This window comes from Python bivittatus, unplaced genomic scaffold, assembly GCF_059951505.1.
Source record: "Python bivittatus isolate LINGU-HERP-01145 unplaced genomic scaffold, Pbiv_v1 ctg000070_np1212, whole genome shotgun sequence".
NCBI classification, from domain to species: domain Eukaryota; kingdom Metazoa; phylum Chordata; class Lepidosauria; order Squamata; family Pythonidae; genus Python; species Python bivittatus.
This window is the reverse complement of record NW_028277034.1, coordinates 20,679,931-20,752,019: the sequence shown is the minus strand read 5'-3', so window position 1 is coordinate 20,752,019 and position 72,089 is coordinate 20,679,931. Positions and strand designations below refer to the sequence as shown.

Genomic DNA, 72,089 nt, shown 5'->3' with positions numbered 1-72,089 from the left:
TTTTCAGTGTTCACATTATACTGTACTATCCTGATCCACTTGCCAGAAAGCTAATTACCTCTGCTTTCTCTTTGATCTCTGCCCAGATTTTATGTGTCTACTGGAGAACCTGAGGTTTGTTCACTTCGCTTTCTTGCTTTGTTCCTTACTGATGATGGAAGCTTCTCTGCCTTTCACCCTCACCCCCACTTTTTTGCTGCCTGAAATTGCTTTTAGGTAGAGTACCTGTTGCATGCCAGTTTTGTCGGGAAAACACCACAGGAGGAGGTAAATGAGTTTCTATTGCCAGACGCATAAATGAAATGTTCAGCTGAATCAGTTTCATCTTCACAGGAGTTGGATTATACACATTAGAAAAGTCCTTTTGGAACAAGCTGAGAGTCTCTCTAGTAACTTGCTTCTGGCAGTAGCCAGTAAGAAATGTCTAGGATTTCACAAATACTTATTTTAATTTGGCAATTATATATATATATATATATATATATATATATATATATATATATATATATAATTGGGTGTATGTCTGTGTGTTACTGAGAGTCGGACCCATTGAATGAGATAAGAGTAACAGATACCTCACAGTTACTTTAAACATTTTGTGCCTTAATAGTTTGTTTTGTTGTTTAGTCATTAAGTCGTGTCCGACTCTTCGTGACCCCATGAACCATATTGCGCCAGGCCTTCCTGTCCTTCACTGCCTCCCTGAGTTTGCTCAGTTTCATGCTCATTGCTTCAGTGATGCTATATAACCATCTCATCCTCTGCCATCCTCTTCTCCTTTTGCCTTCAATCTTTAAAGCTCTATAAAGCATGTTTGGGCTTGTGGTAACCTAGATCATTTGGTGTCATGCACAAACATGGCTATATCATTGACTCCACGTCATTTAAAAACAGTACCAGCTTATAAAGTAGATGTCTGTATGAATTATTGGTGTTAAATACATGGTTAAGAGAGTAGGCACGCCAGTAAAATCTAATCTGGAGAACGTACAGTCAGAATATAAGATCAATGTAAAGAACAGATATAGTATGCTTAATTTATGTCAAAATGAACCTGAGAAGCTCTGGGAAGAGATAAATGACACTATGAATAAAAGCATAAAAAATATTGCCAGTATTTCAAGGACAAAAATATTCAAGTAGCTTTCATGATAGCTAGAGAAAGATGGAGCAAAAGAAAGATACACTATGACTGAATGCATATTTTAATGTCCAGCAAAAAGGGATGATGATATCTATCTCGATCAAGAATATATGAATACACTGTAACAAAAAAAGAAAAAAACTATTTCTAAGATGCTCAGGGAAATCACAGGAAATGGTAGGAATATACAAGCATAATCACAGAAGAGAGGAAAGTGAGGTTAAAGAAAGATACTATGCTAAGCTATACTGTACTATACTTTCTTTACAAATGGGAATACAGAATATCAGGAACATTTATAGAAAATATATTCAAGCACTGACTCGATTAGAAAATGAAATATAATCCTCAACAGACCAATTGTCAATAGACCAATTGTCAAATAGAAAGCACCTATTACAAGAATATTATTGAAGTTTTTCAAACTGCAGGGAAAAAGAAAGTTAAAGTGGTAACAGCTCTCTGTCAACAAATATGACCCAAGACCGTGTGGCCTAGTGATTGGCAACAATTAATGTATATATCTAAGTCATGGATTTACAGATTTCTTGGGTGGCTGTTTTTCCCATCATAGAATAATGTTCAAAGCGGGAGAAGCACTATGTTCTTCAGAGGTCTATCTATCTTCAGAGGACAGTCCACTAAATGAATTTAATCTTTCCACCCCAAAATTTGGGGCATATTTTGTTTTTTATATTCTATACCCCCACCCCTTTAACACTCCTGATGGAAAAAAGTTAGACATGAAGAATGTTCTTATTAGTGTTGTTTATATTTACTCTTTTATGAAATGTCCTAATAGGCATTTAATGTGTTGAAATATATCCAATGAAATGAAATCTGTGTGCCTGAATAAGATCCCAGGCCTAAATTATTTCAGAACAATTCTTCCTGGTCTTTCATTGTAGCTATATCCAAACGGGGACCTGTGTTAGTCTTCTGAAGGAAAAATTAAGAAGAATCTTGTACCACTTTAAACTACTGGATTTTTTTTATCGTTTGTATTTCCCTTTTAATTTTTAAAACTTCAGCCAGTTTCTTTTGTATATCCAGTAAAGTGTCCTTTTCCAAATCATTTTCTTGGCCTGTCATTTGTAGTTCCACTTTCTGTACTTTCTCTGCCTTGTCAAATAAAATTTGTTCCACATCTGTCATTCCTTCATTAACATCTTATGGACATAGTCTATCCACAGAAGCAAACATCATTACTGACAGTGTTGATATTGTAATTACTAATTTCTGGCTCTATACTTCAAAGATCTCCTTTAATGTTTCCTTTTTCTTTTTTCTTTTGTATATAATTTTGATTAAGAATTTTTATTATAATAATAAAATATAATACAAACTAAATAAGTAAATAAAATAAAGAAATAAAATAGGAGTAAAAAAGGCAAGGAAAAAGAAAGAAAAAAGAAATTGAGAAAAGTAAGAATTCAGAAAAAGAAAAGAAATATATAAAGAAGTGACTTCCAACCTTTATCATAACAAGTATAAACAAATTTAGTAACTCTTCACCCCCTCTATTTCTTCATCCCATATCCCATCTCTTATCTATAAACAAATCCATAAAACATTATCTTTTCAGTCCTAGTGTCAGCAGAAAGTCCAAGAAAGGTAGCTGGAAGTAACATATTATTTTAAGCATGATCAAATAAACCAACTTTATATTCCTTCCTTTTACTTCTAACAGTCTTAATCTTTCGTTTGTTCAAATATTGTCATAAGATTTGATTTCATTTCTTCTTTGTCCCATTGCACAGAGTGCTTCAAGGCTTTAACAACCATCTTTTGTAAATCCAGTAGGAAAAAATTATTTAGGTCACTCTCTTGGTTTGTTGTTTGTATTTCCTTTTTAAATTTTAAAACCTCAGTCAGTTTCTTTTGTAGATCCAAGGAAACATCCTTTTCTAAATCAGTCTCTTGAGCTGTCAGTTGTAAATCCACTTTCAATACCATCTTTATCTGTCAGATAAAATTTGCTCTACATCTGACATTTCTTCAATAACATCTTTTGGATATAGTCTATCCATAGAAGCAGACATCATTACTGATAGTGTTGATATCGTGGCTACTATTTTTGATTCCATTCTTGAAAAGTCTCCTTCAGAATTTTTGTTGTCATAACCATCTTGCAAACCTGTATCTATTTCCTCTGTCTAAAATCTTTAGTCCCCTCTAGTGTCCAGTTTTTGAAATCACAAAATTATTTATCTATGTTGTATCTTGTAAAAACCAAGATAGGATCTATTTCTCATGAGAAGGTGTTTGCACTTTATAATTAATTCCAAAATTTTATTGTAAAAGTTTCAGTATTCCAATTTTATCTGGACCCTTAGTCCATTTATAACTTTCTAAGATCAAAATCTTATTTAGCTTTTTGCTATTTATTTTAAATTCCTTAAATTCTTAACCTTACAATTAATTTTTCTTTTGTTCAGAGTTGAAGATAAACTCACCTGATGACTTTTCAAACTTGTTGTTCTGAAGGTCTCTAATACCTTTAAGATAGTTAATAGGCAATTTCCGAAAGTGATTAAAAGTGAGGTTTGTGAACTTAGTGTCCTTTAAAAGGCTCCACCGCAGTTGCGAACAAGATGGCTCATCCCTTTGTCTCCCAGCATTCAAACCTGCAGAAAACCACTGTCCTGCAGTCTCCTCATGAAGAGCATATATTGGCCATGTCCCATCTTCTTTTTATCTGAAGAGGTTCCGAAGCATTGGTCTACTCACTGGTCTTCCTTGGCCTTTGCTGCAGTCGTCAGCTCCACTTTCATGGCAATGATATCAATTCATCATACCTCCCCTGGAAGTTTTCAGTTTCATTCAGTTTAATAGAAAAGAACCCTTATCCAAACAACATTTATGAACCAATTATTTAAAAAAAATATTTCAACAGTTACTGGCTCCTTGTGAGGTTAGTGTGTGGCATGAAGTTTCTTTTTCCCTACTTAGGTCAACTAGAAATCATCTTCCAATGTTTCTGTTAATTCGGGAGAAAACATATAAATAAATAAGCTTTCCAAAATCGCTGGTAAGAACTTCCCTTTGGGCCACATGCAACCTGTGTATATGTACAGGTGGGGAGAAGCTATTAGGGAATATATGCATATAATACAAAGGCCATTCAGAAAAATTCTCTTATATAAAAATGAAATGACTTTATTGCAGTCATTGACCAGCCTTAAATAACATACAATAGAACAGAAATAAAAATAAAGGAAAATAAAATTAACACAACCAGAATAGGTTTAACTTTCAGAAGCTGTTAGCAGTAAGGCTTTAGTGAAGAAACTATCATAAATTTTAACAAGAAACACATAAACCAGGGGGATGGTGATGATGATGATGATTACTATTATTATTAAGCTTTGAGCAAGCTTAATTAAATCAGACTGTTCCTAATAAGTCCTGCCTAACCTTGCATCTTCTACATGTTTTTCTCATTCACTTTGATTTATTTTTGTGTCTTTCAAAGAGGAGGAGATTTTGGTGAAATTCTTAAAGGTATACATACAATGCTCTTATGCTTTCTTAGCTATCTATTGGGAATGGGGGTAACCATGAAGGCTTTGGAAATGAAAAAATACAAAATGGAAAACAGTAATATGAGAAGTATCTTAATTTGCAACTTCTAACAATAATGTAAGTTCAAAAGCACCATTGAAAGAAATTTAAAATATTAATTTGAGAATATCATAGAAAACAGAAGGGTATTTTATTGGGAATAATCTCTGGCAGCATCTAGCTAACCGTCGCTGACCTTGAAAAGCTAAGCAGGCTCAGCTTTGGTTGGTATTTGGATTGGAGAACTTGATAAAGTTCTAAGTGTTAGATTAGACTGTGAAGCTGAAAACATCTTGGAAAAGGTGAGGCAAACCACTCCTATACTTTTGTCAAGAAAACTCCATAGATGGATCTATGAAGTCCAGCTCAGTATAGATTATATATGTGAGTGACTTGCTATCTTAGTCCAGAATTCTGTTGAGATTGGTGAATGAAAAGTTGCTATCACAAAATGGTGCTTTTGTTATCTTTTGCATATAAAACATGTTTATATGCCTGGTAGCAGAACAAAAAGTATGGCTTCAAAATCTGAATGACTTAAATACTTCAATAAATATTTATTACTAAAGTAAGATTTAATATATTCAAAGATATATTTCATTTTCTATAAGTCATTTTAAAATCTGTTTAATTTAGGAATATATACTACATATGACTGAATTTGGAATTAGCAGTGAATCAAATTCATCAGAAAATTTGGGCAATATCTAAATCAAAGATTTTTCAAGGATTCCCCTAAAACTTTATCAATAATTCCAAATATCTGAGAGGAACAGAAACTGGGTATGGGTTTGTGAAATGTAATTTCACCCCAAGCTCTTCATATAAGAATATCAGGGTTGAATGAGGGGAAAGGAGAAGACTAGAGTTTTGTAAATGATAGCTGTAGCTCCTAAGCACAATGAATGTTTTAGCACTGAGGAAGGAAAGCTGCAGTAAACACTCATTATTGCAGTTATATCCCATAATTCCTTTTGAGAACTCAGTGTTGAAGGAGATCTGTGTTAATCCATAGTGCCCCCCAAAATCTGGAGGAGTTTGGTAGCAACTTTCCCAAGTAACACATTTTATTAAGAGGCATAAGCTTTCATGAGCTGTAGCTCACTCATGCAGCTCACTGATGATCTGATGAAGTACGCTGCAGGTCACAAAAGCTTATGCCTCTTTATAAAATGTGTCAGCACCTTTTTCAACTATCAGAACCCTCCTGATGTTTTTAGAAGTCAAGTTTACATACATGGGGAACTCACCTCATTTTATTCTATTGTAAGAACCTTAGAATATAGCTGGGATGTTTGGGTATGGATACAAACCTGAGTCCCCAATATCTTAACCATTTTATTACACTGGTTCTTGCATGTGACAGTTCATGTTGATTTGCTCAGCATACAAAAATGATACATATATGGTTTGGTATTATCTGGGAACAATTTGAAGTGCTGACTAAACTGCTATCTGATTCCATGGGAATCTAATTCTCTAGTTAAGATCATCTTCAGAAGCTCACCTTCAGAGATAAGATCTAGAAGCAAGACCAAGGGGTGACTCAATGGACTTCTATTTGTCAGGTTATCTGTTAATCGTCACATGAAAATGCCTTTCTATGTTGAAATTTACATTTGAATGGCCCTTCCTCATTTGAAAACTTATATAGATTTTTCTATTAGTATTATATTTATTCTTTAATCTTGTTGTCTAGATTAATAGGTCAGTTGTGGTAAGATATATTTGCTTAAGGGACATCTGACATCTTCTATTCATTCAGAAGAAATGGTGCTTGTAGAATGCCAATCATTCCTGAGCTTGATTTCTGAATATTTTTTTTTCAGTTCAAGAGAAGAAAAGACATTTGCGTTCTTCCGTACTAGACAGAATTAGATTATCTTTCATTCTGCACCCTTCTAGCTTTTGATTGGCTCCTGTAGTCACTCTGAAACATTTTACTGCATGCATTTGAAATAGTTCCATCTTTAGCTGATGAAGGCTAATAGCACTCCAGGCAGCTGAACTGACATCCTGGAAATACCTTGAGTCTAGTGCATGTGCTGGCACTCTTCCCTGTTGTAGTTCAACTACCAACAGTTGCCCTTTCTGTAGTACAAAATTAGAATGATGAGGTGACAAATTGGAATACGCTATAATTCCCATAGGACAGAAATGGAGAGAAAGGGAGTTTTGAAACTTATCAAGTAGGATTTTATTTTTACATCGTAAAATATCTGAAAAAACTTTCTAAAGGCCAAAGAAAATATGACACATGATATGATGGGAATGCAACTTTCTGCATTGTTTTGCTTTTCAGGATTACTCAGAATAAATCCTAAGAGAAAGCTTGGATGGGGCTGTAGAATTTGGGAAGGGAAGTCTTTCTTTCCTTACAGATAAAAATCCTGATAAAAAAATGGCTGATCCTGAAGCACTTATTAGCTACGCATGAAAAAACAGTAATGTCTTCTAATGAAATTGGTTTTTGCAAAATGGAAGGGATTAATGTGATATATTGAGATGATTACAATATTTAAAGAGGTAGACATGGAACCTCCAGCCTGTATGTCTATTTGGCTCGATTGGAAGGAAGTCTTTATTCCGATAAAAGAGGAATCTCCCCCAAGGATAAAAATAACCCTTCATGTTTATAGTAGTCTGGAAAAAGTGATGTTGTAATAGATACTGTTGCTGGCTGGATCTGTATACAGTTCATTTCACATTTTAATCATAGGCATATTGAAAGTCAATATGGGCCACAAATGCTCACACAGAGAAGAAAGCATGAACTAGTCCTACTTTTCTATCAAGGTTAAGACCAATACAAAGTGTAATTTACCACTTTTATGTTCTTGCAGAAATCACATTCTCATTTTATGAGGGGGAACTAAATCTTTTTCTCTGTTTACTAAAAGTTTAGGAAATAAAAGTTGTGGACAATTTGCTTGTCTTCTGTTTGAGTAAAGTAAAAATACATGACGACAACAGATGCCATAATAAATTGGTTAATCTTTAAGTTACAACAGTTTTTGTCCTTAACAAATTAACAAAGCTCTTCTTGCAGGAATCAAATAACCAGAAAACAATGATATAAAACCTAAAAGTGAATATAAATATACATAGATATCAATTGATACCTATGTATAAATATAAGATACTGTATATAACAAGGAATACGAATGAAATATAGAATATAAAAATACAGAGATAAAAGTACAAAAATAATAGAATAAAATAAAATAATAATAGAATAGAATAGAATAGAATAGAATAGAATAGAATAAAATAGAATAAAATAAAATAAAATAAAATAAAATAAAATAAAATAAAATACAATACAATACAATACAATACAATACAATACAATACAATACAATACAATACAATACAATACAATACAATACAATACAATACAATACAATACAATACAATACAATACAATACAATACAATACAATACAATACAATACAATACAGTGGTACCTCGGTTCACGAACTTAATTCGTTCCATGACTCTGGTCGCGAACCGAATTGGTCGTGAACCGAATCAAATTTTCCCATAAGGTTCAATGTAAATACGGTTAATCCGTTCTGACCCCTCCGAATTTGGTCGCCAACCGATTTTTGATCACGTTCCGAATCAAATTTCCCATAAGGTTCAATGTAATTACGGTTAATCCGTTCTGAACCATATGTTTTTTTTTTTTAAACCGCAAAAATATGACACAAAGTACAGCACAAAGAGAGAGAAAGCTAACCTTGCTCGACGCAACTTCTGGGGTGGAGGGCAGGAAGGCGGGTGGGGAGGCGGATATTGCTTGGAGGGAGAGTCCCCCTCCCTACAGGAAGCCGCGACCACGTGTCATGGGAGGGAAAATGGCCGTGGATTCTGTTCGTAACCCGATCCGGCATTCGCGAACGGAGGCAAAATTTTGTGAACGGAGCTGTTCGTGAACCGAATTGTTCGTGAACAGAAGCGTTCGTGAACCGAGGTACCACTGTAAAATAAAATAAAATAAAATGAAATTAATCAGAATCTTCAACTACAAGTAAAACGAATAGCATATATACAAGCACAAAACTGGGCAACCTGGAAGGATATACTTGGATTCTTATTGGATAAGAGGAGCAACAAATAGAAGTTGGGCTCTCTGCCCAGAAATACCTTCAGGATGGGATGGATGAGAGTCATCCTAGAATCCCTGTAAAGGGAAAACAGAGGATTACAAGTAGTCCTTGACTTACAACTTTTCAAAGTTATGATGGTGCTGAAAAAGTTACAACTGGTCCTTGCATTTATGACCATTACAGTGTCCCTCCAGTCACATGATACAAATTCAAGCGCATGGCAACCAGCATGTATGTATGTATGTATGTATGTATTTATTTATTTATTAAATTTATCCCTGCCCATCTCCCTCTAATGGTGGTTGCAGTGTCCCTGGGACATGTGATTGCCATTTGCAACCTTCCCAGGGGAGTTCTGACAGACAAAGTCAATGGGGGAAGCTGGATTTGCTTAATGACCATGTGATTCTTTTAACAACCATGGTGATTTGCTTAATCATCGTGGCAAAAAGGCCATAAAATCAGGCATGACTCACTTAACAACCTCATTGCTTAGCAATGCAGGTTCTGGTTCCAATTGTAATCATAAGTTGAGGATTGCCTGTATATAGTTCAGATTCTATTGAGCCATCCCCACATGGACATAGGTGCTGGTGCACTGGAGTATTCTTATAGTGTCCAAAGAGGACTGATGAGGGCAGTGCATTTAGCCTGGCTAAAGTAAAAGCTTTACAAAATTTCCATATTGTAATAGATGATAAATAGGAGGCTGGCGCAAACCCTTTTGGAGGAATTTCCCAAATTATAGGACTAGATGCTAGGCTTAGATTAGATTGAAGGTCTGTGTCCCAGATCCATTGCTTAAGAGCGCATCTGGCATTTTCAAAGCCTAAGGAGCAGAGGCTCTCTATTGAAAAATCCAATAAATGGATTTCATCAATAGCTTTCTTTGGCCAATTGATTTAAGTGGTCCCTAAGGACCAAAGGGACCAGACCTATAAAGAAGAGAATTAATTTTAACCAATCATTAACAAGTAAAGCCAAGCTCTAGCATCCACAGAAACTAAACCCATCTCCAAAATAAAACGGCATTCTTAATACATTTTGAGATGTCAAGAATGGCTCTAGAGAAGAGTACCATAGAGAAGCTGAAGGACAGCCTTGGCCAAGAGTACCTTGCAGGCTGAAGGAATATAACTCCTTTTGAATGAAAAAATCTCAGAATAGCTGTGGAGCTATGCTGAGCCACGCTAGCCTGGTAGGAAAGATGTGCCTTCCAAGATAGGGAGGCGTGGAACAGCAATCGCTGAAGGGAGAAGGCTTTCAGTAGTACTACTTTCTTTTTTGAATTCTTGCTAGTTTATAGCTTTCTGCTTTGATTAGAACTGTTGTTTAGAAAAATGTATTGATATCCAATGGCAGCCCTAAGGAAAGGCATAATGTGATTGATAACTGTGGGTCTGTTTAGAGAATGATGACATGTTACCACCTGCAAAATATTCAGCAGTATTCAGCTGCAAATTTTTTCAGTGTTCAGTGATAAAGTAGAGCTTGGTAAAAATCCTCTACCTAGTACTATATTTAAGAATGTTCGTTATGCTTCTAGGAAGGACAGCTTAAATCTGCACCTGATTACATGAGGGCTTAGATGCTACAAATAGGGAACTGAGCCCTGTTTCTCATTTTCTTGAAGAGTAGAAGGAATTTGTCTCAGATATTTCTGGGATAGAAGAAGATACATAAGAAAGGAGCAGAAAAGGAGGATTTTCATGTCCTGACCCTAATTTTTCCCTTAGCCTTCCATATTAAAAAGGAATTCAAGTCTCATAGTGCTGAGATGAAAATTTGGTTGATAGATGTTTCTTTCTGTGCAAACTCCACAAATTAAATCAGTAAGGGAGATGAGCAGACTTGCTTATGTCCTTCCATTTTGTTCTCTAGGGTATATCAGGCAAGGATTTAAAAGTGTTTGCTTCGACTTTTGCTTAACAGTTGTTTTTCATTTCATGTGAACCAACACATAGTGCTCAACATTAATTATGGTCTGGACAATAAGCATAAATGTCCACAGGAAGAACAAGGAAGCAGAGTGATGAAATGTACATAAGTACATCATGATGTAGACTCTGTATCTCATGGCTTGTGATGATAACAAACTATATCAAATGATAACAACCTATACCAAAAAAAAAAATCCTCTTCTGATGTAAGGGACAATAAAGAAAAAGAAAAATGGCAAGCCAAAAACTCACTTAAGTATATTAAATTATGAGTGGGTTCACATACCACTAAGCCATTATTTGATTAATCATAGTTGACTGAATAAGCCATAACTGAGTAGGTTACACAAAGCAGAAAAAGAAAAGCAAACAACTCACATTATAGCTTATCACAGTATGAAAATCCAACTATAATGGATCTCCTTCATTTCATAAAGGAATTTTTCCAGCCCTATTTGCAGAATCCAGAGACTGAATCTGGACCTTCTTATATATGCTCTACCACAGAGTTAAAATGAATGCCCAGTTGTGTCTGGACATATATTTATTTTAGTGGCTAAACATAAAAAAAGGTTAGGCTTAAACATGTTTAAAAGTCTAATAAATTCAGAGCACTGGGTGGTAGCAAATGGATAGTGATTGAATTATAATTCACTAGACACATGAAAACTCAAATTTCGATTTTTTATTGCTGGAGAAATTGTGAATAAAATTAGCTGTCATATAAAGAATAAAGTAAGTTATTTAAACTAAGCAGGTTACACTTCCAGGGAATAAAAATGAAATAAGAATATGTATTTAAAGCAATGTTTTTATAGTACATAAATCAATTCAGACAGCTAGCTTTGAAAAAGTTGTGTTTGACATGTTTCAAAAACTATTCTTTATTAATATCTTCAGGAGTATTTGAAATTTGAAATAAAGAAGACATATATTTCAAAAGACAGCACCATCTAGATGTTCTACTCATACTTTTTTCAATACACAAATAAACTTGACAGCATATCATTCTTAACCCTTTACAATTCTTAAGTCATATATTAGTTGGTCACTAAAACTGCCTTTGAAACTGAATGCTAACAATATCCTATTGGTGTTCTATTATAATAATGATGTCCTGTTTTGTCATAGCATGTGAAAGTTATATATTTATATATAATTACAGGTAAAGTACACTATTGTTACTTAGAAATACATTTACAAATCTCCATTTCCTCTTGTTTTTCATTTATTTGCTCATGTGGTGTGCTTCTAAGATTTTTCTCCTTTGCCTAGCTGAATGGTGATGTGCTATTTGCAGCATTCATTTATTACTATGTATCCTGGTATATTTGTGTGTGTGATGTATACACGCACCCCTACATATATATACACACAGAGACCTTTTCATTCATTCATTCATTCATTCATTCATTCATTCATTCATTCATTCATTCATTCATTCATTCATTCATATATCTAGATGGGTCTTTTGTGATGAGGTAGATGTACCGAAGAACATTTATTCTTTGGAATGAAAACATAGTTTTAAAATGAAAACATAGTTGAGGGTTTTAAGGTTCCCCTCCCCAAGTGTGTCCACATTTTTTTCAGTCTTTTGTGCATTCTGATTTCCTGTCTGACAGGGAAAAAATAGAGATAATGGTTTTTTAATCATACGTGAATACAAATCAGTAAATACACAGATGTATCTGTCAAACACTAAACTAATAGGTATGGTTTGCACGTTGGGCATGCAGTGTAAAAGTCCAGAATAGAGAAATTCAGTTTACCATTTCTAATTTTAAAAAATAGTTGTGGCTGAATTCCTATTTTCATTTATTCTTTAAAATTAAATTTGCACCCAGGCTTTCAGCTTATATAAGCACTATAGGCTTGAAAAGATATAGTTGACTGGGGGGAAGGAAAGTAAAAATGCTTAGTTTCTGAATATTTATTCCAGTACTTACTGGAAATTCCCAAGGGCTCTAGGTGAATCCCTGGCCTGCAGGTTTTTGGTCACAAATTTATAGTAGGGTAATTCTTCAGTCTCAAAAATCTACTGTATCCTGAGTGTTTGTTTGTTTGTTTTACCAAAGGAACAAAGGCTGTTAGACCCAGGATATGGCCATAATTTTAATAGGCCATGTTAGGTTCACATAAAACACTGTAGCCTTTCAAATTTTCAGCACTCTTAATCAAGCAAAATGAAATGATGACAGACACAACTGTTTTGAAAATTCCTGACCTCTCTTTGATGTATAATGCAATTCAAAAATAGAATCTAGAAAGATCATCAGTAAAGAAGCCTCAACCTAACTAAACTAAAAACAGTGATAGGCCGAAAACAAGAGTGAAGTTGAAGAAATCAGTATTTTCAATGTATTGTGTTGGATTTCAACTGTCATAATCCCTCAGCCAATCATGGACCTTGACCAGAATGCCCTGTCTTAATGGGAGTAGAAGTCCAACAAATCTTACAGAAAGACTGGATTAAGCTTCAGCACCTTAATGTGTTCTCGATAAATGCTTGTAGAGGTCATTAGTAATCTAATTTAATGTAGAGAATATGGACAGGTTATGTATTCAGTGAAAAAAAAAAAGATAATTTGCACGCTATCATCATGATCATTTTCCTGGTTGTCAGGAATCATTAACTACTATTAAAAGACAAAGTCCTGGAGGAGTGCCAAGAATATACATATGGAAAAGGCCTGTTGTCTGAGCTTCTAGATAAGAACTCCATGTATTAAAAAAATAAAATAAAATGACAGATTGTGACATTTCTTTGTAATTCATAGCAATCTTTGCAATTGATATGAGAAAGAATTATATTCTGTTTTCATTTGGATGCAAACTTTCTTGTTTTGTATTTTTGAGTACACAAACCAAAACATGATTATCATTCAACATTTGCAATTCTCTGAGTTGTGCATGCAGTACCAATGGTATGAAGGTTTATTAGGAAAAAGTACATTTCAGTACATTTATATTCATAAAGATGTACAAAAATGCATTATGTTGAGGGAGTTGTTTGCAAAAATGCACAAAAAATTGCAAACAAAAATGCATATTTAGAGAAATATATACTATATGTATACAGTATGTATAAATTTTATATGACATATTTACAAAAATAAGAAACTGAAAGAAACCAAACAGTATCCCATGCCTGGTATGTCCACAGCTCTTTATATATTGAATGTTCCAAATTTTTGGTATATAATTCAAAATTATTTTCGTAACTTTAAATCATATTTTTCTTCTTAATGCCATATTATCAAGTTTACAGATATTAAACTAAAATAGGATGATAATGGGCCTAGCCGTATCACCTGTTTAAATATCCAGTCCATCATTTTATACTTCCAGCATAATGAAGTTGACAGCCAGACATTTTCAGAGGGGTCCAATACACATTAAAAAAAAAAAACCCGTTGAATCAGACTAAGTTTAAGATTATAAGAATATAATATTCTTTAAGTCTCTTAACCATAGATACATTAGTATAGGCATTCCAATTCTTTATCCCAGTGTTATTACAAATAACTATTCACCTTAACAAATGCTTTAATTTTCTGTAACAAGTCTGTAAATTTAAAATAGTCCAAAATACATTTCAGTGCTGGTAGTAATTCAGGAGTTCTAGATGCTGCTAAAGGATTTGAAATAAATTGTGATATAAACATATACTTTAATGTACTGTAGTGCCATTTTTAGATAGTCTAAATTCATTTTGTAATGACTTAAAGGTTTAAAAACTTGACTGGCAACAACCTGCCCTAAAATTTTAATATCTGTATAAGCACATTACTCATCTGCAATTTTTAAACTGAGATTATCTCAGATTGTAAATTTATCATATAAATAAAGGTTAAAATTATTCTTCTATCCCAACATGTTCCAAATATGCCTTGCAGCTTTTAAAGCTGGAAATACAATCACATTTTGATTGAAAAAGGAGCCAATCCATGCCACGTTATCAGAGAAGTCATAAAATAACTTTATAATTGTGTCTCTCATGGTTTTTATACTTGATCACTTGGATTCCACAAAGAAATAGGACAAAATATATGGCCGATGATAAAGTTGAAGGCCAGGAAAGTTATAACCACCATTTTCATAGCCATGAAAGGAATAGAGAAAATCTATAGGTCTATCCTTCCCATACATTTTTTCTTGATAATTTATCAACCTGCTTGATACACCTTAAAGATATTAATATGGGGATCATTCTTAATGCATATTTCAGCCTTAAAGTAATATTCATACCAATGAGCAAATTGGTATTTTTAAACATCTGGTTATGTCAATATCAATCTAAAATAAAGTCTGATATATTTACACTTTTGTAATCTTTGAATAAATATCATAAAATAGATAGATAGTAGATAGATAGATAGATTCAACTGAAGTTATTGTACATACTACTTTTATATCCTTGATGGTAGAAATATTATTTTCTGTTGCTGTTTCAGTCATCCTCCTATTTCCAATATCTTTATGTTATTTGATTCATTGCATTTTCTGTGACATGCAGAGAGAGAATTAAACTCCAGCTTAACAGACATAAAAGCCTTACATAGTTCTGGTGCAGATTGTCTTGTACATGTACTCCAAGGTTCTGTGAGATTAATTTCCAAAATTTTCTTGTTTACAGTTTTTTTAATGAAGCAAATGCAATATTGTGACCATGAATATAGCCTTAAAAGCATTCCAAACATTAAATTTTCAAAATGTCTAGTTCTAAAAAAAATGTTCAAAAATTTATTTTATGTTTTAGAAAAATAAAAATATGTTTTGATGACAGATTTAAATACTGTCTGAAAAAATGTAGGATGACTTTTTTTTAAAGCAAAAGATAATTGTTATTAGATCTATAGTAATGGTAAATTTATTTAAAACATTTATATGATTATTGTATATGGTTATATGCTAATGCAACTCTTGACGGCTAACAATAATTTAAAAATCTACAACCAAAATTAATTAAAAACAATAACAACAATTTATTGGATAGTGGGCAAAAAATGTATATGATTTGAAGAGAAAGCAGAGTATTGACTATAGTAATAGAATCTACATTATACTTGCCTATCCATTCAACTGTGGATTGAGATACCAAAAAAATAATCAAATTGAAATATGTCTAATGTGGAGTTGGAAAAAAAAGGTATATTCTTGCTATAAAGAGTTTTAAATTTACTATACAGTATATCTACCAAATTAAACTCAAATTCATAAGCTTGTAACACTTTCTATGTATGGGTTTTAAATTTAGCTGGAAGCAAAACATGATCTAGGAAAAGCTTTATAACTTGATTAACATCTCTGGCCATAATTATCTGATTCCATCTAAAATATAAAAAGATAGTCCAAACACCTATGTAACTTCTAAATATTAATAACAATATTCAACTATTGAATATTAATAGTATATTCAATTAATAATAATTAACACATTCAACACAATTATTAAATATTATTCAGACATTTCATCACCAGTATTTAAAAAACAATCCTTCTGGGTCACTTAATACTTGTTCCACCACAAACAAGAAGAGTTATTAATCAAAGTTACTATAGCCCTACCAGATTTTGAATTTCCACTAATATCTACTTGAGCAATCCTTCTTCTTTCTCATTTGGAAGGATGTTGACTCCTTATAAAAGAGCAAATTCAGATTTTAAATAGTTGAATATAGTAAGTATCTGACTCATATTGGAGGGACATTTAAGGCCTTTTACATTCCATTCAGTACACGTGAATGGGTAAAGATGGCATAAATAAATAAATTTAAAAAACAAAGCTAAAAAGCTGTACATATGAAAAGCAATATTTCTGTAGCAAAAAAAAAAAAGTCATTTATCTTAAACACCCCTTTTAAAGAACTAAAAAATGCATAATCGAGAAGAGAAAAAACATTAACAAATGTTAATATTAATAATAAAATAAGACTTTAAAAAGAACCAAAATAAAAATATAAAACTACAATTAAAAAGGAAGCTGAACAAACAAAATAAGAGTACTAGAGGGCCTTTCAAATAAGACATAGTGAAAATCCAGTACAGGAACTTTCTGTAGTGTCCTTGGGGTTCTCTGAGCTTGGTTGCTTCTTTGCAAATGTCTCATTACCTGGCTAACAATGATTTAAAAATCAACAACCAAAATGAATTAAAAACAATTCTAACAACAGGAACTTTCCCCATCAGCCAAAATGTCCCATTTGCTGCCTTTGTGTGTCTGTGTCTGTGTGTATGTTTGTGTGTGTGTGTGCACACACGCGTGTGTGTGTAGGATGATACTACTTTTTCTTCCAGTGATCTCCAATTATTCTTTCTGCTGCCTCTGGATCAAAAAACAGAAATCAGGGATAAACAACAAAGATTACTGTAAGAAGAAAAACAATGTTTAACCTTTTTTTTTTTCCTTGACAGATGAGCTTTACCGAATAACTTTTATTTCTGGAACATTTATAGAGGCAGATCTGGAGAGATCCTTGTTTTCTTTGTATTTCATTCCAAAGTTTGCACTTATTGAGATAAGGGCCATATATGACTCCATACGTTATATCTTTAAAATGTCACAGTGACAGGGCTCAGATTTTTTACTGAATGAAAATGGAAATGTACACAAGAAGCAGTTACAATTTCACACTTGTGTTCTGGTTGCAGTGAAAATAATCTCATGTACAACTTAGACAATAGATTGATCTCGCACAACTTTGTACAGAGTGTTTAAAAATGGTAAATTATTTCTATAAAATAGACCCTGTAAACAGAATATTTTATTGATTTTCTACACTGTTGCAACTTCTGTGGCATGTTGTATATCAGAGTTTTAAATCTGACTAATCCTTGTTCCATGTGAATCAAGCCCTAAGATTTTATGATCCACTATTTCAAATCTCCGTTTCATTTCCAAAAATGCTGTTTCATATTATATGCTACACTTTTTATGTGCATAAATTCAGGTCTTTTAAAAGACTGTAAATCACCAGAAAGAGCTTTAAAAATGATAAGCAAGTCCACATAACTTGTTTTTGCCTTACTTTATCTTATGGGTCAGGAATAAATACTGCTGTTCTTCACCTTATTCAGAAAACTATTATCCTTCTGAAGGGGTGAGGTGTGATTTTTGTTTTCTTTGTCTTCTTGACTTCAGACCTATAATTTATCACCATAGAGCAGTAATTTAAACAAAGATACATAAAAGGTGTTTTCCATTTACCAATTAATTAACTGAACAGTCAAAAGATGAGAAAATGGACCCTTAATCTAGGAGAGAATCAGAATCGTTCAACCGATTTATTATCACGATAACCAGAAGTAATCAGGTGGTGACCCTCATTTTTCCACACGCGCTGTCCACCATGTGAGACTGCGGGAAGAAAGTGGGTAAGAATTTGATTTATATGAGAAGACACACAAAGAAAGTGTTTCAAAGAGATTCCTCCTTAATTAATTCACTCTCAACTCTGGCTGAGAATTTATTCTTACAGTTTTCAAGATAACTCTGATAACTCTCTGAAATCTGTGTTGTTCTTACTTCCTTGGTTTACCAAACTGAAACCTACATCTTCAAAATTAGCTGAAAAGAATCCCCTAAACACAACAAGGAATTGATGAGATTACATTCGTAACAAAACAGTACAGTAGGACTTAACACAGGTCTCGGTGCATGCTCAGTCTTATCCATCCCAACAATTCCTCCACTTGCACTTCAGCAGTCATCTTGCTTGCATGATTTCTTTCTCTTTCATAAAGGATGCATTGTCCCTGTGAGAGGGAAGATGGACTTAGAAGTGATACTGTCAACTCTGCTGTATTTCACTGATCAATCAGAAGCATCGCTGATAGACAGATGGGAAATTCCTCAAGTGCATCCAGAAAACCATTAGGACCCTATTAGGTACCTGGATTGGAACACTTAATCAGTCCTACATTCCTAATGAAGAATGTACTGGCTGCCAATCTACAACAGACCAGAAAACAATCTGTCCATCTTAATGGATTCACACAGGGTTCCCCAACCTTCAGATCATCAGCTCTATCAAAACAGAAACAGAGTGTGTTCCCTGCTACATATATGCTGCTAAAAACACTGGATACCAGTTGAGACAGCTCAGTGATGATATAAAATCTTGAGCTGACCCTGACTGGGCAAATCTTGTGGATGTTGAAAGCTCAGGAAAAGGCTGTTGGATAGTACAATAACAGTACCCCTATATTGCCCAGCTACCCAAATACAGCAGCACACACTCAAAATTATCAGACTGTCAAACAGAGCATCTTATTAGCAAGCTGGAATGCCTGTGGCCTAGGCACCTCCACCTCCCTAGACTCTAATTCTAGCCTGCTGCAACATGAAGAAGCCCAGGAGAAGAGCTGGGACAGGTGAACTCTTCACACTCCTCCTGTGGTCTCTGTGAAATATATTAGATCAGTGCTTTCATCAGGATTAAGTTATTAATAATACTGTGTTTTACCAGAAACTGGCTGGCATTGATAAGCAGGATTTTTAGATTGTTTGTCTTCCATTCTCCCCACCTGCCATTGCTGAATAAGCTTCTTGCTAGTGGCTTGCAGTGAAGATTGAGACTCTGTTTCTGCCACCTGGAGGAAGAGTTGCCTATTTCTGCTTCACCCATTCTTCTAGGAGTGAATTTGTAACAATTGTTTGCCACAGAAATTCCAGTTTGTATTTCATGCAGATAACCTCTATTTTGGAGAAACATACATGGGAATTGGATGATTTCTATATTTATATAGAAAACTATATTCATCTTCAGTTGTCCAGAATGTGAATTTGAATGATGGCTGAGATCAGACCAGGTTAGTTCCTGTCCCTCTCTTTCTACTCCATTGGACATTTCCTGCCCTTACCACTCTTCACCTGCCTATGGTTTGTCATCTGTCCTTGTCATCCAAGTCCCTTTCACCTTCCTTAGAGTGAAAGGCTGTAGGTACTTGGACAGCCATACTAAGGTCATCCCATAATAATAGCAGATGCTATATTTTGGCTGTAGAGGTCGCAGTATGATTTACACTATTTCCTTTATCATTGCTGTGTAACAATTTGGAAGGTATATAACTTGTAACCTTGCAGAGTTCAGGGCCCTTTTGCATTATTTTGGCCAGGACCCCAGTGACCACTGTAGTTGTGCATGCCAATAAAATATACTTTGTTGTATCTATCTCCAAATGGTTTATTTAAGTGGGCATTTTGTCCTTAAGTGGGCATTTTCTCCCAAAGCACCAGGAATGTTTAAACAAGTTTTGTCCATTTATGGTAGAAGAATCCTTTCCCAGATTCCTTAGTGTATACTAATTAGTGTCCTGTTTTGCTCCTTTCCTTTTTATCTAAAATCATTGAGAGGTTTGTCCTCTCACAATTGGGCTATACATTAATCAACCGTGGTCTTGCTGATCCATTTCAGTCGACATCCAGGCAGATCATTCAACTGAGAGAACTGAGCCTTGGGTATTGAATGACACTGAGATGGCCAAGAGCCAGCACTTTTCCTCAGCGTTAGTGCTGCTATTTCTGTCTGCAGCATTTGATGTTCTTGACCACCAAATAATGCTGATGAGGCTATAAACCCTGGGCATCACCAGCAATGCCTTGTCTTGTTATCAGTCGTATCTTCCTGGCTATTGTTTTTCAGTTTTTCAGTTCTAGGCTAAGTGCTTTCACAATGTTCCATCTTTCAATGAATGCAACCCAAGGTTCTGTCCTTTCTCCAATATTTTTCCCTTGTACACTGTTCCCCTTGGTTATCTAATCCCACAATTAGGTCTTAAATACCATAGCTATACTATCTATTCCCCATTACCTATCCCAGTTGCTGTATTAGTACAAACCTTTCTATACAACCCAACCAACAGGATAGGGGCTTCTTTCCATTCCCCTTTTATACATTGCATTATCTTGTTTGTGTATATTTCAGGACTTAGGTCCCCATTTATGGTATTCTGTTTCCCCTCCTACTCCAGCTCCACACAGCTTTAGATGCATTTAATATTCAAAATAATAGTATTTATTCATAAGGCAGACTATTGGTGGACGTGGTTGTGAGCAGATGGTATCAATGGCAGTAGGACTACAGTATTTTGCTGTAAATCTTATTAGCAAAGTAGGATGGTAGGTAGGATTTTATAATCAAATACTTATTTTTATTGTAACTGTACATATATCAGGCATATATTGATTTTATTACTTTTGTGTAATTGTAACTGCTGTTTTGTTTTTTATTGTTGTTAAACCTGTATCAGTGGGAGGCAAATTCTAAGTTATATGTTTGTTGTTTGTTTGGAAGGCCACCCTAATTGTCACCTTAACCTTTGTGTTGAGACTGCAACTAAATGGAAGGGAAGCTAGCTAGTGGCTGGCTGGCTGGCTGCCTTTGCAATCAGGGCTGGCTTTAGGCTAAGGGGCCCCAACGCCGCTTCTCCTTCCAAATTATTCTAAAAATACAAATCTTATCATTGACAGAAAGTGGTCCGATCAGTCAATGTGGCCTAGGAGTGCCATTTATCCTTAAGCAATCATCAAGATGCAGTCTCCCACTTTATCTCTTCCTGTGAATTATTATTTCAGTATTTTTTTCCCCCAGGCATTTACCATGCCCTGCTCTTTCCCATCTTCTTATACAGCTCTTAAAACCAAACTTAGTAGAACCAGCAACTGAAATTCCTTCCTCATGAAACTCCACAGTCTGTCATGCATTTCACAACAAACCAGATTAAGGTGTCTGGCCACAAGATCTCAGAAGGCAGGGGGAGGCTTTCCAAACTTACTGCTTTTCTCCAATTCCATAGCCCCACGGCACTGTTTCTTTAAGATGAGGTCCATCTTAAAATTGATGCAATTCTGCACAGACTGTTTCTTCCAGAAGCACAGAATCAAAGTTCTAATCCTGCAAGATGATTCCCATAAGAAACAGATAGACAGACACTTGATGGTGCAGTGCACTTTCCATCCCTCTTGCTCGCTATCAATGCAAGATGGTTGTCTTCTCTTTGACTTTTACTCACAGGGTATGCAGGTGATTCTCCTTTTTATGGAGCTTACACAGCTTGGGAACACCAAAACTGTGACTCATGAAAAAAAAAAAAGTCAATGTGGTAATGCCCTGCCAGAGTTACTGGCTTGAAAGAGTTGATGGGCAATGTTTCTTTGAAAGCTATGTTTGCCCTATTAGGAGGGCAAAAAAAGGGGGGGAGAGTATTAGCAGATACATTAAGACCTCAAGGTACTTCAGATCACCAGTAGTTACCTGTTGATTAATACTGCATTGAGTCATAGAAAAGGCATTATAGTTATTTGTTAAAGATGCTTTAATAAAGAATACAGGACAAAGGCATTTCCAGTGGAACTCTATTGCAGTTCCATAGAAGAGATCAGAGTCTGTAGTCTTCCATTTTCAGAACATATTTTCTAACCTTGGCTATTGAGTGTATTAGCCAACTTCTACAGAATATATTTCTGCTTCATTCACTCTGTTCCATTCATGATTGCCAGTCTGTCAATGCTGCTATCAATCTGCAATTGCTATTAGGTTTCTTGGCTGTGTGAGTCTGCCAAATTGGGATTATAGACATGTTTGAGTCTAATCTATTTTTTATCTCAATGTTAATTTCCCACATTGTTTTGCAATTTCTGTACATATTATTATATATTTGAAGGATCTGTTCTACATGTATAGAAGTATCTGAAGCATACCAGTCACTGGCATAGGTTAGGCATCCTAGTACATATCCTGTAAATTCAAACTGAAGTTCACTCTGAGATCACCCAAGGCTTACCAATAATGGTAGATACTAGTTAACATCAGTTGTTCGCAAGTCATTCAGTAGCTTGTAGAAAATTCCATCTGTAAAGCATAACTTGGGCTGGCTTTTCTTAATAAATAGATTCTAAGATAGTTTGTTTTGTGTGCTGAAATATTTCAGGGATAAGGCTTTCTTCTTCAGTGCACCTGAAGGCCATTTTGCCTAGCCTTCTGTCCTACACTTTAACCCAGATCTATCTCATAATAGTACTATCCCTCCAGTATCAACATAACAGTTTAAAAGAAAGTCAGTAAAGGTAGCCTGCCAGTAGATGTTTGAGAGCAAGACACTTCAGTAAAAAGCAATTATAGCATTCTAAACAAAAAGACAGAACCACCTAACATTTGCATATTCTGTAATTCCTGAAGTCAGTAGCTATAGTCATGCCACATTGTGATTTATAAAATCACAGTGTGTAGGTTTGCACAACATGCTAAGCCAGAGATAAGCAACATTTTGGTGAGTGAGCCATACATAATAGTTTTCCTTGGTTTGAAAGCTACAAACTGGATGGGGACACATCATACATGTGAGCGGGCTTAATGGAGAGACAAGTGTTTGTTTTTTAAACTCTGACTTGCCTATTTTAGGCCTTACGTTATATTACAGTTTTCATGTTTCCAAATGTCAGGAAATTGTGTATTCTAGCAGTCATGATTAGAGGGGGCTCAAAGGACTGCAAAAGATTTGGGGCCTTATGCAGTTCTGGGTCTATTGGTTGCTCACCCTGATAATAAACCGTAATGAAACTACATTTTGACTTGGCATAATGGGTGAACTCTACTAATCACAATTTCTCACTATATTTACAATATTTTGTTTCTTTTAAATAAGTAGGCTGCAAAAACAAGACAGGACACTAGGTGGGAGTGAAAAGTTTTCTGTATCTCTTTGTTGCCATCTAGTAGTCATTTAGATTAACAGGTCACTAATTCTGCAGACCTAATATACAGAAAGGCAACTTGTACTTGCTTCAAGGTACGAGTCGATCTAGTACCTTGAAAATTGCTGGAAATTCTGGAAAATTCCTTCCAGCTTCTGATATGGTAGTCAGTTTCAGTCAGTTCAAATGCACAAGTTTGATTTGGTGGACAAAAAAGTTGACTGTTTAAATGGATTATGCTATATCTTGTGAATGGACTAGTTTAAGCCATAAATTATCTTTAGACCAGTTTTTAGAAGGGCTGTATTGCACAAACATAATGATATTTTAAAAAAATGTTTTTAAAAATACACGGATGAAATTCAAAACAGAAGCAGAAATAAAATGTAAGCTTCAGTATATATAATATTTATTGAAATATTATTCTGTCAGTATTAAAAAAAAGCAAAAAACCCTACATTGCAAGCATGCACATGATTTTTAACATACATAACTCACTTGTTTGTTGGTATTTCAAGTAAGTATGCATAGAACTGAGCTAAAAGAGTTAATTCATCTACACTATTGTAATGGAAGAATCAATACAGTCTCTTATTTAATTATGTAACTGTAGCTGAATTATTATGATTTATACAAGGACATCAAGAAACAAAAATGCAGAGCTCTCTGTAAAAGGTCTGAAAGATATTTTGTATATTTTTCTAGGTCTCACTGGTGTAATAATCAGATAGAACTGTTGTAAACTGGAAGTTGTTTCTTCAAATAGCTGCTTAGATGAATTGGACCTTGCCAGGAAGAATGTAAATCTAATGGATTTCAGCAACATTACAATGACAATTATCATCATTCACTCCTTAGAGCCCTTCTCTCAGTGAGAGATATGGCAGTAGCTGAAAGGAAACCTGTGGGGAAGATCTCTGGGGGATTCAGCTCTTGACCTCAGACCCAGTTTCTGTGCTCTCACAGGGGCTAAATTTCGATGTGGTTTGCTTATGCAATGGCTGTGCAATTTGTTTAATGTGTGTGTATCTGCAGACTGTATCTGTGCCTGATAATTGGAAGAATGCCATTCTTGGAAAGATAAATAAGAATGGAAATGGAAAGATAATAAGATAGAATGTAAAATGGACAGATAATAAGAGTGAGTGCAAAAAATACAGAGAGGTCATTTTTTAAAGTGTGCCTGGAAAGGTAACTTGCAGAATTCTGATTGAAATGAAGTGACAATGAACAAAATTTGGGAAGGGCAGTGCAGCTTTATGCTGGGCAGTGAGTGTGCAGACCAGATTTTTGTTCTTCAATGGGTCATTAAACAAGTCTGTATGTGAAAAAGAAAGTTTATTATATATTTGTTGAATTAGATAAAGTGTGTGACAAAATCTTTTGAATTATAGAACATCCTTTATTTGCAGGGTGGTTGCCAAATGCAATGAGAATGATTTATGATGGAAATGGAGTAATCCTCACTTAATGACGGTATTTGGGACTGGAATATCCATTGCTAATCGAGGTGGTCATAAAGCACAATGTCACATGACTGTGCCGCTTAGCAATGGCAATTCCAGCAGTCCCCAGTTACCACTGTTAAGCGAATCACCACAGGTCATTAAGTGAGGACTCACATGACTGCAGCTTCCAACTTCTTGCCAGCTTCTCCATTGACTTTGCTTGTGGGAAGCCAATAAGGAAGATCACAAATCTCGATTGTGACTGCAGGATGCTGCAAGGGTTGGAAATCTGGACTGGTTGCCAAGTGCCCAGATCACAATCACGTGACTACAGGGGTGCTGCAATGGCTGCAACTTCAAGGACCGGTCATAAGTACCACTCATTCAGTGCCGCCACAAGTTTGAATGGTCACTGAACAAATGGTCATTAACTGAGGACCACCTGTAGAGCTAATGGTTCAACACTGAGCAGAGCATCAGACAAGGATGTGTGAACGTCCCTTGGTTGTTTAATGTATTGATGGATAAATGTATAAGGAATACTTGTAGTGATATTAGAGATAGCCTAATGTTATGGGCCTGCCTGATTAGACAGACTCTGAACTTGAGCAGGGCTTGACAGGTTCTATCCTTACAACTCAAGAGCTAACAGGCTCTCATATATCTGCAGATGAGGCTCAGAAAGAAAGGACTTAATTGGATGATAAGCTTGCAAGTCTGGAATGGTCAGGCAGTCAGCCACCCTTTGCAAAAACACAACCACAGGCTAAGTTAGCTGAAGTAGAAGCCTGAACAGGAAAAAACTCTCAGCCCTCCACAGACAGAAAACTCAAGTGAGTAGATGTTCAGTGAGACTACTTGAAAGCAAGAGGCATGACTCAGGAAAAGAGGCATGTCTGAATCAGAAGAACAACTTGGGAGTCAGTTATGGCAAACATTCCAGCCTTGGATCTGACTTTCTGAATGTGGACTGCTTCTGATTCCCAGAGTGACCTTTGGATTTGCACAAGACTACCCTCAGCTCTGGCTCCTCATCTTGGATTTGTATGCATGGTACCTCAGCCTTTGAAGTAAGCTTGTTTATATTTTTGAAGTCTTACATTCCTTCTCTGTGGTGAGATCTGCAGCTGCCTTAAAGACCCGTGCTCCTGCAGTTGAAATTCTTGGCAAAGGAGTGTTAGTTGAGGTCATGAGTGTACATGTGCTTTTGAGTGCAGGTGATACCATTGTTGGCTGAGAAACCAAATTTAGATTATCCACTTTGTTATATGAAAGTAAGAATTAGATGTGTTGGGAGAAACATAAAAGTAAATTGAATGCAGTGGAAATGGAGTACTTAACAAATGTCTGTGGCAAAATGGGAAATGATGGGAAAGAGTTTGTCAAGAATTAATGGGTGCATGGATCAAGAGGAAAGGAAAGACAATAAAGATATAGTTGAATAAGAACTTCAGAGAGAGATGAGAATTTTATGAATTGTATGAATTGGTGAATGAAAGTGGAAGCAAGGTGTAAGCAATAGAAGGGTAGACAGTTACTGTAATGTTGGTATAAACTAGATCTAGTTAGTTTTTTCCCCTGCTTTTAATTTCTTTTGTTTACCAGTTCTTATTGTTTTTCTGTAATATCCATAATGTTGTTTACCCTGAAAGGGAATAGCTTGGTGGATGTAAATGTGTATATACAATGAATGCATCTTTTACTTTGAACCTACTGAAATTCTTTTGCTTCTTGCATTTGCTAAGGACATAATGTAACTAACATAACTGTATGTTATTCAATAAATCCTTACAACTTTATAAGCAGGAAAAAGAAACACTGACATTCTTGCTATATCTAATTCTTACTTTCATGTAACAAAGTGGATAATCTAAATTTGGTTTCTCAGCCAACAATGGTATCATCTGCACTCAAAAGCACATGTACACTCATGATCTCAACCAACACTCCTCTGCCAGGAATTTCAACTGCAGGAGGTCAGACTTAGAACGCAGGTCTTCATGGCAGCTACATAGTATGGTGGGGGTTTTTTTTCTCCTGTTGAAGCAGTAGAATAGAATGACCTTTGAACAAAGATGATTTATCAAGAAATCTGTACTCACATTTCTTCCCCCTCATATTTTTTTTTAGGGAGATCTTAATTTCTGATAAGACTGAATCCCTCCCATTTTTCCAAGATGCTGGCTACGGAAAAAAGGAATGGCAGTTTGAAATGAAGGTAAAGTAGATAATAGTTCACCTAAATGCATTACTGCAGCTGAAGAAAAAGACTCAGACTCTTTACAAACACTGTGTCTAGCTGGAAATATAATTAACCAAATAAAATAGAAAGGGGACATGACTGGGTATGGGCAGTTCTGTTATAATACGAAAATTGCAATATTAGCTTGAGCAATGCTAAGCCTTTTGTTATGTGTGATTTGCTTAATTCCATCCATTTTTATTATGTCATTCATCAGTCTTATTGTTTTACCTCAAGAGTGAGCAGTTCATTCAAGCGCAGAGGGCCGTAGCTAATATTTAAATGGCAAAATCTGCATCCTGTTTGCATGCTTAAGGGAGAAGCCACTCCACTACATCATAGCCTTTTCTGAATCCATGCCTTGTACATCATATTGTTTTCTATTTTATACAAATGAAGTCTTGACACATAATGCTATCTAACGTATGGGCAGTAGTGACACTGATTGAATGAAATGTTTAACAAACCCTAAAATAGTCTAATGTCAGAGCCACAGCTTCTGATCAGTGAATTATAGTCTTTTACTTATATTTCCCACTGCTGGTCCATTTTTCCTAGCAAAGACTTGAAAGGTGAAGCAAATAATGTGAGACCAGACTGTGGAGTCCTTGGTCCTCTCTGAGCTTGGTTGTTTGCTTGCAGATATTTCATTATCCAACTATCTTCATCATTGCTAGTGAGTGTGCCGTTTGCTCCCTGTTTATATATAGTAGCTTGCCCTGCCAGTGTTGGTGGGGGTGGGGTTTTCTCCTTGGTAGTTCTTTGATTAGGGTATTGTTTTCTGCTTGATTGTTTGTCTTTCTGTGTTTTGTTGTGTGTTTTGTTTTTATCATTGTGTGAGTGTGTGTTTTGTTGTTCTTTTTTGTGTTTTGTCTTGGGTTTCTGCTTGATTGTTTGAGACAGACTGCAGAATTCCACTTTCCCCATATACATTTTTGCCATGGATATGATGTAGCATGCTTCAATGATTACATGGGTTTGGCCAACTGTGTTTTTCTGGTTCTATGGCCATACTTTTTACTGTTTGTACTGTTCGGCAGGGTACCACCATTCTGGCTCCATGGCTATGTACTGGCTACTTCTGGTTTCTGCTAGCTACGTGAGGAGATGTTCTCCATTATCATCATTATAGCTGAGAACAGAGCTCCCTCATTATCAGTCCTGATCTCATGTCATGTCCTTCCTTTGCACCTGCAACCTGTCAGCCAGGCTATTTTTGCATACCAGTTGAACATTCAAAGAGCACCAGGCTTGTCTTCAGAAATAGCCTGACTATCCACAGGTTACTGTCCTCCATTCCATCAACTTGTTACCAGTTTGACAGTTGGCTAAAAGAGCCATTTAAAACATTACCTGCCTGCAGTCTCTTCACTTCACCCCATCTTGTGTTAGGGAGTGATTAGTGGTTTCCTTCCCAGCAGGCAACACTTGGTGGCAGGGAAGATGAAGCTTCAGGAATCCACCAACCACTTCCTTTAATTTGTCCCAGATTAAAGCAGTAAGGGTAGTTCCATCTTTATTTGGTAGAACAGGGTTTGGTAGTTAGGACAGCACATTTTTTGCTGTCATACTTTTCTGCTAGCTCAAGGACTGATAGAGAACATTTTATGTGGCTGTCTGGTTGTGCACTGAGGCAGAAAAAATTGTGTCAATGGGATTGCAGAGAGTCCTATTTAATCATAGGTGCAACACAATCAGGAATTCTGTTTGCCAAATATATCTTTACCCTGCAAGAAAATTGACTAATGAAATTCCATTGTTTGTCTAAATAAACCATTCTTGGATGGTGTATCTTTTCATTTGTAGATTGTGATATTTAATCTGGACAGTATTGTTCTAGTGGTTCAATTTAATTTACCTTTATTGTATACAAAGTAATAATGGTAATCCAGCTGCAATGTCTACATTATAAATTTTGTTATTTTGAAAATAAAATACATTCTGTTTCTGTGTATATCTATGGATGGCTTCTTATTTTCTTATTCAGTAATATAAAATCTCTCTCCTTCTTTGTCGCCCATTCATTGCACTATATGATTGTTCCATTTGGTACATTTTCCCAAACCAATTATTTAACATTCTCTTACAATAAATTGCATTAACCATCTGCTAGCTTAATTACCTAAATTATGCAAATGCTCCTCAATCCATTTACATTGCTTGTCTTCATTTTCTCTAAGAGTAAGCAATGAATTAGAAGTTTTCGTTTCCCCCATCCTCTTATTTTTGCAAACTTAGGCACAGGTGATACTTTAACCTTCAGTAAAAGGTATTTCAGTTTGAAATTTTATGACAATTGACCTTCCTTTATTCAAAATCAGGCTTGGATATCCTGAGCATGTCATTTCATTTTAGAAAAGTTTACAGTTCTTGCTGATTGTATAGCGCTGGAAGTCAACTCAAGACAGCTCACACAAGTGGCCATCAAGTGCAGCATATATACCAAGGTGATGCACTGTCCCCACTGCTGTTTTGCATAGGCTTGAACCCCCTCAGACAGATAATCACAAGGACTGGATACGGATACAAGTTCAAGAGTGAAACTACCATCAGCCACCTCTACATGGATGATATCAAGCTATATGCTAAGAGTGAATGAGAATCAACTTGCTGATCCACCTGACACAGATCTACAGTAAGGACATTGGGATGTCATTCAGACTGGAGAAATGTGGCTGGATGGTAGTAAAGAGAGGGAAAGTAGTTAAGACTGATGGGGTGGAACTACCAGCAGGCCATATAGCAGACATACAGACCAGCTACCAAGTACCTTGGTATCCCACAGTCACATGGGAACTATGATGAGGAGGCAAAGAAGACAGCAGCATCCAAGTACCACCAAAGGATAAGACAGACCCTTAAGAGCCAGCTCAATGGGAAGAACAAGATCCACACCATCAACACATACACCCTGTCAGTCATTAGATACCCTGCCAGAACAGTGAACTGGCCAAAGGAGGATATGGAGGCTGCTGATGTGAAGACCCGGAAGCTCCTCACAACACCCAGAGACTGTACACCAGCTGCAAAGAGGACAGGCAGGGTCTGGTGAGTGTCAAAGCCACTGACCTTGATGAAACCCAAAGCATCCAGGAGTACATCAGTAAGATGGCACCCAAAGATGAGCTGCTGAGAGAATGCCTGAGGCAGCAGCAGACATGGGAGGAAGTTCAAGCAGAGGAAGTGCCATGGCAAAACAAGCCCCTGCATGGGATGTACCATCGACAGATAGCTGAGGTGGCTGACATTGGGAAATCCTACCAGTGGTTGGAAAGGGCTGGACTAAAAGATAGCACTGAGGCATTGAACATAGCAGCACAAGAACAGGCACTAAGCACCAGATCCATAGAAGCAGGAGTCTACCACACTAGACAGGACCCAAGGTGCAGACTGTGCAGTGAGGCCTCAGAGACAGTCCAACTCATAGTAGCAGAGCATAAGATGCAGGCAGGAACAGCATACATTGAATGGCACCACCAAGTAGCTGGCATTTTGTACAGGAGCATCTGCACAGTGTATGGGCTAGACTGTCCCAAATCCAAATAGGAGATTCCACAGAAGGTTGTGGAGAATAACAGGGCAAAGATTTTGTGGGACTTCCAGATCCAGAGACAGCCAATCAGCCAGACATTGTGGTAGTAGACAAGGACCAGAAGACAGTGGTGGTGATAGATGTAACAGTGCCAAGTCACAGCAACATCAAGAAGAAGGAGCATGATCAGCTGGAGCAGTACCAGGGCCTGAAGGAGGAAATAGAGAGGATGTGGAAAGTAAAGGCCAAAGTGGTCCCAGTGGTGTAAGAGCACTTGGGGCTGTGACCCCTAAACTGGGAGAGTGGCTCCAACAGATCCCAGGAACAACATCAGAGCTTTCTGTCCAGAAGAGTGCAGTGCTAGGAACAGCTAAGATACTGTGCAGAACCCTCAAGCTCCCAGGCCTCTGGTAGAGGACCCAAGACTGAGAAAGACACGTACCACCCATAGGGCTGAAAGGGGATTTTTTTTTTTTAATAAGTTATAGATCTTCTCATTCTCTAATATTCTTTATTACTTGTCCCAACTTTCAGTGTTCTTTAAGAGGAAGTATGTAGTGGCTTCCTCTTAATGAAGCTGCCCATGAGCCTTCTTCTAATATATAACAATCCAGTTATGCTTACAATGTAATACAAAAGGTGAAAATCCTTTGAACTGGGCTTCATTCTTGGTGACTATATGGACACATCCAATGCAGTGTTATTTGTGACAGCAATAATGGTTTGCTATTGCTATCTTACAAGATTTTTTCTCACTTGCTAAATGCTAGCTATGCCAAAAGCTATATAGCTTCCAAGCTCAGTTATATTGCACCAGGTGTTGCTACCTGCTGAGGTTTGAGAGGAATAAAAAAAAAGGGGGCCCCTACACATTGACTGAAGACCAATTTTTGTATCTTCTACATAAGACCAAGGAAGATATATAAAAGGATAAGGAAGATATATAGATAAGGAAGATTTAGATATAGATCTACAACAATTTCCTAGAGAGCTTGCAATCTATATTCTCTGGATAGTCTAGGATATACAGGGCAGCAGTAATGATGCAATTTACTAAGAATTTCTTTTCCTCATTTTTCTACATCAGAGAAAGCAGTCAGCCTAAGAGCATACTGGATAAATCAGGAATAATGAAATCTATGCAGTTATTTAACACAACTTAAGTTTTGTTTTTAAAAAGTGTGCTACTTTATCACTTAGTATGCATATACTGAAATGATCATGGAAATGGGGACTGATTTAAATCTGGCAGACAATCTGGTGATAATCACTTGAGAAATACTTGTGTTGACTATCAAGACCAGATATTCGAGCAACAGCTGTGGCTGAGCTGTAGGCAGAATGTGGATGTGCAAAGAGCTTCTAAAATGCTGACATACAGTAGGTAATTATTATTTTTTATATATCTTCCTTATCTATATCTAAATCTTCCTTACCTATATATCTTCCTTATCCTTTTATATATCTTCCTTGGTCTTATGTAGAAGATAGAAAAATTGGTCTTCAGTCAATGTGCAGGCCTCATTACTTGTCCTAACTCCATTTAATTTCCAAATGTTTTACTAGGATACAGTGTATTGTGCTTTGGAATACATCACACCTCTGACATGGCATACTCAAAATGTGCACCAGGGCCAGGGGTTTGAATGGAATATCTTTATTGTCAGCAACCGGCATTCTTAAATGATTTTTTTAGCAAACAGACATATTTTGATGGTACACTAGCACTGCTGCCAATTTGTGCTTTTCCAATCCTATATGCATATTCGTGATTTGCCTTAACTAGATGTGTGATCTACCCTTGTCACAGCTGAACATCATCCTTGTGGATCTGATCCAAAGTTGAAATCTGTCAAGGTCATTTTCCAGTACCTCTAACTTGATGTTTTCTGTCAGAGCTTCACCTTGGGCGTGGCAATAAATCTCTCTTTAGGAATGCAAAACACACTAATGAGTTTAGCAACAGAAGATTCAAGGAAAAGACTCAGATATATATATATATATATGGTTTTTATTGCAGATGTGAAAGAAGCTCTTACAGTGATGAAGATCACGTACTGCAGATTCTAGGAATGTAATCATATTTATATGTTTGTTCCAGGGTTAAACACTTATCTCCTTCTTACATGGCAACCAATGTTTGCCATCTGTTTATTCACCATGTATGTTGAGGGCACTTGCACAATATTTATCTTTATCTTTTATGTTTTATTGATTTGATTGTAATTTCTTTGTTTGATTGTTGTGAGCTGCCCAGAGTCAGGCAGCATACAAATTTAATTTATTATTGTTGGTTGCATAGTCAGCCACATGTTTAGACTGGATTTGGCATTTTTGGCTACCTATCGAGTCCTTTCCAAGGATCTGGGATAGGCAGATGTTGTTATTTAATCATACTAAAGGTATCGTCGCAGGATGTAAGCTTTTCCAAGTAAAGTCACCTTTTGCAATTGACTGATAGTGATTTTGTCAATGCTGATGGTGTTCAAGTGGTGCTCCAAATGTTTTGGAATTGCATTCAAGGCACCTATTACTATTGGTATCTTTGCTTTCTTTTGCCATAGTTGTTCTATTTGCAGGTCTTTATATTTGGTGATTTTCTCCAGTTCTTTCTCTTCTCTTCTGCTGTCTCCAGGTATTGCAATGTTCACTATTCAGACTTTTTTGTCTTTCTTAGCAACAATTGTTAAGTCTGGGGTATTGTGTGGCAGGTGCTTGTGTGTTTGAATTCTAAAGTCCCAGAGTACTTTAGCTTCTTCATTTTTGTTTTTGTTTTACTTTGTCTACTTTGGGATCCTACCAGTCCTTGCTTGTAGGCAAATAGTATTTCTTGCAGATATTCCAATGCACCATTGTTGCTACTTTGTCATGCTTTTTTGGTAATCAGTCTGTGCTATCTTCTTGCAGCAGCTAACGAGGTGGTCCACTGTTTCTTCAGCTTCTTTGCAGAGATGGCATTTGCTGCCTGTTGCTGTCCTCTCAATTCTGGCTTTATATGCATTTGTTCTTAAGGCTTGGTCTTGTACAGCCAGAATTAGCCCCTTTGCTCTTTCTTCAACTTTCCTGCTCTTAGCATAGCCAGGTCTTCTTGTTATCTGCTTTGCCTGCTAGTTTCTTTATGTACTGGCCATGTAATACTTTGCCTTGCCATGTCCTTTCTATTCTTCCTGTGGTCTTTCTTATAGGCCACTTTGGTCTCTTTCGTATTCAGTAAGCCTTCACGGTGTACTAGCTTCAGTGCATCTTCTTCACTGTCCTTCAGATATTCTTCCAACGCCCTTTCTTATTTCTTCAACTGTTGGTGTATTTGCAACATTCCATGCCCACCTATGATCATTGGTAAATAGAGTCTGTCAATGTGGCTGGGTGGATGAAAGGCATGATTCATTGTCATTATTTTTCTGGTCTTCCTATCCAGGCCTTCTAGTTCAGCTTCAGTCCAGTCCACTATTCCAGCTATATATCTAATGACTGGAATTGCCTAGGTGTTAATCACCTTGATGATATTTCCACCACTGAGTTTGGACTTTAAGATCTTCTTCACTCTTCTGATGTATTCACTACTAACCTTTTTCTTGCCTTCAGTGTATTGGATGTTGTCAGCCTGAAGGATGCGCAGGTATTTGTAGTGATCTTCTTCATCCAGACTCTTGATGTTATTTCCATAGGGCATCTTGATTCCTTCAATTTTCACTATTTTCCCCCTGTTGATGGTAAGGGTGGTAATTTGTTCAGTCCAAACTCCATTGCAATATCTTGGCTATATATTTGGACAGTGTTGAGCAGTGATTCTATTTCAGATGGTGTTTTTCCATACAGCTTCAGATCGACCATGTAAAGGAGGTGGGATAGCCTGGCAGATGTTTTTGATGTTTGATAGCCATGGCCTGACTTGTTCAGTATTGTTGACAGAGGAATCAATGCAATGACAAATAGTAGTGATGATCGTGAGTCTCCTTGAAAGATTCCTCTCTTGATGTTAACCTTTCACAGTCTATCACCATTGACCAACAACTGTCTTTTCCATTGTGCCATTGATCTTTTCACAAAGCTTCTGATATTTCTACTGACTCCTGTATTTCTAGTCACTTGATTATCAAGACATGTGGCAGGAAGTCAAATGCCGTCTTTTAATCAATCCAAGCTACATTCAAGTTGGTCTTCCTTCTTTTATCATGTCAGGAGCTGATCTTTTGTCTCTCTGCTGTTTGGGCAGTTTCCTTTCTGCTCAGGTTGAAAGAATTTGTTTTCAACCTGATGCTGTTGGACTGCATCAGCTACAACACCAGTTAGCAATTTGAAAGTTGTTGGCAAGCAGGTAATTGGCATGAAATTGCCTGGTGCTGCCCCTTTGTTGAATCTTTTATTATCAGGTAGGTTTTGCCAGAAGTTAACCAATCTTCAATTTCACCTCCTTGCAGTCTGTTGTTAAACTGCTTGGCAATAAGTGGGTGCAGAGTAGTCAAATGTTTCAACCAAAAACTATGCAGTTCATCTTTACCTGGTGTTGACCAATTCTTGATCTTCCTTGCCCTTTTCTCCACCATTTCTGCTGTTACTACAAGTTCTTTCATTTCAGCTTCTTTTTTATTCTTATCCACCTCCTTATCTTATCCAAGCTGCATTCTTGTTGTATTTCTCTGGGTTGTCCCATAGCTGTGCCCAGAAATGCACTGTTTCTTCTTTGTCAGGTGTTGGCTGGTTCATTGCAGTTTCTCCATTGACGGATTGGTAGAAACGTTTCTGATTTGACTGAAATTGGAGATTCTGCCTATAGTGTGCAATTCAAACTTCATATCTGCTGATTTTCTTGGCTGTGGCTGTTATTTGCTGCTTTATTATTTCCAGGGCTTCTTTGATCTTCCTTGTGTCTAGGTGATATTTCTTGATCTGGTATTCTTTGGTCTTCTTGTTCTTCAGCTTCTTTTCTTTCATCTGTTTTAGCTTGCTTGCATCTGATCTTAGCATGCTGATCTTATTTTCCAATCTGATCTTTCATTTTGGTGCTGCAGTGTTTGGCTTTTTTTCTTATTTGTTGATGTTGCATCCAAGATCTTCAGTTATAACTGCAGCTGTGCAGTACATCAGTGCTTATATTTGATATTGGCATCTTTTAATACTTGTGCTACTGTTTTTTGTAACAAGTTTCAATGCAGGCAACCTTATTCTGTTGTTTTTATGCTGTCAGCCAGATGTTTAGACTGGATTTGGCATATTTATCCCTCTATTGAGTCCTTCCCAATGACCTGGGATAGGCAGATGTTGTTGGTTGATTGTGTTAAAGGTATTGTCGCAAGATATAAGGATGATGATGATGGTGATGGTGATAATGGTTGGTTGCACAATCAACCAGATGTTTAGACCAGATTTGGCATTTTTATCCACCTATCGAGTCCTTCCCAAGGACCTGGGATAGGCAGATATGTTTTTTGATGGTTTGATGGTGTTAAAGGTATTATCATAGGATGTAAGCTGTTCCAAGTAAAGCTGCCTTTTGCAATTGACTGATGATGATTTTGTCAATGCCGATGGTCTTCAAGTGGTGCTCCAGATGTTTTGGGATTGCACCTAAGACGCTTATAACTATTGGTACTGTTTTTGCTTTCTTTTGCCATAGTCATTCTACTTCTATTTGCAGGTCTTTATATTTTGTGATTTTATCCGGTTCTTTCTCTTCTATTCTGCTGTCTCCGGGTATTGCAATGTCCACTATCCAGACTTTTTTGTCTTTCTTATTAACCATATTATTATTTTGTTTTGTCAGACTCTCTACTTCCTGCTTGCCAGATTCAGCCCTTACAATCTTCACATTTGATCATCCATTCCATTTCATCCTCTAAGTTAATGAATAGCACTTGGCCAAGGATGGAGCCCAGAGTAACTAACTTAATATTTCCTTCCAGGATGATACAGAACCATTGATGACCTTTGGGTGCAGTTTTTCAACCAGTTGCAAATCAGCCTGACTGCAGAACTGTCTAGCCTAATAAACACACACACAAAGAATAACCAGTGCAAAGTAGGATAAATTAATGTCATGGATATGTATATTAAGATGAAAAGAATTATAAATTATATTGAGTTTTATTTTTCTTTTACTTAGTTTTCTACTCTCTAAGTGGCTTAATTAAAATGTCTTTTTTCTGTGTTCAGTTAGTGATAGCAGACTGGAGTGATGCATTTGCCAACATTTCTTTCCATCAATTTCTGAAACTCAGTAATCTGATGTACATTCTCAAATGAGAAATGAAAAAGGTTTGTGTCATACAGAATTTATATTATATTTCATTTCGGGATGTGAGTCACAAGGAAAACAAATTACCTTTATCAGATTAGAAGTTAATTTGAGATTTCTTTTGAATGAACATTTGTCATACTTTATTTACTGATGCATGGTGGATTGCAGAACTTGTGAACAGAATATAAAAATGCAGTTTAGAATTGAGGTATTTGTTTTCAAAGGTTCAAATCTTCTTTTGTCTTGCTGATATGTATGTGTGTGTGTGTGCATGTGTGTGTGTGTTTGTATATATGCACGCATCTGTAGGTATTAAATATGGCAGAGAAACATCAAATACAACTTCTGTAGTTTGTATTTTTGTCTAAATCCCAGTTTACCTATATTTTCAAAGTTCTAGAACAAAACTTTTGTTATAAACTTTTAACCTAAGATCAATAATAGCCTACTGTTGGAAAGCATTAGGTTTTGAAAAACAATGTTATGTGAAAGGATCAGTATTAACACAAAATGATATTGTGTTTTCCAGTTGACTCTATAAACTTTTCATTTACAACCACTGCAATGTGTATTATTGAATCTGTGCATGTAATATATGATTGTTGAGCTATTCAGATGGTGTATATTGACTCAGACTGAATTGACAGCAGAAAACAAATTAGCTAAACTATATCTGAACATGAATTATGTAAATTTATTTTTTTCTCCTTCTTGACCTTAAAAACTTTATATGACTAGCAAAAGAAACTTTCTGTGGTCTTGACCAAATGATTCCAGTTGGCCTAGATTAAATCCCCATGACCCAAAGTCAGCAATTAATTCCTGCATCGGATCTACTATGCTCAGTTTATTTTTAAGGAGTTTGTCAGTGTTGTCCTTAATATATTGTGCCCCAAACACTACACCCGCCCAATTCTCTACAAAGTTTACAGTACTTGCAATAACTTAGTTTCTCATGGATTGCTCCTACAGTCAATGGAAACTTGCTCACTAGACACTATGCTCACACATCCTGTGATTAACTGAATCGTGGTTTATATGTGTTCATTCAAAACACTGAACTAGAAACTAACCATAGCTGAAATTGCACAACAGTATAAATCAAGGAGCCAACTCTGTTTTAGCTTAGGAGCTGTGCATCCAGTAAGTGATTTAGTTATTTTGCCACTTTTTACCCCAGCATAGACAGAAACAGGAATAATAACTGGTAAGTCTTCTGGTAGTTGCAAGGTGAATAGTATACAGGATCAAAGTTTTGATATTTAATGACTAAATTAGTATTATAATTTGCCTGATTCCCCCCCCCCAAAAAAAACTTGTATTCCAATTAGCACCTGAAATCTCAGGCTGGCCAGAAATAAATCAATAGCCTGAACTATCCAGGATTTCATGACCACATGTCAGGATAGGGAACAGGTTGGCTTGATATTTGTGGCTTTAACAATGTAGCAGGCAGATGGGATTGTGGGGGTCACCATGTTCCCTCCAAATATTCCTAGCACATTGATCCAGACTGGGAAGGGAACAGCTTGTGGGAAAAGAAGAGGGAAAGAATGTAGCATTATCTGGAGGAATAAAATGCAAGCAGGGAGGAAGCTACGGTTGGATGTCTTAAGGTGAGCAGAGAGAGAGCCACGTGGCTCTGCAAGCTGTTTCCTTTTCTCACTTTTGTGGCTGAAATCCATGTTAGGATGTCAGGTGAAGGTGAGTGAGGCTGTGCAGTATTCCTTCTTTTTCAGTGGTATGGAGAGAGGGAGTCTATCAGGTTGGGGCACTTGGCAGCCAGAGTAAGATCTTCTGCACCCCAGGAGTGGAAAGGAACATGCAAAAAAGGAACACTGTCTTCTTTTCACCCATAACAGGTTGGAGGTCACAGTGCCTGCTACTGGGATGCTTGAAGGACAGCTTTCTTCGTAGAATGAGTGTTACTTGTACAACATTTTAATCATGAATCCCAGCTCCCTAAAACACTCTTCAAGCTTGAATCTAATGAAAACCAGGTAACCACAGGTGCCATAGCAATATCATGCTAAATTCTGAATTGCTGTATCAATAGCAAGTGCTTTCCTTTCCTATCAAGGGCCTTCCCCTGACTGTGACAAAGCAAGGGTATCATTATATGTGGGTAAATATAAAAAAAAGTAAGACAATTTTCATAATTTCAGCAATGTTTTCTGTTCAGTGTTTCTGCATATGTAATCACCTCCCTATTCTTTCAGTGCATATTTCTCATTCTATCTAAGTCTCTGAACAACTTGCTCTTGACTAAGTATGTGCTTGGAATTGGACAAAAGCAATTTATCCTAATAATGCATTCATTTAGTTTCAAAGTATAGAAGAGTTGCTATCATGGGGGAGAAGGACTATAGTACAGAGCCTGTGTTATAGTAAAGAGGCTGGTCTAATTTCTATCATGTGAATGCCCCAGTCATGCCCTGTTGCAATCAGCAGAGTCATGTTCTAGTTCTAGAAGTACATCACTATTTCTGCAAAACTGGAGTGAAAAAAGATCTACGCTTCTTGGCACATTTCAGCCCCTCCCCCCAGTAGCCACGGGGATCAATTAACTCTTTTTGGAAATTAGTTGTTCTAGAAGATAACACTTGATTTTGGAGAACTACACTTATAAGAAATCTGTTTCTCTTTAATTTCATGTTTTAGTTATGCTGATAGTTGGTGATTGATACAGAACTACTTTTTACACTGGATGGATTCATACAACACATTTACTCTGATTATTGACTTAACAACTGGAATATTAAACAACAATGGCTTAACCAAGGTTAAAACTAATCAAGCTTAGGATGTTATGCAAATACCACCATTGTTGTCTTTAACAGACCTGGATAAGTATGTTTTGTGAACATGCATAATGAAGGGGAAAAAACCCCACAAGAGATTCAGATAGAGTAGAATTAATCAAAGCTAATCTTGTCGATCTAGACAGTGGGAAGAAATCGGCAAAGCCTGGGAAGCAAACTCAGCTATCAGGAACATGAAGGTTTTTTGCGAGCTTGAATAAAGGGAGGGGCCCTTTGCTCTCTAGTCCTCCATTCTGGGAGGAGAGGCATCTCTTCTGAGACTGCCTCCTACCAGGTAAGAAAAACACCCTGTCCCAGAGCAGCACTGGAGAAACAGATGGAAATGGCCACCTGGGGATATATGGAGTCAGATGCACATAGGATTCTTTTAACATATGTGTTACAAATTGATCTAAGTAGTTTCTTTGTATCTTTAGTCCTATTTTTCCCTACCTCATTTGTGTATGCAGGTGTCTGGATTATTTTCCTGCTTGGAAGATAGCGCAAGTTAAACTCTGCAGGGTTCATTTTATTTCTCTTTCCCTTTCCTCTCTTGTTTTTTAAATGAGCTCAGCAACCTTATCTTTTCCAAAAACAGTCTATCTCTGACAAGAAATTTAGCCCACCGTATATCCTAGCTACAGAATAGACAAGAAAGGCTGAAAGCTGAAGGGTTTTTTCCATTCTCTTCCTCCTGAATAAAGACATAGAGGGGAATTTACTTTGGAAAAATATGGAAAGTGACTAAAGGGATTCTCCTCTGGTTCATCAGAAAGTACAGTAAGGATGATGGGGAAGGGCTTAGGACCTTCTGTAATACAGCAGGGAGATCAATCACCATGTCCCTGTGAAGAGTCCTTTGGAACTGGGTGGCTATAACACATTCAAATAAATAAATAAATAAATAAATAAATAAATAAATGCATCATAACATGGGAATATTCTTGTAGATTTAGCATATGGTGGGTGAATCAAATAGCAAGTTGTTTGCAATTATTTTTTCAACTGCTCCAGGAAGTGAAATGAGACAAGAGTTTGCTTATCCCATAACCCACTTCATTTTTAAACTAGCTTCAATTGAAAACATGTTGTTTCTTAATCTATATGTGTTATCATGCAGTAATCCTGTGTCAAGTAACTCCTCTCCCTTCTTTTCCAGGACTTCAGTTATGGTAACATGAAATTATACATATAGTTTATATGATTTGTGAAACTTTTTTTTTTTAATGGCACATTTATCAATGAGAAATATTTAATGCAGTGTTTCTCAACCTTGGCAACTTTAAGATGTGTGGACTTCAATTCCCAGAATTCCCCAGCCAGCCTTGCTGATTTAATGAGTTGGGAATGTTGTGGACACCTCTTATTCCTTGAAAAAACTGGCAGTTGTAATATCCAGGGACAGCTTCAAAAGAGAAAGTGTGTTCATATAAGTGCATGATCTATTCTGTAGTCCTGTTTGGTAACTGTGGTAGCATTACAATAGTTTCTTTTGTAATCTCATGAACCGATTACTGAAATGCTAGGAAATTACTGTTGTCTGTTCTGCTGTACAATTATTGCTGTGCAGTTACAACATATCGCTCATGATTTTGCAGGATCAAGACACCATGAGCAGAGACAGGAAAAACAAGTCGCTGCTTTTACAATAATATAGCGTTTTATATTTATTTTGTGGTTTTGATGAGTGCTTATATGTTTTAAAATTGATTTTGAAATCATTGTAAAATCCATCTGATGTGCATAGGGAAATGGGCAAAAAGCATTTCAAACAAATGATTAAATTACATTTCTCATTCTGTTTATACCTTTCAAAATTGGGTTCTTAATTTCTTTGTGCTGTGTTTATGTAACGTTTTCCTTGTCTTTAATATGTTCTTTCTTTAAAGCTAAGATTGTGTGACATGTGTTCTTGAAACATGGCTCTAAGCAAAATGCAAGTTGACATTTCTAAAAGAAGGATGGTTCATAAACTCCCAGTCACTTCTTCTGTCTGTCTGTCTGTCTGTCTATCTATCTATCTATCTATCTGCTTTGCCCACAGGACTTGTGGCAATGAAGCAGCAAATGTGCATCAAAAACAGAGTTAAGATTAAAACAACGCACAGATCAAATTGCTGTTAGGAGCAGTAGAAAAACAACCCTTGAAGATAAAGTTTTCTAGCTATTTTAAAGCACTGTTTTCTTACAAGTTCTTGTTGAGTTTTTACATTGTACTGTATTCCTAAAATGGGCTATGAGTACATGAGTTCAGATTTACTTCTGAGTAAATCTGTTGAAGATTGCGCTGCCCAACTATGCTTATTAATGTGTAACCCTATTTTGTCCTATCAATTACATTTTAAATGATTTGCTGGATTAGATGAATATTTTACCCAGAAGTTTCATTTATATTCAATGGTTTCATTTTTACATAAGGGTGCAGAATATTGCACAAAGTACCATGAAGAGTTACAATTGACTGCTCATCATGTTTACACTACACCTATTTGAATTGGTAGGGCTTTGGTTAAATTGAATTATTTCCTTGATTTAATTGATATTACTCTAAAGTAACATAGAGGAAAATTTCTTTTAATTTGCATTTGAATGTAAAATTATTTAAATCTGCTTTTAATACAAGCCAGAACTTAATTATAATTCAAAGGTAGTTCTCCAATAAATTAATAAATAAACATTTATTTTATTACTGAAAAGCCTATACAAAAATGCATATATTCCTAAAAACACCATACAAAAAAGTGTTAGATTAAGGAAAATAATTTGCAAAAACTATATATTAGGCAAAATTACAAACAAAAATGCGTTCATTTGTAAAGGTTTGCACTTAAATTAGGGCTACTATTTCTAAAAATTAGTATGACAAAGATATGAAAAATTCTAACTCAATGATTGTCCATATTTTTGTAGCCTTACTTATAGTATCTTTACATAAATGCATTTAAATTGTAGTGTGATTTTTTTTTTAAATGTTTGGCTGTTTTGATTGGAAAAATGAGAAACAAGATTCAATTTGTTACATTCACAAAAATAAGAAAATTAAAAAGAGAGAGAGAGAAACTTGACAAATGAAAAAAGAGAAACTTGACAAATTCACATTCTTTAAAAAAAAATTATGCATAATTATATCTGGTCTTAGCCTATTTACTATAAAAGTACTGTGAATCTCTGAATCACATAGACAGCTTATCTGCACTGCTGATTGGCCAGTCATCAGAACAAGCCAGCAACTGTTCCAGAAGGGCAAAAACAGATAATGTTGCCCTCTGTTAATCCCCAACTCAGCATCAAAGTGACCTTCAGGGCATATTTTTCTGCTCCACTTCCAAAGGCTGCTGTCAGTTCCAGATAATGCACTTCATTTTTTGGTTGGCTAGCTCCATCAGATACAAGAACCCCCCTTCAACTGCATCAGTGCTTACAATGTTTTCCCACATTTTATCATGAATGCTATAATAGCACAATTGTTATGACTCTTATTCTGTAAATAAAAGGTTGCTAGTTCAAAATGCAGCAGAAACTTTTTTAAAAGGAAAAAAAATACTATTTTTATTTATCTGAACTTCCTACTTTTTTCTGTGCTTTTTAAAAAAAGTCCAGCAGTGCATAATTCATCATTTTCCTTCATTGGAGGTAGATCTCTGGAGAAGGCTCTAAAGCTGGAAAAAGAAGAAAAGAAAAGAAGAGGACAACCAGCAACAAGGTGGATGGACTCAGTTACAGTGGCAATGAGGCACCATTGGGAGACGTGAAAGACCAGGTTAGGAAGAGATTGTCATGGAGAAAATTTATCTATGTGGTCACTAAGAGTCAACAATGACTTAATGGCACATAATAAAAAAACCTGGAGGTAGAACAGTTTCACACCCAGTTCCCAAATAGCCAGAGGTTCAGCAGCAAATTCTGAATTCTAAGTTTTATATGTGGGGGTGATTGGACAAAATCTAGATTATGCCTTATCTTACTAAAAACCACATAATCTTTGCAATATAATATATTATGGAAAATGTGAGGAGTCACTTCTGGTGAGGAGTCACTTCCAGTGAGGAATGGTGAACTGACATTCCACGGATTGCAGGAGATATTATGGCTGAAAAGGCAGCTGGATCTGGATCCAGACTGCTGAAAATTCTTTCTGGATTAAGGAGAGATCTTGAGATTACCCGTATGTACTCTGGACCATTGTTTTTTGATGACTAGATAGCAGACAATGATGTTGTTGCAGTCTCTTGTGATCAGCTAGGAGTTGCGGGATTCCATCATGCTCAGAGCTGCCCATGCCCATGTAGCCTTTCATGGGCTCGAAGTTTGACCTCAACTTTTAAATCACTTTAGAGGGTTTTTTTTCCTTATTGTTTGTTTAAGATTGAAAACCTTCAGAATTGCAAGTCTGTTATTTGGTGGATGAGTTTCTTTTCAGTTCATTTAGAAAGGAAGAAAGTTATGTGTTTAAAGTTTTGTAAGAATTTTCTTTTTTGCGATATAAAGCAAAAGGGTGATTATAATGCTGACTTTGCAAAGTTTTTAAATGGATTAAACAGATTATTTCTGATAACCCTTACTGGACTTTTGCTGATTAATAAGAAGAGCTGAAGATTTAGAGGTGGGCTTATAGAAAATAGGATGAGGTATGGAATGAAGAAGTATTTGGTTATATTTTAGGAGACAGTGATAAGTTATTAATGCTGACTATACTTGCTAGGGATCAAGGGGAAAGTTTCTTCTGCAATTTTTTTCTTCCATTTTTTTTTCTTTTGTCTTGTTTTGGTTTTCCTTAACCAAACTAAATCTTTTATTTTTTTAAAAAACAAAAATATATATACTTTTTATTTTTTTAATGTATTTCTTTATTAGGTTGTTATATTAGTTTACTTGTTTAATATAATCCTTAATAAAAATTATTTGAGGGAAAAAAAAGAAGATGCTGGTCAAATTTTAATGAGTCAGCAGTGGGATGCTTGCTGTGTTATATAAAATATATGTGCATGTTTGTGTTCATAATTATGCTGCTATTTTTATTTGCTGTAGAATTTACATACTGTGCAGTCATTCAAAATAAAAGTTTTCTTGAATTAATATCTAAAAAAACATCCTTCAAAGGCAGCATGTAACAGGTATTAAAAACAACAAAAGTAGAGTAGCCATGACAAATTAATAAAACTAAAGAAAGAAAAACTATCACTAGAAAGCAGAAAAAGCAACTGAAAATTTAATTAAAAGTTCCATTGCAGCATCAATAGAGATTTATCACAGAAAAGCCACGTGTGAATTAGGCCTATACAAGAGTGTTAAGTGAGATTTCCTCATATGGTATTTATCTTTTCATCATTTGAAAAACTGGGAAGATCAAATCATTTTCCTGCAACACCCATATGTACATTAATGTAAAGTTACCATAGAAGTCTTCATAGGATTTGAGGCCTTTGTCAGACTAACAAAAGCCATTGCCATACAAGTTATCCTTGGATATTATGAGGGACATCCAAGGGACATCATGACACATGTACCAAAGGGACAGAGCTTGTGTCCTGTTTTCATGTTTGCCCCTTCTTGACCCACCTGTGGAGGTTTCTGAGCTACCATACCTGGGCTGCAAAAATCTAATGGACCATTAAATTGCAGAAAAGAGCTACTGTTTCAGTATCTCTTTGCTCCTATCTACCAATTATCAAGATGTTGGCAGTCCAGAAACGGGTCTCCTATAAGCTGCCTTCTTCTTTTTCTATTCCTATGAAGATAGTTTTGAAAATAAGTACATTTGAAAGTATACGTTTGTTTTCTGAACAGACTTCAACAGGTTTCTATTGTAGTTTACCAGAAATTAAAATCACAATAGAACAAGATAAAACAATTTTAGAACAAGAACATTAAAACACCCCAACATAAAAAAGAAAAATAGCTTTCAGCAGAATTGAGAAGCAAACACCAATGATAGCCCACATGAACTTTGGAGTAGCCCAGATCTTTTCCTACCTCTGCTTTTGTTTTTTTTCTCTCTTGAATATACTATGGATAGACAATCCAGATCCATTTAATCCTCCTAAGCAATGAGTCCCACATTTGGTTTAAAGAAGTAACAGCAGCCTTCGAGAATTCTGAAAAAGCCACAACTGTTTTTGTGTGGCTGTGTATGTAGCTTGTAGTAGTTTATTGTATTACTTCAAGGGCTGTTATGCCCTGGCAGACACTTTCAAATCGTGCTGCAACATCCTACTTGATTTGCAATAAGCATCAGCCTGTTGTGCTTTAATATCACTACTACTGATTCTGTATTGCCAATTATGGTTTTATAGTTGGTTTAGAAGAAGCACTAGGAAGTTATAGTATGTGGCAATCTAATTAATTTTATAGATGATACCTTTTGTGTGCTACATCAAGGAGAAAGTGAAAGGAGGATGCGACGTGGAGTTGTTTGATCAGGAAGTAAAACATTCTATCATCTTTTTCAATAGCGGCAGTTCCCCCTACTCCCCCTGCCTCTTGCAATATCCTAAATGAGTCTATGAACATTCATACAGAATTACTGAAAAGGCAATAATGTTAAGGAACTCCTACGGACTCTAAGCACATTTTAAAACCACAGATCAGCCTGAAATGAAAAGCAAGAGAGTTAACTGTGTTGCAGTTGTTCAGTCTCATGAACCCCTTTCCAGTGAAGTCATAATTAACTGTCTGCATGCCTGGAGCTGCTTGGTTAAGATTTCCTTGCAGCTCTCATTGTCAAAAGGACCGGAAATGCTCTTATTAGAATGCCCTCTGCAGCGCCCGTTAGAAATTGTAATATTCATCAGATGGTACACTACTTTTGTCAGTTCCGATTAGGAACAACACTTGTTTTAGAGCTTAAGATGTACTGACAAGTGTCAAAATAAATTTTTCATCTTGCTGCATATTTAAATATTAGTTGAACTGGATCCATGCAGACAGCAAGGAGAAAAAAACCACAATCCTGCTGTAATAGAATAAGGACAGACATAATTGTCATTATAATATCCTTGGCTGCTGGCTGGCAGACCTGAAAGCCCAATAACATGATTTGTTTGATCTGTGATTTTTTCCCCCTTGTTACAGTGATTGAAGAAACATTTGCTCTGTCACAGCTTGCAAAGGCTCTTAATGTTGCATTTGGTTTCTCAGGAATATTGTAGGTGATAAAGCTACAACAATAATGGGCAGCAGGTAGGGGAAACTAACAAGATATTGAAGTTTTCTCAAATTCTTCATAATCTTAAGGCAGTATAAGGTGAAAAAAGCAGCAGTGTGGTAACTAGTCCAAAGAAAATCTCTCTAATGATCATGTAAAATGTAGGCTTTGGGTGGCATTTACCTCCAGCAAGGATTGTGAGAATGTACAAGAACAAGTCTGATAAATGTTGGAAGTGTCATCAGAAGCCCGGCACATACTACCATATGTGGTGGACATGCCCAGAAGCTAAAAGATATTGGATTAAAATCCACACATGGTTGGAAAAAATGACAAAACAACATATAGACTTTAAACCAGAGACATTCCTATTAGGAATTATACCTGAAACATATAGTAAAGAACTGAAATATTTGATTGTAAATGTTTTGACAGCGGCTAGAATTGTATTTGCTAAAAATTGGAAAAATGAAAAAGTACCTATGCAGGAGGAAGTCATTAAGAAAATTATGGAATGTGCAGAGATGAGTAAATTAACATTTGAAATTAGAGAGCAAGAAGACAAACAATTCTATATGATATGGGATTTGTTTTATCAATGGTTGGATGAAAAGATATAGTAATGTAATTGATCAGCAAATTATATAATAGAAACTTGACAAACTGATATAAATTACTATATATATATATATATATATATATATATATATATAATCAATGGATAAAAATGATATAAATCTTATTATGAAAGCTGGTGTCATAGACTAGTAACAAATGAATAATAATTGATAACTGATAAATATATAAATATGTGTTGGATAGATGACATGAGACTTTATATAAATGATGAGTGAAGACTATGAAAGGATGGCACAAATGATTGGTAACTGGCTGACACATGGTTTAAAATGGAAGATGGTTTTTTTATGTTTTTTATGCTATTGTTTGTTTGTGTTTGTTGTAAAAAATAAAAAATTTACTAAAAAAAATAAAATGAAATGTAGGCTTTGGATTTTAGCCTATGTGCTTCAATCTTCTATTTTATACTGAATGAATACCATTTTGACTAGATGCTGAAATATTAGCTGCAGATAAGATTTGGTAGAGCAGCTTAAAGACATCCCTTTTCAAGATGATAGTAGAAATATATTTATTTGTTTGGGTTCAGTAAGAAGATGATTATCATTCTCTTTACATAAAACTAATAAAGCCAAAGAGTTTTTTTTGGGGGGGGGAGAAGCATGTTATGCTTGCAGGTGAAATCAACCCATGCTAAGATTTCCAGCATACTCTTGGGGGACGCTTCTTCCTGCAACCAAATCAAACTAATCTTCCAGAAATCCAAATTAATTTTAACATGCATTTCAGCAATGCAAACCTTTTGTACGTTGTAAGTGGTGACCTTTTCCAGATTTTATGTCCTATTTGTCATTTCTTTCACTTCACCTGGACTTGGCACTGAACTACTCTGAAATATATATGTGTAGAGATAATAAAGGATAATAATTGAGAAAGTACTGAAGTATTGAAATTCATAACCATTACCAAATGCACAACTTATGCATCTTACTCTGCATAACTTCCATTCTTCAGAAACAAAGAACTTTCAGGGAATACAGTAAGCAATAGGAGCCTTCATGCCTTATATGGAAAAAGTGATCCAAGGACAAGTATGAACTGCTGGAGTGGGGAGACAGGTATTGGTTATGCGGGTCCAGGCCTGGATCTATGTGAAGTCTCCTAGCATGAAGGAGAAACTGAAGTGCAGATGTTTGTGATTTCAGGCAGTACATATTTAAATAGCTCTCCTTAGACAGAGGGCTTACTTGGTGTAGAACTCTGGAAAAAAGATGCTATATACATCTAACAAAACAACAACAGTACAATTGACAGCCATCAGAAGTAGTATGGTCATTTATTTGGATTGTTTTTAATGAGATTAGATAAATTCATGAAAGTGAACTGTCAATAGCTACAAGTCTTAATAGTTGAATATTAGCTCCTGTACCACAGACAGCATATTTTAATTGCGGAATGTGAGGGAGTGACAATAGAAGATGGCTATCATCTTGGACTTATAATTACCCTTTGTTCTATGGTGACCTACTTCTACTGACTTGTTTTATCTTGTCTCTGCTTTTGGATTCTGGCTTTATTTGATGCTTCATTTTCTTATTCATCTGTGTATGGATCTTCTTCTCACTTCTAAATCTGATGCAAATGATTTGCTTTCTTTATTGCTAATTTGTTTGTTGAACAGTTTGTTTGTTCAGCAATCTAGCTATGCCTAAACCAGTAGTTCTCAGTGTGGACCATATAGCTGCCGATGGGACTATGACATATTTATAGGAGCCATATACTGCTGCTAGACGTTTTATGTCTTTAACAATTTTGTTTGCTATTACGTAATTATGTCTGCATTGCCTTCTCCCTAGGGCTGAGAGGGAGGGACTGGCCCAAGGTCACCCAGCTGGCTTTGTGACTTAGGTGGGACTGGAACTCACAGTCTCCTGAGTTTCTAGCCTGGTGCTTAACCACTACACCAAACTGGTTCTCCTTTATAATATAAAGACATATGATTAAAGACAATCATATATTATATGATTCATTTTAAACTAATAAACAGTGCAGATGGTAAAATTTCACAGGTTTCACAGAGGTAAATGAAGCTCCAAAGGGGGTGATGAGCAAGAAAAGGTTGAGAATCCCTGCCTAAAACAGTATAGGAACATAGGCATCTGTCTTACAGTGAGTCTGACCAATTTTCTATTAGCTCAGTGTTGTGTATATTGACCACAAGATTGTGGCAAGGTTACAATTAACCTTAAAATTAATTAATTAAAAGCACAGACCCGGAGGCTGAATGCTTTTCCTTTGGTATTTATAAAAGGTAGCTTTATTAAGCAAACTATACACTCATTGTGTTTTAACTCTATTATATTCAACTTATTTAAGCTTTATGATATATTTATAAGTGACAATGCTATATCTATAAGTCACAGCAGTTAACAAGGCTACAAATGTCCTTTTTACCCTGTATTAACTGCCCTCCTTTCCTAGCAATCCAGGAATAGCAACACAGTTCTTTCTTTAGCCCTTTAAGACTGGGAATTTGGTTCCTTTTCCCCGGGGCTTAATGTTCTTTTAACTTACACATAGCTCTATATGTTTCTCCACCCTCCGCCCCCCATACTTCAGTAGGTCCTGCTATAGATTAAAATAGCCTGCAGATTGAATTTAGCCTTTTACTGAGTTGCTTCTTTGTCTCTTAGTCCTTATCAGTTTGTACAAGGGAAGGTAAAGCATTATTTGTGGCTGGCTGTAGCTGGTCTGCATCCTTGAAAGGTGACAGCCTGTTAGACTTTGCTATTCCTTACTCAGCTGTGTTAGCTTCAGAGTCTTGTTGTTCATTCCACCAGACTACTGATGTTCCATTTCACTTCCTCCACATGTAGCAGGTTCTCCTTCAGCTCTCCAACTCAACTTCCTTTTTCTCTTCTACTGATACCTACACCCTTTGCCTTCCATGTTTCTCTTTTTATCTCTCTGCAGTACAGGTGTGATCCTTAAAGTCCCTGGGAATACAAAACTCCAAGGAAGGAACCTTACATCAACAGCCTTCACTCTTTCCTTCCATAAGGATATTTCAAGATTTGGAGACTGCTTGCCTTTGGGAAGGGAACAATATAAAATCTAGTTACATATTTATAGTATTGCTTTGCATGAATCTAAGGCTCCTGGGTTGAGTGTATAGGTGTCAGGTTTGATATTTTTGGGGTATCTTGGTATTTGTTCTAAACCACCTTTAAATAATTCAAGGCAGAAAGTAAATCTTTGAAATGAAAAATCAGAGATTCAAGATTTAAAGTGACTGAAATCTAGCATGGTGCATCTATGTGCCTACATGAAATGCTAAAGATCCCCCTACTAAAGTTGCTTTCTTATTGGTCAGATAAGTCAAGCTTTGTGCATATATTACCTAGTCCAATGTCATTCTCTAAAATAATTGGGCAGACAATGCTTGCTGTCTTCCTCAATCCTTTCAATGACATGTAATTAAGAGATAGCTATTTCCTTCTACCATATTCCATGTTGAAATTTTTTTGGTATTTGTTTTTCTCCAGGATTGAGTACTTTTCTATTATATGTATTTATTCATTCGTTCGTTCATTCATTCATCCAATTTATATAGGAAGTCAATGGTAAAGATAGGTGGTGAACTCATCTGGATTTCTAGAAGAAATCTGTTGTGGATTGTTCTACATCTTTAAAAAGATTTTTTTAAAAGTAGTGCAATAGAAAGTATATTTCCCTGATATTAAGTTTAAACATCTGTTCTGCAAATATGGATTTTTCTCTTCTTGCTTCTTTTTTTCCAATCCTTCCACTGCATACTATAAATTAGCATGAAGTGTCATCAATGAAAGCCTTCTGTATCCCCATCATTGGGAAGAAGCAGCTGATCCAACTATATTTTAACAATGCACTTTTATAAATCAAGTTATTAACCAATGGGAAATCAGAATATGAAAAAAGAGGTCTGTCAATCCACAGATATATTGAGATTCTGTGGGACAAAATGTCTATGCTTGTTAACTTAAAGCAACCTTTATTCAATGTATAGGGCTAGCAGAAAATCTGAGCAGCAAGTAATTACTCTCTGCTATAATTCTTTCAATTATATAATAATAGCACTTAATCATGTATGATAGATGGGGATCCTTGAACTTTTTGTTTGATCCAATTTCAAATATAATTATCTTTCAGAATTTATATTTCTTCCAATTTTGTGATGTGGCCTTGGCTGAAAAAAAGGTAAAAGTTATATATAATACATTTAGAGAAGTGTAATTTGAGAGACAGACAATGTGAATAGAAATATATACTTGGTGGGTGAAGCTCTTGGTCATTTTCCAGTCACTGACTTGTCAGCTGGACTATTTTTGGACAGAGACTCACCAGTCTTACAGAATATTGATAGTTTTCTTGCAAACGTTTCATTGCCTGGCTAGGTAACATCTTCAGTGCTAGAATGGAATTGGGTTTGCAAACAACCAAGCTCAGAGAACCCCAAGGATTCGACAGTTCAACCCTGAGCGACACATATTCGCTTCTAGAATATTTACTGTTCTAGTGACTTGGACTAGAAGGAAAAATAGGTAAATTCTTGTGAATTTCATCCCAGCTCTCTTCCCAAATGGATAAATGTTGCAAGGCAATGCTGGTAGTAAGTGGCTGCAGGGCCCAGGAGTATCTCATGGAGAATAAAAAAGAGTGTTAACGTTGTCACACTGCATTTACATGACATATTCCTCTGTAGAACCAGAGGCAGGGACAAGCAGGTGACATTATCTGGTCACATTAACTGAAATTCTTGAACTATTCAGAGGTATACTGGCAAAAATGTCACTTGTCATGTAGACCAAGAAAGGATGAGTAGAGGCTGCCCATGTGATGGGCTGGGGTAGCCTGAGGATGTCATGTATTCATACTTTTGAGAAATAGTTAGTGGGATATCTTTGTGCTCAAGTAAGCAGCCTGTATGGATCAACCCTAGGATTGAGGAACTCCAGAGACTATGGGTCAATCATTCTCTTTCAGTCCAACCAAACTTCCAGGTCTGTTGTTCTAGGGATAAAATTATAGGGGAGAATTCTGCATACTTTACCTTGACTTCCTGGAGCAAGCTTCTGCTTGAGCCTGAAAAAAAAGATGCAGCTGATTTAAGGAATCCACTCATTGGAGTTAATGTAACCCCTTTTTCCAAATTATTTTTGAAGCGTGCACAGCAGTATTAAGAATGATCATATGTGAAAGTATCATAAATTGAAACTAGACTCATCCACTGATTCCATGATCAGTTTCTTCTTGCTATCATCTGATTGTTTCAGGTTTCTGTGTTTTATAGTTTGATTGGTCTTTCAGAAGAAAACAGCTTCTCTATTTGTTCACAGTACATGCTACTATTATTCTGATGTTTAGTTGTAGTTTTAACTGTGTTTAATTGTAGTTAATGGTTACAGTACAGTTTATTGGTTAAAGTGCAATGCACTAGTCCTTGAGCCAGCAGAAAAGTATGCCGGCGTAAAATTTGTTGCTGCAATGGCCAAGCTCTATTATGCTACAGTAATGCAGCCAGTAAGTGGTGCTGTCCTTTGGTTTTAATGAGACAAGTTAAGGAAAACTATTGGTGGATTTCCCTGGCTTCATTTCCTTCCCCTGACAGTGGGAAAAACAACCACCAGTCACAAAAGCAAAGACCTAGATGAATGCATGCAGGTGCTTGAATGGCCAGTTTAGCCACCTGTCAAGTTACCTGACTAACAGATTGCAGGTATGGAGGTACTCCATACCCATTGGAGATTGGGTGAGATATTTCTGAATGTGGATCTAGTGCTGTTTTGAAAGGGTGCTAAACCCATGTGTAAATATAGTCTGGGAGGGAGCTGTCTTGCTTCACCTTGCAACCTTCCTTTGTGCCTCACCTGCCAGATCATTTTGCATACAGATGTAATGTTCTTTTGAAAGAGTGCTTGATATATTTTCATAAAGAGCCGCAGGTCACATATATAGTTAAAGGCTTATGGGAAGTGTAAGAACACCTCTTTAGCTTCATATCATATTCCTTCTCCTTATTTAGGAACTGTCAGATGGCCTAAGAGGAATGGAGGAGGGACAGAAATGATGAATAATGTGCAAGCTCTGTCTTTGATTAATGCTGCAAGGGGATAGCAGTGCTCATAGTGAGTGGCTGTGACTGGCAGCACATAAAAATAAAAATGTTGTAGACATAGAAAAATTGGTATTTCCCCCACAAAGTATTAAAAGTAATAAAAATATGGTCATGTGAAACCTCTCTTCAGCACAATACCATTTTAGCAGAAAACCTAAAATATTTTGGTGACAGAACCAGCAAAGGTTCTGGGAGAACTGGTTCTAACACTATTTCAAACAGCACTCAACCTATGTTTAAAAAGCAGATCTGGTGAATGTTCAAAACAGTGCTTAACCTGTGTGTATTAGGAGCTCACATAAAGTCTGACACTTTGGAAAGTACCAGTCAGACTTAATGTGGATAGATGTCTCTGCAGAAGCTATGTGTTGGGTGTTTCCTGCAGCCCAGTCCACAATGGCCATGGAGGGTTAGTACCCATAAGCAGAGACTTAGTACCCCCCTCCCCAACCAGATGGGAGAGTGTGTGCCCAAAGTAGCCAAAAGGAGCTTGGCATGTCCTGGCTTCTGACTGCACCATCTGTCATATCTTTGATGAATTAGACTAGTTCATGTCCACAGCAGAAATTATGTTGCAAGAAGAGGGAAAACATTATTTTAATCCAGCAACAGCTAAAAATGACTATAAGCTACCTCCCTGTGGGCTGGAATCAAGACAAAGGCAATGTTTTGAGGACATGTCATATAAAAACAAATACTGGAACAAGTTCATGTGGCAGTAAAGAGGGTTGTGAGAGTGAGCCCATTGTCTCATTTGAAAGCAAAATTAACACACGTACCAAAAGCTCAGTATCCTAGCTAGAAACATGATCATATGCAGAAGGACAAAACCATAGTTTATTTGCACAAATAGTCTTAAGAAACAAGAGTGGAACACTTTAATTATATGCTTTCAGGTTATTATGTTTATTTTTTCATCTGCATTATGGGGACTCATGCTGTCTTACTAGATCCTGGTTAACATATACTTCCTACAGTAATACCATTTTGTGTGCCATAGAAAATGGAGCTATGAAATTAGCTTTGAAAAGCTGATTTACGATGAGATAGGGATGATAAAGCATTAAATCTGTTCCTTGAAGCAGGAAGGGAAGGAAGAATTCCAGACAGGGAAAGAAAATGCAAACTTAATCTGACCCAGGACTGTAAGTGTTAAGATGATAATTAAACATCTGAGTTGCTAATACATCCAGCAGTTACTTGTCTTCTTTTTGCAGCACCTGGGATTCCAAGGTCTGTACCATTTGCTTATTCTTCAGGATAGAATTGGGAAATGTGTGACCTCCTAGACATTGCTGAAGTATAATTTCCAGCACTGGATATTATGCCTGGGACCACTGGGAGTTGTAATTCACCAACATCTGGAAGTCCACAAATTCTTCACCTCTGTGTTTGGGATAATAAGAAGATCCATTCTTCATAATGTAAAAATTGAAGATCCCTGAATAACAGGGACTCTTCTACCGGCCATCTGTTGCTATATGCAATAGCCTTCGAAAAACAGTAAGAGAATCACAGAATATAGTTGTATTTCTCTCTTTTATAAATTATTATTTATATGGAAAATTGGGGGGAAAGAGTTGCCAAGAATGTAAGAAACAAAATTAATCTCATGCCAACTAAAGGGAGCTACTGAACTTGAGCCTTTGATTACATTTGCATAATTAAATATTTGGATGGTACAGCCTCTATTCATTTCTGTGCCTCTATACTATATGTATATGAAACTGTTATATAACCAGTTTTCAGCTCTGCTAGGAATGGGTGGGAGGATGGATGTATCATTCCCTTGAAAAATTCTATCAACATGAATTTATCTCTAATTTATGGCAATATTGGGGGTTCACATACTGCAAAGCTGGCTGAAGTTTCTAGTGGCTTGTGAAATATCTGATGATTATTATGTTGTCAAATGAGAGCGCAAAGTTGCTGAAAGTGTATGAATCATTTATGTATGTGCCATGCAGAAAAGAAAAGAAATTAAAATACATTTATGTGATAAGAGTGAGTTATGAATTTTCTTTAAATAATGCAATCTCAATTTTAGCAATCTGACTGTTTTTCATTACTGCACTCCTCTCCCAGAAGAAACTAGAAACAAACATTTCCCCCTCTGAAAAGCAGTGTTTTATTCATTATTTTCAATCCCTCACAAAACAGTTTTGAGAAAAACTGCAATTGTCCTCAGTTCTGCTGAATCAAAACACCAAGACTATCTGGGGAACTGTCCAGTGCTGACCAACAAGATAGGCAAAAAAAAGGTCATCAAACCAGTGTCTTGCCATAGACGTACCCTAGATCCTGAAGCAACAAAAATCCTTTCACTTTGTCTCCACTCAAAAAGGAAATAAAACAAATTGCTAGCTGCTGTTGCAGTTATTTGTGTAAAGAAAAGCAGAGTGCTTGCTATGAGGGGACGCTAGCTGCAATGATTTCATTGCTTTGTTGCATGTAAAATAATCTTACCACTGAGAAATGATAGCATGACAGCATTTTTGCAAACAGCTACTGGTCTCAATAGCTGTAGGTGGGGTTGCATGTTGATGTGGTACGGGAAGTAGAGAAATACATTTTATGGTTAGGCACCAATATCAGGACACTGAAGTTTGGGTAGATCAGGGGTGGGTAACACTTGCCTTGAATAAAAGAGATAAGGTGAATGAGGCAAGAGTTCCTACTAATGGGAAAATCACCTACCTAAAAGCTCTCCAGAATTTTCATGTTACAAAGAAAAGAAAAAGCTGCAAATAAACTGGTACAGAGCCAGAAATAAGTTACAATATCTCAACTCCCAAGTCATTTGGTGTCATGAGATTGGACAAGTACAGAGCTGTTTCTGATTTGCCACATAGCGCTCATGTGGACATACTATTAATGTCTGCTGTTTTAGCAGAAGAAAACTGGATAATTGTGCAGCAATGCAAATCAAAGGCACTGTTTCACAGTTGTGTGGTACGAATCATCATTGTGAAGGAGAGTAATAACTGTAGAGCATATAACACTCAGGGGTTATAAGGGGGAGTCCTTACTTACTATTATTTTTAACTGGAAAGGGCATGGTCCCAAAGAACTAAAGGATGTAGCCTATTTTGTTTCACTGATATGGCTTTAAGGGATTTTCCACTTTGGCAGTCCAATGGCTACTGCCGATACAATAACTATTCCATTGAAGAAGAAAGAGTTCAGATTTAGCCTGTGAATTAATGGGCTTGATTAGGCTTGTGGTGTGAGTTTGAAAGCTTCTCCCACTGCCGTATATGCATCACTGTAAGAGGGTCCTCAGAGGAACATACCCTGAGTGGCCTATGAAAGCAGGTTCTGCAGCCCTCTCACAGTGCATCTTCCAGAAGATCTCAGAGCAAAAAGGGTTTTAAATCATGTTGCTAAGGTGCATTGAAGGACTATTCTCAGAGAGAAAGAGACAGAGAGCAGTGCCCACCATGTTGACACCATATTAACTGTGGTTTAACATTATGGTAAACTAGTCCATTTGAACTCACTAAAGGCACTCTGTCCCTTTGGGTTAGGAAAGATGTTACTTTCTTCAAAAGCTTGTTCCTGTTTTATCAAACTGTTGTTTGAAGCTGGCTCTTCCAATGTGATCATGTAGATAATAGATGATGAAAGGCCACAACCTTGCAATAAACCTTCACTGCAATTTCCTGACGGATCATAAATGAGGGTTGATAATTCCATATTATATTCATAATATGATATTAATGATTTAGGGTTTGCTTTAATTAGCTTCATGAAGACACTTTGTATATTGAACTGCAGTGATTTTTTTTAACTCTGGAAAGGAATTGCCAGTTACAAAAATGACAGAAATGATTAGGACCAATATCCTCTAGATCGAACTTCCCCATGTTTTTGCCCTGTGAACTGTGTGGACATCAAGCCTCTCATTTCCAAGCTAGCTAGCCATTGTTAATAATCCTGGCAGTTGAAATCTACATATTTGGAGGGCTGGGCATATAACTGTCTATGGGTTTTCAAAAGTGTGTTTTTGTTGTTGTTCAATTGTTAAGTCGTGTCCGACTCTTTGTGACCCCATGAACCATATTGTGCCAGGCCTTCCTGTCCCTCACTGCCTCACGGAGTTTGCTCAATTTCATGTTCATTGCTTTGGTGATGCTATCTAACCATCTCATCCTCTGCCGTCCTCTTCTCCTTTTGCCTTCAATCTTTCCCAGCATCAGGGTCTTTTCCAAAGACTCCTCTCTTTGCATTAGGTGACCAAAGTATCTGAGCTTGAGCTTCATTATCGATCCTTCCAATGAGCCGTCAGGGTTGATTTCCTTTAGGATTGACTGGTTTGATCTTCTAGCAGTCCAGGGGACTCTTAAGAGTCTTCTCCAGCACCACAGTTCAAAGGCATCGATTCTTCGGCGCTCAGCCTTCTTTATGGTCCAGCTCTCGCAGCCATACATTGCTACTGGGAAAACCATAGCTTTGATTATGCGGATCTTAAAGTTTTATTTATTTACTAATTAGATCTATTTCCAACTTTTATTTTGTGCTATTCAAGGCAGTGTACATAATGCCCCCTTCTTCTGTTTTCCCCATAATAACAACTCAGTGCGGTAGGTTTAAGTCATCCAGCTGTCTTTCATGCCTAAAGCGGACTATTCAAGAAGAGCAAAGGAAATTCAGAAGTTGTTATCATGGTGAGGAAAGATGTATGGGAATGAATTATTTTGGATACAGAAGAATAAAATATTAGATATAGGAATAACAGGGGAGCATACTATACGTCTTTAACCTGCTACTGAGCATCTTGATGCCTGTATTTATGAATCTCATTTATATGTGTGCAGTGAACTTGGAAACATAGTGACAGCTTCTGGAGGTGTGATGTACACATATAGTACTAGAGTGTGCGTGTTTTAGAATAATTTTGAGTCTATAGAATTCAAGATATCAGTGATGCCAAAATTGTAATCAAGTTCCTGGAGCAGTTATAGTTTTGGTGTTCTAAGGACGAGTGAGCTCAAGGTGTTATTCATTTGTCCCATAAAGGGTAGCTGGCCAAGAAGCCACCATCTCTAGTCTCTTCCAAATGAAAACCAACAGAGCAATCTTATTCCATTTTTAAACCATCAGTTGAAGCCTTTCTTCGATAGGGACCGTATCTAAGGCAGCCAAGACTTACATAGCAACAAAACTGCTTCCAGCCAACTTGATTACATTTGATCTCACTCAGGGGCTTCTTCAAGAATATAAACATTACAATATAGATAGAAACATGAGGTTTTAGTTTTCTTTCCCACGAAAAAAGAATGATATCACAAACAAATCTATTAGTAAAAACAATAACATAGGAACAAAAATTGCTGCTATTATATGGGGCACAATTACATCATGAACATTATAAATTTTAGCTCATTTCTTCTATTACTTAAGAGATAGAAATGATGTGTCTTAAGCATCACTTGTCTTATATTTCCAAAGTTTGATTCTAGGTATGTAAACAAATTATGAAATATAGAAGAAGAATGAGCAAGATCATCATCCAATTTGTACTATGATGAAAGATAAAAGCCATGCTGGCTGAGGAATTCTGGGAGCTGAAATCCACACATCTTGAAGTTGACAAGTCTGAGAAACACTGGTCTAAACTAAGATTTTCATTTTCAGTAACAATACCTGTATTCAAGGGTTCTAATCCCTCATACAGATACAACTGCACAAGGAAGAGGAGGAATGTCTGTCTTGGCAGCACTCATTCAACTGAAGGTCTCATTTTCTGCATGAATCAGAGGACAAATGTCATCAATGGAAGCCTGCTTTACCTTCTAGCTTCCTGTGCGATTTAGAATCTCAAATATTCAGAATTATAAACCATGTGAGAGACCTCTATGAGTAGACCAGACTCTTCACTGCTGCTTATGAAAGGCAATAAGGCCTTGCCAGTTTTGGTGGGGATATGGTTTTCTCCTTGGTAGTTCCTTGATTAGGGTATTATTTTCTGCTTGATGTCAATCTTATGCTTATGGTTGCTGGCTGATGCTGTTCTGGTCTTTTTGTTTCCTTCTTAGCTTCTTTTTCATCTCTTTTGAATGATGCATAAATATGGTTTATTTCTGTGTGTATATTGATGGCTGATTTGTCTGAATGCCAAGCTTCCAGGGATTCCTTAGTGTTTTTGGACTTAGCTTGGTCTAGGGTGCTCACAGTTTCCCAGTTGAGTCTGTCCATGTGTTGTGAGATTAAGGTTTTCATTGTGTCTTCTGCTAGTTGGTGCTCATGGATGAGCTCTGCTGGTCTTCTGCCTGTCTATCCTACATAGTAGCTGTTAACAGTTTTTACACTGTATGTTGTAGATGACTCCTGTTTTACTCCTGAGGATAAGGTGTGTCAGGACAATGGGTGACATTCATTGGGCTACATTCTAGTCCCTGGCTTATTTGAATTTAACCAGGGAGCCTGAAAAGGAACGTATACAAGTTCATCTTACTGAAAGAATAACTCAGGTCAATCAAAAAGAGTCCCTCACTGAGTGAAGAGTTGTATTCATGTTCAAGCAAACATAATGATAGCTTTCCTTCAAGTCTTCTCTGAAATGCAAGGAAACCTAGAATCAGAAAGTAAGAAGGTGTGTGCAAGGAAGATGTAGAGGTCAATTTATTTGATTCCCACTGTTTTATACACTTAACTCAGTATCTCAGAATATCTGACAAGGATTAAAGCGGTTAGTTTCTCTGATAAAAATGCATGGATGGAAGCCAAATACAGGATATAGAATTAGCAGGAATCCTTAGTCAAATAACCTTAAAAATTAGTTAGACTGCCATTATTCCCATAAATACCAGAGCTGACTGAATGTGATACATTAATTTGCCAAGATTGCACACTGAATTAATAGCTGAACGGGGAAATGGTTTGCTTTCTGAAGTCCAGATCTAACATCCAATCTATTTATGCAATCAATCATATTCATTTTTTTCCTAATACAATAGGGACATGTCTTTGAGAAATGTTTCTCCCTGACTCTTTTTTGAAGAAGCAATATTTTCATTCTTACTTGGCTTTAACTTTGAATAAATTTTGCTTTCATTGTCATTTGGCTTTAAGACACTGTCATAGAGTCAAACTGTGATATAATTTATGTATTATGTTAAGTGATGGTTCCTGTAACCAGAGTTTATAAAATAAATAACAATTGGCTAGAACATTCTAAACCCAAACCAACAGAACACTCTATTACCAATAGAAGAGAATATCTGTAGCTCAGGGTTGAACTGTGGAGTCTTTGCTCTTTTACGAGCTTGGTTGTTTTCTTGCAGACATGTTTTTTAAATAGTCTTCCCACTGTAACAGCTATTTAAGGTGCTGTACATTAATATCAAACTTATCAGTTATACTTTCTATGCTATCTGTCATTGTTTTTGCAAACATATTTCATATGTAACTGGGAATTGATATATATATATGAATTTCCTATGCTATCAACTTAAACTTTTAGATCGTCACTACTAAAATGATATTTGAATGGAATCTATTCTTTCAGATATAATTTCTATGCATTTTGACAGTGCTTAGAAGTTACAGATATAACAGATAAATGAAGTATAGCCATTTTCAAATTTATTTATTTATTTATTTATTTATTTATTTATTTATTTATTTATACGTCAAATTTATATCACGGCCCAACTCCCCCACAAGGAGGGACTCTGGGCGGTTCACAACGAAACAATTTAAAATCAGTAAAAACATAAATAATACAAATATAAAATACAGTTACTGTTGTTGTTGTTCAGTCGTTAAGTCGTGTCCGACTCTTCGTGACCCCATGAACCATATTGCGCCAGGCCTTCCTGTCCTTCACTGCCTCCCTGAGTTTGCTCAGTTTCATCCTCATTGCTTCAGTGATGCTATCTAACCATCTCATCCTCTGCCGTCCTCTTCTCCTTTTGCCTTCAATCTTTTCCAGCATCAGGGTCTTTTCCAAAGACTCGTCTCTTCGCATTAGGTAACCAAAGTATCTGAGCTTGAGCTTCATTATCAGTCCTTCCAATGAACAATCAGGGTTGATTTCCTTTAAGATTGACTGGTTTGACCTACTAGCAGTCCAGGGGACACTTAAGAGTCTTCTCCAGCACCACAGTTCAAAGGCATCAATTCTTCGGCGCTCAGCCTTCTTTATGGTCCAGCTCTCACAGCCATACATTACTACTGGAAAAACCATAGCTTTGACTATGCGGATCTTTGTTGGCAAGGTGACGTCTCTGCTTTTTAATATGCTATCTAGGTTTGCCATAGCTTTCCTCCCAAGGAGCAAGCGTCTTCTAATTTCATGGCTGCAGTCTCCGTCTGCGGTGATCTTGGAGCCCAAATAAATGAAGTCTGTTACTGCTTCCATTTCTACTCCTTCTAGTTGCCAGGAATTGATGGGTCCAGATGCCATGATCTTAGTTTTTTTAATGTTGAGTTTCAAGCCAGCTTTCGCACTCTCCTCTTTCACCCTCATCAAGAGGCTCTTTAGTTTTTCTTCACTTTCTGCCATTAGGGTGGTATCATCTGCATATCTGAGGTTGTTGATGTTTCTCCCTGCAATCTTAATTCCGGCTTGTGATTCTTCCAGCCTGGCATTTCTCATGATGTACTCTGCATATAGGTTAAATAAGCAGGGTGACAGTATACGGCCTTGTCGTACTCCTTTCCCTATTTTGAACCAATCGGTTGTTCCGTGACTGGTTCTAACTGTTGCTTCTTGGCCCGCATACAGATTTCTCAGGAGACAGGTAAGATGGTCTGGTACCCCCATCTCTTTAAGAATTTGCCACAGTTTGTTGTGATCCACACAATCAAAGGCTTTTGCATAGTCAATGAAGCAGAAGTAGATGTTTTTCTGGAACTCTCGTGCTTTCTCCATGATCCAGCGAATGTTGGCGATTTGATCTCTAGTTCCTCTGCCTCTTCGAAACCCAGCTTGTACATCCGGTAGTTCTCGGTTCATGTATTGCTGAAGCCTAGCTTGTAGGATTTTGAGCATAACCTTGCTAGCATGTGAAATGAGTGCAATTGTGCGATAGTTTGAGCATTCTTTGGCATTGCCCTTCTTTGGAATTGGAACGTAAACTGACCTTTTCCAATCCCGTGGCCACTGTTGCGTTTTCCAAACTTGCTGGCATATTAAGTGCAGCACTTTAACAGCATCATCTTTTAGTATTTTAAATAACTCAGCTGGAATACTGTCAACTCCACTAGCTTTGTTGTTAGCAATGCTTCCTAAGGCCCACTTGACTTCACTCTCTAGGATGTCTGGCTCAAGGTCAGTGACCACACCAGCATGGACATCAGGGACATTAAGATCTTTCTTGTATAGTTCTTCTGTGTATTCTTGCCACCTCTTCTTAATCTCTTCTGCTTCTGTTAGGTCCCTGCCTTTTTTGTCTTTTATCATGCCCATCTTTGCACTAAGATATCTTTGATATCTCCAATTTTCTTGAAGAGGTCTCTAGTCTTCCCCATTCTATTGTTTTCCTCAATTTCTTTGCATTGTTCATTTAAGAAGGCCTTCTTATCTCTCCTTGCTATTCTCTGGAAATCTGCATTCAGTTGCTTATATCTTTCCCTTTCACCCTTGCTTTTCGCATTCCTTCTTTCCACAGCTATTTGTAATGCCTCATCAGATAGCCATTTTGCTTTCTTGCATTTCTTTTTCCTTGGGATGGTTTTAGTTGCTGCCTCCTGTACAATGTTACAGACCTCCGTCCATAGTTCTTCAGGCACTCTGTCTACCAAATCTAATCCTCTAAATCTATTCATCACCTTCACTGTGTACTCACAAGGAATATGATCTAAGTCATACCTGAGTGGTCTAGTGGTTTTCCCTACATTCTTCAATTTAAGCCTAAACTTTGCAGTAAGAAGCTCATGATCTGAGCCACAGTCAGCTCCTGGTCTCGTTTTTGCTGTCTGTATAGAGCTTCTTCATCTTTGGCTGCAAAGTATGTAATCAATCTGGTTTCGGTATTGACCATCTGGTGATGTCCATGTGTAGAGTTGTCTCTTGTGTTGTTGGAAAAGACTGTTTGCTATGACTAGCTTGTTCTCTTGACAGAATTCTATTAGCCTTTGCCCTCCTTCATTTTGTGCTCCAAGACCAAACTTGCCTGTTATTCCAATTACTCCTTGACTTCCTACTTTAGCATTCCAATCCCCTATGATGAAAAGGACATATTTTTTTGGTGCTAGTTCTAGAAGGTGTTGTAGGTCTTCATAGAACTGGTCAACTTCAGCTTCTTCGGCATCAGTGGTTGGGGCATAGACTTGGATTACTGTGATGTTGAATGGTTTGCCTTGGATACGCACTGAGATCATTCTTTCGTTTTTGAGGTAGTACCCCATTACTGCCTTTCCCACTCTCTTATTGACTATGAGTGCAACTCCATTTCTTCTAAGGGTTTCTTGGCCACAGTAGTAGATATAATGGTTGCCTGAATTAAATTCAGCCATTCCTGTCCATTTCAATTCTCTGATTCCCAAGATGTCGACGTTCAATCTTGTCATCTCATGTTTGACCACATCCAGCTTGCCTTGGTTCATAGATCTTACATTCCAGGTACCTATACAATATTCTTTACAGCATCGGACCTTCTTTTCGCTTCCAGATACATCCACAGCTGAACGTCCTTTTGGCTTTGGCCCAGCCGCTTCACTCTTTCTGGAGCTACTTGGAAATGCCCTCCGCTCTTCCCCAGTAGCATATTGGACACCTTCCGACCTGAGGGGCTCATCTTCCGGCGTCATATCTTTTAGCCTTTTAACATTGTCCATGGGGGTTTCTTGGCAAGGATACTGGAGTGGTTTGCCATTTCCTTCTCCAGTGGACCACATTTTGTCAGAACTCTCTGTCATGACCTGTCCGTCTTGGGTGGCCCTGCACGGTATAGCTCATGGCTTCACTGAGTTACGCAAGCCCCTTCGCCATGACAATGCAGTGATCCATGAAGGGGAATACAGTTATTAAATACAATAAAATCCAAGAGATGGTGATATTATTTCAGCCTGTGACCAGATAATATTGGTCAAAGGTAAGACTAGGGAACCAGCCAACCCCAAAACTGACTATCCCCATCCCCACCCCATGCGTGATGACAAAACCAGGTTGTCAGTTTTTTTTCTGAAGTCTAAAAGGGAGGGGGCCAACCTCACTTCTGGGGGAAGACTGTTCCAAAGGGCAGGGGCTGCTACAGAGAAGGCTCACCTCCTGGACCCTGTCAGATGAAATTCTCTTGCAGATGGGGTCCGTAGCATGCCCTCTCTGCATGACTGGGTGGGATGGGTTGATGTAACGGGGTTGAGGCGGTCCTTCAGGTACCCTGGACCCATGCCATGTAGGGCTTTAAAGGTGATAACCAACACCTTGAACTGGACCCGGAAGCAAACTGGCACCCAATGCAGCTCACGGAGCAAAGGTGTTATATGTGCTGATCTTGATGCACCTAAAATCACCTGCGCAGCCTCATTCTGGACCAGTTGAAGCTTCTGGATACTTTTCAAGGGTAGCCCCACATAGAGCGCATTACAATAGCCTATATGGGAGATGACCAGGGCATGAGTGACTGTTTGAAGGGCCTCTCGGTCCAGGAAAGGGTGCAACTGGCAGACAACACGAAGTTGCACAAAGGCCCTCCTGGCCATGACTGCCACCTGCTCTTTGAGCAGGAGTCGTGAGTCCAAGAGGACCCCCAAGTTATGTACCGGGTCTGTCTGGGGCAGTGCAACCCCATCCAGAACCAAAGATGGGAAATTCCTAGGGACCAAGAGGCCATTAACCCACAGCCACTCCATCTTGCCAGGGTTCAGCTGAAGCCTGTTGTTCCACATCCAGACCCCCACAGCTTCCAGGCACCTGGAAAGGGCAGCCACAGCATCACTTACATCATTACATACAAGGAACACAATTTGCAAGAATAGAAGGAGTGCATAATGAATGGAGTTCATGTAAATACGTTTTTTTAAAAAAATTCCTTAGCTTGTTGTTCTTTGGCTCTTTTTTTTTTCCTTTGCTCTGCATAAAGTTGCTTATACCAAAAAGGAATAGCACATATACAGCACATATATGTAGTAGTATGTATGTAGATTATATTGTTACACTTTACCTTTTGAATCAGAAATATAGCTTTAGATTTCTACTCAGCCATAGCCAATGAACTAAGTTTAGCTTTTACAGGAGAAGACAAATACTGTTTGCTACAATAATACATTCATGTTTTGAAATGAGACTGATACGTATAGGGCTGCTTTTCAGAAAGAAAAAAGAAAACCACCTGGTATGAAATATAGGTGCTGACTTATATTTTACTGCCTTCTTGTAAAAGCGAGGTTAACGGATCATGATTTTTCCTGAATTCAGTTTCAAGAATCAATCTGATCTCTAGTCCTAAATTGTTTGGGGCCTAAATATAGACAGGATTAATTCTGACAGATGAACTGCTGACACTCTGATTTCTAGTATAGGCTCTGTGTTCACTTTCTACCATCACCAATTTGTTGTTTATACATCTTTCCTGCAGAGGCTCAAATTGAAGTATTTATTGGACTGAAAAACAGCAATGGGCCATAGTTAGCCCGTGAGCTTCCAGGACTGAGCAAGGCTTGAATTTGGTTTCCTCAATTCCAGTTTAATATGCTAGCCACTCTATCCCATTATACCTTTCTACCACATTATACATTATCTATTACATGCCTGTTAGACCATGGCATTGAGTTTCTTTCTAGATGTTCTCAAGTTGTGGAACACCTTGTTTGATTATTCGTAATTAGTCCTTTCTCTGTCTGGGTTTACACATGCTGAAACACGATTTTTTCATTTTTTACTTAGGTGGTGTGAATCTAATCACATATTCAGCAAACCAAGGTTAAGCAAACAATAGCTTAGTACTGTGTTAAACTAGTCTTTTTAAAAAGTGTCATTTTTGCCTCATTTTGTTACAAAAGAGATGCTTTATTAATTCACAAAATGAGTCTGTAATACTGCTTTCCCCTAACATAAGCATCCCCTAGTTGAATGGGTTTCAGCTCCAAAAATTCCTAGCCAGAATAGCTATGGTTGAAAGAAATTGAAGTTGATACATTTAGAGAGCATCTAGACTGAAAAACCTGTTTATGACATTGACCTTTTTTTCCCCACTGAATTATATATATATCTTACAGTAGGTGTAATTTTTCCCTAATCTTCTTGCAGATCATCATTCTAAAATTATTTTATTTTTGAAATAGTAACTCATTCACCACCTTTAAATATTTAACTTATGGAAAGTATAACTTTCTTCCAAGGCATTACCTGATGCATTTTTTCAGAGACTGACAGAAACATGAAATTCAGGACTCATCAGTATATAACAATTTAGATTATTTTCAACCAGCCTGAAGTTCTTTAGTTTATCTAAGTTAAATTTTCCAACACTGGTATGCTGTTCAAATCCCAAAATATTTAAGTTACTTGTACTTCAGTTTTTCATTCACCCCGTTTTTTGTGACATCAGGAATGCCTGAGAAGGAATTGAATGATAATTATATGGCAGTTATTCATATAATCTTCTCTATAATTAGAGAAAGAAGCATTAGACAGCCTGAGTATACATTCTGGAGCCTGCTTTCTCAAATGTTTCAAGGACACATCAGAACTTCCAGCGTGTCTGTTATTAAAGACAGATGTGTTTCTGTGCAAGTGGGAAAACCTCAATACTACAGATGATGAAATCAGGTAGGACACAGTATCTCCTGATTGTAACATCAGCCAATTCCTAGCAATTGAATTAGGAGCAGATTAAACAAAAACTCAGTCATAAAAGGAAAAAATAGGGCACACATGGCTTCAGTTTTCTAAAGATCTTTTGCGTATGAACAATTCACGTCTGCAGCTACTATGACAGGTTTAGAATCAGAAGATCAGGGCTGGAAACCGTAGCTCTACTACATAAGTTCCCCTGCTTCACAGGGCGATCACCATGCTATTTCAACATCAGTTTGGGATCAGGAAATAAGAAACAGGGGAAAAGCCTTTGCTATCATTTAGGAAGAATGGATGAGGTACTGGAAGACAAATGTCCTTTTTTTTTCTTTGAAAAGGACCAATGTGAATTTGGGAATTTTCAATCCAGTTGCTTGGAAAGGTAGTGGCCCTACTATGTCATATTGTCACGCCCATGCTCCGAGCTGCAAGGAAAAGTTCTGAACACAGAAGCATCTCATGGGATACAGAAATGGCTGTGACCTAGAAATGCAGCGTGAGGAGCCTCTCCTTCAAGTGCAGTTTGTCTGGATTGCAACAGCACAAGCCTTGGGAGTGCCTCCAGCACCCCTCCAGTAAAAGGCCACAAATAATGTCATGTAAACCTGATGCAAATGGGGAAATTATTGAAACATATGTAACATAAATTCCACTATGTTTAAATTTAAACTAAGCCAACTGAGTTTTTCTTCTGGCTCCACACCGTTCTCTGGTCTTGCCTACCATTTACAGATCCTAGTAAATGGTACAGTTCCTAGTAGACAGGTTTATACTTGAAACTTCTGCCTGGTAAAGGAAGAAAGATAATATTAAAATCAATTTTTAAGCAGTCTTGAAAAAACAAGTTAGCTTACATCAGTTATACAAAAACAAGATTATCATACATCCAGAGAAATTAAACAAGCTTCACTTTGAATGAGTAGCTCCCTGATTCAAATGCAGAATACACAAGTTTATGAGGCAAGATGACAGCTTGCTGTATGTATTGTGATGGAAGTGTAAATGCTCAAAGGGCAAGTTCCTCATTTTGCATTTTTTTCTGTGTCTTTGTCCATTGCAGAGTGTCAGTCTAGACTCAGCTTCAGTACTGACCCATGTAAGATTGCTTATATGACCTCTTTGCCACAGGAAAAGTGCAGGCAAACTGGAAGTGCAGTTGAATAAATAAGTATGGTTGTGCAAAATAATCCTCAGCAAGGGTACTTCATAGCAGGCATGGGCACCCCACATTCCATATGCATTACCCAATGCCTCTGTACCCAACCCTTGGAAATTTGGATACGACTTGCCAGTGAATCGTGAAGCATGATTTGCACTCAACTGCACCACTGATTTAAAAAAAATAAAAATTAGGATAAAATTATCTCAGTTTTAATATTTGAAATTGTCCTGACTTTCTGGAATACAGACCTGAGCCCTCAGCAGATCGTATCAAAGCAACAAGCATCCTTGGGCTAGGAACAATAAAAAGTTGCCCAACCATGTTTTAATTTTAATGAATGAACTCATTACTGAATTCAGACCTCAATTGTCTTAGGTAATTTTGTAGTATAATCTACCAATAAGGTACCCTTTAGAGTTATTGAGACTACAACTCCCAGAATTCCAAGTCTAGAGGGAATTAAATTGAAGGAAGACTATTCTGATAAGACAGCCAAATTTATCACATCATGGATGGTTAGCTACTTTGGATTTTTTAAAATGAAAATCAATGAAATGATGATGTCTTGATGTTCAGCCAAGTTAGATTTCTATGCTTCCATCTGATATTTCATCCATTAATCATTGATAGTTATAGTCCAGTTTATATTAAGGTGCACACTCTGGACTACCTCAGTAATTTGATCTGAAGGGCTTTTGGATAGCATGCTGCCCATTTATTATCTGCTTAAACAAATACATTTATAAGATGTTTTTCAAAAGAGAAGTCTGAAACAAAACCTTCTTAATAGTCTACAACAGATTTTAGTATCTGTTCATATATAGTGTGTATGTGTGTGTGTGGGGGGGTATATACATATATTGTATAAGAATAATATACAATGAGAAGCATTTTACCAGGTAGGCCTCCAAAACAATGATGAAGCTATGACAAAAAATGCTAGACAAGTGAAATGCTTATTTGAGTTCAGCATTAGGACAGAAGGGAAAGACTGTTTCAGACCTCATCTAATCTGCTCAAGGCACTGAAAATGAAAGGAGAACAATAATAAAACAAATAAAAGAGGATGTGTAACATTCAAAATGAAAACATTCACACTTAGAAAGTCTTTTTGCTAGTGATCAAGAGAAAGGATCTTGGAGAAGCAGTTATAGGATTTACTCCATTTAAAAGAGAAAGGACTTGAGAGAGGACCGAGTATCCTTATCATCTAGTCTGGGCAATTAAGACAAACAGTGCCAGTAATATGTAGTAGAACTGCTCACATCCTGCTAAAACTAGTAGAGATTTTCTTTGATGTTTTGGGCAAATCTGATGAATCCCATACATATTTGGAAGACAGAATTAAGAAATCAAAATGATAATATGATAAAGAATAGAGATTTGGCAGCTTTGGGTTGCTTCTTCTTCTTGTGGTCACTTATAGTTCCTGAACATCCTAAAACGTCCTATGCATTTTGTGAATACATTTACATAACTAAAGCAAATTCAGGCTTATTTTGGTCTTCATTGTTCTGGCCCTGCCTACCTTTTATGTCACGCCCTCAGCACTAAAAGTGTTCCTTGTTTGCAAAATGTTTGTAGACCTTTACTATAAATCATAAATAAGCAGTAGTTACTTCTTAAGGCTGATGGGAAGTTTATTTCCATAAGGTGCTTGGTAACTTTCAGATGTTTTTAGCTGTACTAATCAGTTACTTATTTGTTGTTTTGGATTCAGACATACTGTAATTCCAAACAAGGGTTTTACTATGCAATTGTCCTCCTTAGTCACTAAATTCTAAGATGCCCAGATGGTGTTGACTTCCATCTGAGTCACTCCTACCTTTTCACAGCACTTCTTCTGTCATTTTTGTTTCCAAAGAGCATCTGTTAAGATGGAATAGCTGCAGAATGCCTTTTGATTGATATTGCTAGAAGCTTGCTCTCTGGAAACCCATATTTCTCCAAGGTAAAATAGTTGTTTTTTAGACATCCTATCTTCCAAACATACAAATTACCTTTTTTCTTTATATAAGAAAATGGGATCTTGTGTGCCCGAAGCCTTTAAATATTCTGAGAACCCTGAGGCAGAATGTTCATTTGATTCTTCCCATCTTCCTACTTCACCTATTTCAATTGGGAGTGGGGGAGATTGTTTCTTGAAAAAAAAAATCCTAGTAAATGAGAGTGTATAGGTAAAGCAAAAATAACTGTGAAATAACTTTATCTTTTGTCGCTGTAGTTTTACTGCAGTGAGGGAAAGGTATTGACCCATTATATTATTTCAGATACTGTAGCTTGGATGTCCTTCTATATATAGGATCTGATGGTATTTGTCCCTATTGCTTCCTACAAAAAAGAGGCCTGTGTGCACCTCACAGCTATTTCAAGTGCTATGTAAAATGCCTCAGGAATGTCACTGCTTTCTTTTCAGTGGCTCCAGTGTCATCATAAATAGTTGGCAACCTAGTTTTTGCTCACAAGAGTGCCAACAGGTAGTACTGGACCCAGTCCCAAGCCAGGCCCTGGGCCGGGAGCTTCTTTGATACCCTTTTTTCATTTATTTAAATTCTGAATATATATTTATTTGTATTTATTGACCATTTCATAACTGTGATTCTCAATTTGCAGGTTTGTCCATGCCCGAATACAAAACAATGAATTTGAAACAATCACTCAAATGTAAACCGCTGCCACTGATGATAGAAATTCTTTAATGACTAAAATAAGTATGTGATTGGTGCAATCTCTGCAGACTTATGAAAATGAACTATTAGCTATTATGCTACTATTAGCAGTTGCTGAGTAAACAGTCTATGAAATAGGAACTAAGAAAAGTAGTAGTGGGGGAATGGGAAGTGAAGGCTGTCCTAAAAGTTTGAACCCCATGAATAACTAGAAAATTCTTGCCTCCCCCAAGACTAATTGATAAGGGACAGAGGGCATGGTATAGAATTGGGAACCACCTACCAACTGCACTGTTTTGCTTGTTATGCCGTAGGGATGTGGCTTTTATGTAGAGAGAGCAATCAAGCAGAGCTATAGTGAAACAGATCCTGCAGAAAGTTGAGGCTGATACTGGAAAACCAAATCCTGAACCTGAGCTTCAGGTTCTTCTGTCATTTGGAAGTATTATGTTCAGTAAAGGTGATATCCCTTTTGAATTTAAATTTTACTTTAGCATTGCACCTCTGTGGGAGCATGGCTAAGGCAATGAAGTTACTTGGTGCATCCCTTGCACATTCTGCACATAAGCACAGGTAAGGAGAAGGGCTGGGCTCTTTAAGCAGGGACATTTCTCTTTAAAGGAGAAAGAAGAAAAGGTTGCAGTAGTAACAGAACAGAAAAAAGAAGTGAAGAAAGAAGTAAGAAATATAAAGAAGTTAGGAGTTGGAGGGAAAAAAGATTTTCACAACTGACACCACTCTCACAAGTACCCCAAATACTGAACTGGGAAAATGGAAAACAGCAGAGACAGCCTTAAAGGAGAGTTATGGGGGAGTAAGAAGGCCAAGGTTGAAAAGCTATGTTTCAAGAAAAGATGAAGACAAGAATAGAAACTGGGGACAGAGAGAGAGAAGGGTAGCCTTTATTTCCTTCCCT

General features: G+C 36.8%; 1 long non-coding RNA gene across 1 annotated transcript; it reads left to right on the top strand.

The window, feature by feature from the left end:
* The first annotated feature begins 25,370 nt into the window (after positions 1-25,370).
* LOC148216855 (uncharacterized) lies at positions 25,371-44,111 on the top strand. The gene is made up of 3 exons (XR_015794660.1): positions 25,371-25,975; positions 27,036-27,123; positions 43,356-44,111. It is a non-coding gene; the product is annotated as an uncharacterized LOC148216855 (long non-coding RNA).
* Positions 44,112-72,089: the final 27,978 nt, after the last annotated feature.